The 72089-nt window shown below is 42.6% G+C and overlaps 2 protein-coding genes across 2 annotated transcripts in view; one reads left to right on the top strand and one right to left on the bottom strand.

Annotated features, from left to right (window-relative positions):
• LOC145392387 (uncharacterized) overlaps positions 1–1868 on the top strand; it is a 7329-nt gene extending 5461 nt beyond the window's left edge. Inside the window, exons 2-3 of the mRNA XM_080266788.1 lie at positions 1–731; positions 1246–1868. The exon at positions 1–731 is cut by the window's left edge and continues 80 nt beyond it. Coding sequence (XP_080122914.1) covers positions 1–731; positions 1246–1705 — 1191 coding nt within the window. The 3' untranslated portion in view covers positions 1706–1868. The remainder of the gene's footprint in view (positions 732–1245) is intronic.
• A 43945-nt stretch (positions 1869–45813) lies between these two features.
• LOC145392345 (uncharacterized) lies at positions 45814–52663 on the bottom strand. The gene is made up of 3 exons (XM_080266747.1): positions 52657–52663; positions 46896–47712; positions 45814–46398 (listed from the first exon to the last, which is right to left on the bottom strand). The coding sequence occupies exons 1-3, from the start codon at positions 52661–52663 to the stop codon at positions 45942–45944; spliced, it is 1281 nt and encodes a 426-aa protein (XP_080122873.1). The 3' UTR covers positions 45814–45941.
• Positions 52664–72089: the final 19426 nt, after the last annotated feature.

Below are 72089 nucleotides of genomic sequence, written 5' to 3'. Positions count from 1 at the left end.
AAGGGCAGTGACGCACACCTCACGTCCTGGTCTGTGGCGGACTTCACCAAGCCGGGCGACAACTACGCCTGTGTCGTCACTAGTGTCAATGTCAAGTTCCTGCTCCATAATCAGTGCGCAGAGGTTGTCTACATTGTCAAGCTTAACCCATGCAGAACCTTCGAATCCTTTAATAAATTTTTTGGAATACTTTTTGAAAAAGAATGCAACTTCTACTTGAACCTCTTGCCGGAACTGAACGCGGCTCTGAATGAAGTTGGTCTTAAACGCCTAAGACTCCCCCGATGTTTTCATGGCAGCCTGGAAAGCAGGAGGGAGGTTCTATTTCTGGAGGACTTGCGCCCTTACGGATTCCGGATGTTTGATCGGAGGCGAGGCTTGGATGTGCCTCACGCCACTCTCATTCTTCAGGAGTTGGCCAGGCTGCACGCCGCATCACGCCTCCTCATGGACAAGGCTCCTGGACAAGACCTTACCGACAAATATAAATTTCTGCTCAAAGACTGGACCACTATTGGCAATACAGGCTATGACAACACCATGATATTTATAGAAACCCAGATGAAATCAAGCATAGACATGCTGAAGAAAATTGGAGGATATGAGAGAGTTGTAAGTTGGATTGAAGATTTGTTGCCAAGAGTTCAAGAAGAGTTCGACAAGCATCTGTGTGGCAGCAAGTATAATGTTGTCTGTCATGGTGACTGCTGGAACAACAACGTTCTGTTCCGGTAAGTGTATACGAGTATTCTAAACCACCTCAATTACATGCATCAATAAACAGGTACAGATAAAGCGTTACACAGTATGTGTGTAGTAATAGTAGGGTCGGCAGGATATCTAAACAGAACACCTGGATAAATACACATAACCTGCCGCCTGCTTATTAAATGAGGTTTTGTATGCAAGAGGAGGAGGGGAAGGGGGTTGCCCTACGTGAAAGAAAGAAAGAAGATGTGCAAGAAAGCCTCCTTAACTAACGAGAATGCAGGCAAGGATGTTGATAAATGACTTGTTGGGAGTGCCTAGGGTCGAAACGAAGCCATCATACCTTCACTAGCTCCTTTGTGTGTATCAGGAATGATGGAGGTAGAACGGAAGAAATGAAAATAGTTACTACTTTAGCTGAATTTAGTGAATGGCTGAAGTTACAGTGCTGTGTATCCAATACGACTGTATATCGTAACACACGAGCTCTTTAAGTTGTATAGCCTCATCTAATGTAGTGCATCATATTATCAACAGGTACAATGACGACGGAGAGCCTGTGGAGGTGATGTTGCTGGACCTCCAACTGAGCCGGAGGAGCTCGCCTGCCAACGACCTCAACTACCTACTGTACACGAGCCTCACAGGGGAGGTCAGGAGGCCTAACTTGGACGCCTTCCTCAACACCTACCACGCCGCCTTCACCGCCGTCATGGAGGCTGCCGGCAAGGACACCATCTTCACCCATGACCAGCTCAAGCAGGAGTTCAGGGACAAGAACGTCATCGGCGCCATTTTCGCCATGATGGTTGTGCCTCTTATCATTGTGGAGCCTGAAAATGCTCTGGACCTATCTCAGGGCACTGACGATGATATGGATGCCCTATTCAATGAGATGAGGGAGAAAGCATTAAATGAATTAGACTCTAACCCAATTTTCCGACCAAGATTCGTGGCACTTTTTGATGAGTTTATTGATGCTAGACTAATTCCATAATTTTGGCCATACTTCTTGGTTAACTCCTTGAGTCCGGTGAAGTATTTTCTATTTTATCCCTGCTACAACAGGAAGATCTTACTGAGTTTAGGACGATTTACTGAATTCAGGACGATTTACTGAGTTCAGGACAATTTACTGAGCTTAGGATGATTTTACTGAGCTTAGGATGATTTTACTGAGCTTAGGACGATTTTCCTGAGCTTAGGACGATTTTACTGAGATTAGGACGATTTCCTGAGCTTAGGACAGATTTTATAAACCCGAGGGATTATTAGCCCCTTTCCGAGCTGAACAACATCCTCAGGCAATGGCATAATTAAAGTAAAAGACGCCAACGGATTTAAAAGGTTAATGTTATTGTTAATACCAGCCAGCTTTTAACAATATAACAGGCTGACACAAAAAAATAAATTAATAATAAAACTAATTAACATGATGTACGCCGAAGCAATGGTGGTTCAAAGGTCACTAACGATCACTTTGAACAATATCTTTCTTAATGGAACTTGGCGGTACCTATATGCAGCAGCGGACATCAAATACCAATACCTCTGTCACCACCCAAGCATCACAATTTACACCACTACTATCAAAATCACCACCACCAACAATCACCACCTCCATTATGCCTCGCCACCACACCTACGACCATCATTAACCACCATCACTACCATCAACACCACCACCACTACCACCGTCACCACCATCAGTAATACCATCACCACCACCACAAGCACTATCACCACCACTACCATTACCACTATCACTGCCACCACCATTAACCATCAACACCGCCACTACCACCGTCAACACATTAACTACCACCACTACCACACCACCACCACCAGCATAACTCCCATAACCACCATCACTACCATTACCACAGTCGATTCTAACACCAACCCACAATGAGTAACCTCTTGAATATATCTATCTGTCTATCTATTTATCCTATTTTGCCCCACCAGGAGCGTAGGGGACCGGGGCAAGGCTAATCACTCCCGACATTTAGGCTGAGGCTGAGTGACCCCAATTCAAAGTGGTATTATGTGAGCAATAAACTTCAGCCACCCCTCAGATGGAAATCCTAACGAGCTCCATCAGGTTGGGGTGCCTTAACTCACTAGACCATCAGGCGTCATTTCATTATATGGTTACCACCCAGCGTTGTTAAGGGGCTCTCTGAGGTACCGTGAATCATTTGGTTTGACACTCAGTGAAGAGCCATCTAAAGGCAGAAATACATCGAGTGAGTGGATAGGGTCGCCCCCGCCTACCACTGAATTAACAACTTCTATATTATAACAGAGATATTTCCCCTAAGTTGATTCAAATTATCCGGCAACAGCAATAAATTATAAATACAACAGCCGTACTAAAGAGACTAATTAACGAGACTTCTTCCCTTAGCTAAATGAAATAATCTGAGAGCAGTACGAAAAAAAAAAAAAAAAACTAAAGGTCACTGGAAAATTCGTAACTTCAATCCGGTGACGTAGTTTTTTATTTTACTACCGCTACCCCCAGACGATTTTATTCAGCTTGGGAAGGACCTCTCGTACTGAAACGGGTTTGTTGAGACTCATTCTAACCCTTCCAGCTCGAAAAGTCTCTCTTGTGCTAAACATAATTGTCCAGAGATAGAAAAGACGAAAAGCATGTCATTGGGGTGAAGCATAACTCAGACAACGAAAGGCCTTCCCTAAGCTGAGTAAAACAGTCTGACGGTAACAAGAACAAACTAAATAATGGCACTGAAGGTCTTAAAGGCATCTGGTGGTTTAGTGGTCGGAACATACCAGTCGGAGTGACGATTTTGCACAGGTTTACAATGCCACTAATGGAAGTAGGCTGTCATATATACTGAAGAACAGTAACCAAGCCTCGGCCCCCTTATACCTCCCTCCCTCCCTCCCTCCCTCCCTCTCTCTCTCTCTCTCTGAAGAATTACCACTGAAAGGGCAAAAAAAAAGTGCATGAATAATTACCGCTGTTTTCTAAAAGCATCAACTCTGTACGATAATTCGGTTCAACCCTATCACAATGATGACGTCTCGTATTACTTCAATCTTGCTACCTCACGATGATTTTATTTCAGATCTGCATAAACCTTTCGTAATAAGAGGATTAATGTCTTCAGTCCGGTGGAGTGTATTACTATTACATTCCCGCTATCTCTAGACGATCTAAATTGGGGGAGGCCTCTTGTAACTGGAGGGATAAATTACGTCTGTACCTAATCTACCCTGTTAAGAAAGTCTCCCCTATAGCTTAAAACTGCCTGGCGATAGCAAGAATAAAGTGAAAAGTCACTGGATTGAGGGGAGTAAAAGAAATAACTCTTAACCCTCTTCACTCTTAACTCTTAACCCGTTCACTATGAAATGTCTCCTCCAACCTATACATAAAATCGCCCTGTGGAAGTAATGAATAAATGAAATATACAGTATATTAATACGTCATCGTAATGAAAGGGTTAATATTCTCTAAGCTTATAAAGTCTGATATTATATTCTGTATAATTATTCAAATGGATACACATAAAAGTCATGGTACAAATGAACATCTTTTTACTCCCACTATCTAATCAGTGTCGTACTAGGCTAGTAAATACTCAGGCTCCTATGACTCTCTCCTAGCTTAAAAAATAATATATTAGTGTTGGAATGGCTATGAGTCAAAAAGAATATTTATTATGGTGTTTTGTAATCTAATAAATCCTGATAATACTATATAACTAGAAGGCTACTGGGAAGGGGAAGGAATAGGAGTGGGTTAGTGGAGTGGGGAAGGGATGCTGTGCTGAGGATGGAAAGGAGAATGGGGAAGCTACGGAGAGGCATGGAGTGGGGAAGAAGGCTGGGGAAAGCATGGAGGTGCTGAGGTGCGGAATAAGGGGGTAGGAAGGGAAGGGGTGAGGGGGTTACTGGGATGGCGAAGGGGACTGGGGAAGATGTAAGGCGTTCGGGCATCGTATTGGGGTACGAAGATGGGAGGGATGTTGGGGTAGGTTATTGGGGTGCAGGGAGAGTGGGGAAGGAGTGAAGAGGTAATCGGAGGGGTAGTGGGGTAGGGAGGGATGGAAGGGGAGTAAAGGGTAGGAAGGCAACATGATAAGGATGCTGATAATTAAGGTCATAACACGGTGACCTTCAAATTGCACTCTCCCTCTACCTGCCCCCCACCTCTCTCTCTCTCTCTCTCTCAAACGGACGAGAGAGGGTATGGATAGAGGGAGGGGAAAGGTACATGAAAGTGCACAACGTTGAAACTGTCTCAATTCATCTGTCTTTCCCTCTGCCTATGACCTCCAGTCTTTTAAAAGCACCGTGCGTCCAGGCTTTACAAAATGAACTGATAGTAATGAGGGAAAAAAAAAAAAAAAAAAAAAAAAAAAAAACTAATCACGATGACTTGTAACTGTAAGACTGAAGGACAAGGTGAGAGAGAGAGAGAGAGAGAGAGAGAGAGAGAGAGAGAGAGTGTGTGTGTGTGTGTGTGTGTGTGTGTGTGTGTGTGTGTGTGTGTGTGTGTGTGTGTGTGCGTGCGCGCGCGCTATACTAATGCACCGTACTCTAAGAATGGTCAGATAAATGTCATAATCAACTTCTATATTATCTCTTCATGCATTCTTATATATACCACTCAGGCCTGCCAGTAATTCACAAACACCATTCATATTTTCAACTTTCAGATTTTCTGGCGACATCTTTGAATTAATTTTTATTCCCAGACTTTTTCCATCAGTGATGATTTAAGCTTCTTTCCCTCATCCTTTATTTCCCAGTGTGGTCATCGATTACTTGCAACAATCTCCAAGACATGACATTTGTGACCAACGACTTCCAATTGCCATGTCTGACAAGCCATTATTACCTTTTATCAATAGCTTTCGGGAGGGCTGAGGAAGATTCCTGGTTTTGCTTTGTTTTTAGATTTAATCATAGGCAATTAGGGTTATATAACTCGTGATTTAATTATCATAACTAGCTTGCTTCCGTCTGAGAGGAACGAGCCACTTTCACGGCTTGAACACTAACTCGTGGTTGTGTGGAATTCGACAAGCCTTGGTTAGATGGTAGGAATAATTCTCCTTGGTTACAACTCAAAGTTATCCCCCAGTCTATGTCTGGCCATTAACTGGATTGAAAGGAGTTAGGGATCTTTGTCAGGTAAAAACAGTGACTATTGGCATGTCAGTTATACTGTTCCAAGCGTAAGTATTCGAAACATGATCGAAGCCAACACAGGCACATGTCTTACGTCACACGTAGCTTATCAGATTGAAAACTCTCCTGTCTCTCACTTATCTCTCCACTCAGATAGCTTCTCTCGCCCTAGCCTAAAAACTTTCCACTACAGTATTTGCTATTCTCAGCTTCACATTCCTCAAAATATTTTTCATCCGGCTTGAAAGTCGATCTTCCATTCTACTTTATCTTTCCATTTTCCACAGAAGCCTCAGACGCCTGACTACCGAAAACTTCCCTAAAATTCAAATATCCATCGCCAACCTATCCTTGCCTTTCCTATGATATTTCTGGGACTCAAAAACTGGGAAATCAGAGACACAAGATTTCCTTGATCTGAAATGGATTTCTGATGGCCGCTTAGTACTTTCTCGGAATCTGATCCAATCGCTCTTATCATGTCCTCTAAACTCTTACAACACCTATAAGACAGACTGAACGATAAGTACTGTAAGGGGATCTCTCTCTCTCTCTCTCTCCGAGGCACAATGTTGGCCAACTTCCAAGAGTTTAGCATTTTGTCTTTCCTTGATGAATCCTAAAATTTAACTAAAGAATAATTTAACTCCACACTGCTTTGTTTTCACTCTCAGCACTAGACTTTGACGGTTGGCATTCCATTATCTAAGGTATCTCAAGTGTACGTATGCAGGGGAGGGGGGGGGGGAGTGGCAGTGCAAGAAATGGGCGTGTGTTGCTAGTACCAAGATTGAGGCATAGATCCTGCCTCTTCACACACCTTGCTACTCCCTGACGTATCCCTCAAGGGAGACAACGGCAAGCAGATACCACCACCATCAGCAGACATTTACAGAAGCAGACACCACCACCATCAGCAGACATTTACAGAAGCAGACACCACCACCATCAGCAGACATTTACAGAAGCAGACACCACCACCATCAGCAGACATTTACAGAAGCAGATACCACCACCATCAGCAGACATTTACAGAAGCAGATACCACCACCACCATCAGCAGACATTTACAGAAGCAGACACCACCACCATCAGCAGACATTAACAGAAGCAAACACGACCACCATCAGCAGACATTTACAGAAGCAGACACCACCACCATCAGCAGACATTTACAGAAGCACACAACACCACCATCAGCAGACATTTACAGAAGCAGACACCACCACCATCAGAAGACATTTACAGAAGCAAACACCACCACCATCTGCAGACATTTACAGAAGCACACAACACCACCATCAGCAGACATTTACAGAAGCACACACCACCACCATCAGGAGACATTTACAGAAGCAGACACCACCACCATCAGAAGACATTTACAGAAGCAAACACCACCACCATCAGAAGACATTTACAGAAGCAAACACCACCACCATCAGCAGACATTTACAGAAGCAGACACCACCACCATCAGCAGACATTTACAGAAGCAGACACCACCACCATCAGCAGACATTTACAGAAGCAAACACCACTACCATCAGCAGACATTTACAGAAGCAGACACCACCACCATCAGCAGACATTTGCAGTACGAACCACCACGGCAGGCAGACACGCCCACAGCATCAGACATATATCTCGATCAGCAGACAAATACACATCATCAGCAGACATTTCAACAGAAGCAGGGGCTATTAGGACTGGAAAACATAACAGGAAACACACAAGCCATTATCAGGAGAGACAGAATCAGGAAAGTCAGATACACCAAAACCAGGAGACAGACACCAGCAGTAGCAGCCATAACACCTCCATCAGCATATATACCAATGCAAAAACGCCATCATCATCTGCAGACATACCAATAAAAAGATATACCATCAAAACAAGAGAGCATATGACACACTTAACACCCACCACCAGCAGACATCACCAAGCCCAAGAGACATACCAGGACTAGCAGGCACGCACCACCATCAACAGACATACCAGTGGAAGAAAACATACCACCAAGCCCACCAGACATCCCAGATAAGGAGAAAGACAGTACCATCAGCAGCCACACCAGCAAAGGGTATACCACAAAGCTCAGCAGACAAACCTGGACCAGGAGACACAAACCATCACCATGACTAACAAAGGTAAGGCTGTCTCATATATATTCCCTTTTGCTTTGGTAGCACTAGTAACTACAACCCCAGACTTATCTGAATGTGAACTCAGTGAACTGCAGGTTGAATTTCCCTTACTGCAGTCCTCCATCCTCTTTTCGGGGAATGCGAACTAACGAACGTTGGTATAAACTAGACAGCTCCACCGCCAGTCATATCGGTGCCACCACATGACAGCATCCCACTCCAGCACCCACGCTTGGTGTAACACTTTCAGATATTATTCGGTCTGACTAGTTTTTCACTCATGATCAATTCATTCACTGCTACGGCATGTCGCACACTTTGACACCATATAATTTTATAAATCCGAGAATTACTAGCGATGAAATTTTAAAAATCCAAATATGATTAGTCACAATCAAGAAAAAAATTACACCCATTAATCCAATCACTATTATGAACGCGCCTGGTTATCTTATTAGGCTAACATCAGATGCATTTTTGCTGCTACAACAAATCCTATACTCCTTTCCTTTCAATCAGATCCCGAATATATTTGACGCTACTGATACAAACAAATGCCCTGAGAGTTACGGTACCTCAGAGTTACAGCATTTTACATATTTTAACATATACCCTAAAGTACTGTAAGTTAGAACATGTAACAATATGTAAAATTTATTCTCTCTCTCTCTCTCTCTCTCTCTCTCTCTCTCTCTCTCTCTCTATATATATATATATATATATATATATATATATATATATATATATATATATATATTACATAAACACTACCACCTACTGACTGATATCGAAAATATTACATGTTTTCTGACAATGAGTATTATCATTTCATTAAGTTTTTATAAAGAATGTTCAATTCATGACACGGTATTGCTGATTATGAATCAATAATATGCCTTCAAAGAACTGATGTTAAACATTTGTATGCATAATTTTCCATGCCATGGATGCGCTCTGCTACCTGGGTGGCAAACAACATGAACAAAGATTAGTGAAACATCCAATTCCGAGTAACAGTATGCCGTTCATGAATGGAAACAGGATATCAACCTTGTTGTAGTGACAGATGGAGAATATAAGGAATTTTATCTTGACGCAGGGAAGCAACCAGCAGTGACGGGTCTGAAGTCTCAGAGGCTCGTGACGGAGGAGCACATGAAGGCGGCTCTGAAGACAGATAAAGGTAACGACGCACGCCTTATATCATGGTCATTTAAGGACTTCACCAAGCCAGGAGACAACTACATCTGTGTCGTGTCCAGCGTCCGGGTCAAGTTCACACTTCATCAACACAATTCTGAGGTTGTGTACATTGTCAAGTTTAACCCATGCAGGAATATGGAATTCTTCAAACTCCTGTCTCAAGTGTCCTTTGAAAAAGAAACAAAGTTTCTTGGTTTCTTTCCCTCCTACCCTTCGGGATACAGTTCACTATTTTCGTTACCACAATTTAAACAAATCTCATAACCCCGATCCCAACCATTTCGCCTCCAAGTTCAGCCCGTTTCGTCACCTGTTTCGATGCCAACCATTCTGGTAATACATATCTGCAGGTGAGAGTAAAATAATTTCAAAAGGATTTATAAAAACAATATGGTTTTCTTCCTTGCTTAAGATGAATGGGATATATTCTGTCATTACATTTTAAGGGTAAATAAATAGCAATCACTATTTAAGGGTTTTGAACCTTCACTGAATATTCAGTGCAGAATTCAACAGATGAAGTTTCCCATTGGTGGCCACGACTTTGACGTGCTATCTTCATTGCTTGTTTTGATGTTTGCTTTGACAAGGTAAGGGTGCCCGAGCAAACAAGGAGACAGGGGCGGGATAAGGGGATCAAAGCAAAATCGAAGTTAACAATCTGAACTGAATTGCCTTTCACTGAAATGTACTGGTGACGAAACGAGATATGGTGACGCGACGGGTTGGTGATGAAATAAGATATGAAGACGAAACGGATTTTTGGTTACGAATCGAGAGGGTTACGACACACACATGGCCCCCTCCCCGCTTCGTTACTCCGTTTTCTCTCTACATATCTGACCCACCACCACTTTGCCAGGTATGACGAGGGGCAACCCGTGGAGGTGATGTTTCTGGACTTGCAGTTACTCCGTGTCGCCTCTACCGCCAAGGACCTCAACTACTTACTGTACACGAGCCTCACAGGGGAGGGCAGGAAGTCTAACTTGGACGCCTTCCTCAACACCTACCACGCCGCATTCACCGCCGTCATGGAGGCTGCTGGCAAGGACACCATCTTAACACCAGACCAGCTCAAGCAGGAGTTCAGGGACAAGAACGTATTGGGGGCTAGTTTTGCCATGGTGTTTACGTCTATGTTTCTTATGGACCCTGAACACACCCCAGACTTCGCAGTTGACACCGACAGCGACTTTGATAATGTGATGGATATGTTTGAAAGCAACACCATGAACTCGTATCAAAATAATCCTCTCATCCGTGCACGGTTTTTGTCCATTTTCGATGAACTGATGGAGGCCAAAACAATCGTTTAGTAAGACTGTATGAGACACGAATAAAGGTGACAACTGGTTAGCTGAGGATACAAGGAAGAGGAATGGAATGGTGGAATGCTAAAGACCGAAGCACGAAACTCCGGTAGAGATGAGGAATGGAATGGAATGTTGGAGAAAAAATAAACTAAAAACTAGGGCATGAAACTCTTATAGGTAAACCTGAGGAAGGATGCCGAAGCAAGGCCGGTGAGCCACCTATGAGGCAGGACCAGTATTCTCGTCGGCTAAGGAGGCTCCCAAGTCCCTCTACTTTTGCGATTTATTTAGTATACTAATCATTCACATTCTCTTCTCTATTATTTTATTTCTTCCTTAGCGATTTATTTTACAAACTACTCAGGTTTCTCTCATATCGTTTACCTCTTCCTTAACGATTTAACTGCCAACTACTCATCACACTTTTTTCTGCTATTTACTCGTGCATCTTTTTAATACCTAGATAGATTACATCGAGGGCAAACACGACAATCTTAACGTGTCACAGGCAAAATAATAATAATAATAACAACTAATAATAATAAAAATAATCCATCCATCCATCCATCATCCAATCCTACTTCGCCCTATGAGGAGCGTAGGAGCCAGGGGCTAGGCAAGATGGTCCTGACATTTAAGATGAGAGTGACCAGCCTCACTCATCCCTGAGTGGCATCACATGACCAATAAACCCCAACCACCCCTTGGATATAAAACTTCACCGGCTCAATCCGATTGGAGCGCCTTAATTACCCACTCAACCACCAGGCGCCATAATTTGGTTATATGGTTACCACTCAGCGTAGTAAATGGTTTCCTGGAGTACAGGAAACCATTTGGCTTGTCACTCAGTGGAGTCACCCACAGGCAGATGGAAGAGGAAGGAATGAAGGAACGAAAGACAGAGGAGGGAGTGTAAAGTCACCCGTAGGCAGGACGAGGAAAGAATGAAGGAAAGAAAGACAGAAGAGGATGGAGGGAAAGACAGACGGAGGAGAGGAAAGGGCAGACACCTGAGAGCAGCACTACATCAACTAAGTGAATGGTGAGCGCCCCCACCTACCACAAAATAATAATAATAATAATAATAATGAAACTGTGCTACAAATCCTAAGCTGGCGGAAATACGATCCAGAGGCAGCGTAGTTTGTTTTCATGTGACGGAACCAGGCTACTCTTGCACCTTGAACACTGTTGTCATAGCACGAATATCAAAGTTTTGTGGGGTAGGAATAAGTCTCCTTAATTACCAGTCAAATCGGCTCTCCAATCTGACAATACCTGACTATTAATTGAGCTGAAAAGGGTTAGAGATCCGTAAGGTGAAAAATCTACTATAGTAAGAGATGGCTCACGCAGAATTATTGAAAAGAAAAAAAATCCTAGCACTGAGCAACTTAGGCCAGGTGGCATTTAATTTTATGCATTCTATCAGTCAACCAATAGCCAAATGCCTAACTCCGGTAAGAGGTGGCTACAAACAAATCGCCTCCATGTCAACCTGTCCCCTGTCATTTCGCTGCCCTTTCCCCAACTTACACCCCATCTCTCATATACCAATCTACTCCATCCCTCCATCTCATCCCTCATCTCCCTCTCCCCTCCACCTCACTTTCCTCGTTAGTCTCTCACTCTCCATCCTCCCCACATGAACAGGTCACCTTCTGCCTCCTTCAAATTCGCTCAGATATACCTTTTTCATCACTGTATTATCGTCCATTCTCTCCACATGACCAAACCATGATCGTACTCTCTCCTCGATTCTGTGTCCAGACTTCCTCAATATAAAAAAATGAACCAGTTAAAAGAAATATATAAAGAAGACTACTGTAGAGAGAAACTGCACTAAAAGAAACGATATAAACGGAAGAAAGCAATTCATACTTCAGAAAGATGGACAGAATGCAAGAAAAAACAATATAGACCACTGAATAGGGGATTCGCAAAGAAATCACTAAGACCAGGAGGACGATGGAGGAGGAACTAGAAAGGAAAGGCCCGTCACTAGTAAGTATAAAACAATGGACACGAAAAGGAAAAGATGACGCATGGATAGGCTTGTGTCAGAACGGGAAGAGAGTATGCTGTCCACCAAAAGAAAACATGGGTGAAAGGAAGACAGATGGTGAAGTCGAAAATTACATCATCATCATCATCATCATCATCCGGACCTCCTTTCCCACCCCAGGGCAGGGTGAAGACTAGCAACGTCTAGACAGCCTAAGTCTGCCCAATATAATGAGCCACGCTTCCATTCACTCATCATTCAAGGCCAGGGAATTTCTGGCTCCATCAGATGGGCCAAAAAAAAAAAATTCACCACGTTCTGTAGCTTCACATATACTTATTTGATAGAGTTAATCCAAACCCTGTCATGTTAAAAGGGGGTGCCAAATCCCTGGTTATACGCATCTCCGCACAAAATTCATCCAGCCAGCTCGGTCTCTTGTCAGTCCCTTAGCCTCACCAACTTCCATACCTCTCTTCCTAACACACTCATCCACCATATCCCTCCACCTTCTTAGCCTTCCTCGCCTCCTCCCTCCTTCAAATTTGCTCAGATATACTTTTTTGACCACTGTATTGTGGTCCATTCTCTCCACATGACCAAACCATCTCAGTACTCTCTCCTCGATTCTGTATCCAGACTTCCTCATTTCGCATCTTTCATTAATCACGTTATTCCGTATCCTGTCCACTGTCTGCACTCCACGCACATTCCTCAGCAGTCCCATCTCCACTGCTCTTACTCTTGACTTTTTATTTTCATGCCACACCATAGCCTCACATCCGTATGTTAAAGCTGGCACTAACACTCCTTCATGTAAGCCTCGCGCAGCTGCAACACTCAAGCCTGTTTTTTATCAAGGCCTTCATGGCACCAGCTACTTTCCTTCCCTGTGTCATGCTACTTTCCGCTTCTTTTGCACATTTTCCTGTCTTTTCTTTCACTGTAACCAGGTATTTGAACCCTCTCACCTATTCCAGTCTCCATTCACTAACATCACAGTGGGAGTCACCTTCTCTCAATAACCAGCACTTTACTCTTTTCTAAATTTACCCTCAAGGCATGACGCTCACACACATCTACAAAACTCTGCACTAATCTACCGAGCTTGTATCCGGTATTTGCAAGTAGCACTGCATCATCAGCATACAACAAATTTTAGATATTCCATCCATCTCCATTCATTACCAACGCCATCCCTCTCTCCATCACCCGTGTTTTTACCTACTGATAATTAATTTTGAGATAAATTGGGCAATGAATCCAAAGAGCTAAGGGTGATCGTTGCCTGCTGTGAGGAAAAAAAAAAAAAATGCTTTCATGTTCCGAAGACTGACTCGCTTGAATTTTGCACAAACTGACTGCGTATGGCTATCTTGGCAATTTCTTAATAAATTCATATCCTCTAATTTACCTCTCCCCTCATCTAACTAATGTTCCTACCCAGAATCTGGAGTCATACTACAGTAGATCTGTCCGTCGTTTTGCCTAAAACTACTACATCCGTTTCCACTGCAATGACTTTTACAGCCAAAACTCAATGCTCCTTATGGTAACTTTCCAAAAAACTCCAGACAACTATTTATCCTTTATTTCTCCATCCTCACGTCTTCGCTGTTGTTTCTTCCTATGATAAAGCTAATCTTTGCCCATAAGGCTCATTTCTCTCTCTCTCTCTCTCTCTCTGAAGGAACAGTTTGCGGGCTCCTGGCCTTTGATCCCTTCTTCTTTGCATTAAAAAATAAAAGTGCTTTTAACTCGTTCCTGCATGATTCCGGCACTGTTCCTCTACCTCCTCCCTTACCCGACTCTCAGGCGTAATACAAATATTTCTCAGATTTAAATTCTGCATTCAATACCAAGAAGTTGCGGTCCTGCTGGCGTCCCCTCTGTTGTTCTTAACTATCCTTCCGTGTAAACAACCTGCCTTAGCAAACTCTTTCACCTCGGCCAACTTGCACCATTCCTTCCTGCTAATCACAATTGGTCTGATTATTCTAGGCAAAGTTTGTAGATCCATTGTCTCAGTTCACCCAACAGTACAACTGGGGTCCTGATGTAAATAAAATTGTTATGCGCTGTATTCTATGGGAAGACTGGAAAAACAACTTATTTTTTGCCTTCCTTACCTTTGCCCAGTCAATACGCATGAATCCTAAGCCGTTCTCTTCTTCCTACTCAAAAACTGCTCTCAGCCTTTCCAAAGACAGTAACCGTTTTGAACCATCCAGGTGTTGTTCATTTGCATTCTTTATCTCTTGCATATCTGATGTCTTTGAACTTCCTGACAGGAAGAAGTTAAAGCACTTTCCTTCTCATGACCTTCCTGGCTGTCAGTATGGATTCCACCTAGGGTGCACCACAGGTAATTCTCGATTCCCACTTTCAGGACTTTGGTGAAACCCTTGTTGTTGCATGAAACAAAACTTCAACCTAACTGGCATGTCTTTAATATCAAAACTGCCCTCTTATGAATTCTATCCTTTTTACATCTTCACCTGAATTTCCATTATGATCATTTTGTAGCTATTGATGTAGATGCCCAATGTTTCTTGTAAAGTTATGAGTAGCAGCGTTCCTCGAGTTTCATTTTTATCCTTGTCATCAATGAGGGACTGTACATCTAGCCTTATCCCCTCACAACAGTATCTACCAAAAAAATCATTGTAACAACAGAGATGGGGCCATGGCATATGGCTTCTGATTTATCCAGTTTTGATTAAAGTAGAAAATCTTAAATTTCCAAGTTCAAGTTCTTTATCAACTGACCACATTCCTCCACGTAACTATTCTCTCACCTTCATTAACGCCTAACTCGGGCTTGGTATATGAATCATTTAAGTGCTTTCCGTCCGATCAGCGAAGTTAAGCAACGTTGGGTCTGGTTAGTACTTGGATGGGTGACCGCCTGGGAACACCAGATGCTGTTGGCATCCCTACGTGTCAAGTGGGGTTGGTGGAAGATTAGTGCCCCTCCCTGGAAAACAATTAACTCTAAGCCCTTGGCCACCCCGTCTGGGATACATGGCGTCTGGCAATGAATGAATGAAGTGCTTCCTTTACCCTGACTTTAATGAGGTTGCTCAGTACAAATTCTCCTAATACCAGCAAACAGTAAAGCACTATACCAGTTTTAGATATGATGTAACAAGGAAAGTAAAGAATCTTAATGTCAATCTGTACACAGCTTAAAGCTATCTCAATCAGCGTTAAATTTTTAAGATGTAGATGCACTTTGGATATCATCCTGGTGACTGTCAGGGAATTTTTTGGAGAAACCTTTGGTTGGAAAAAGTTTAATTACAACACATCCTGAAATGCTTAATAAGCATTATTTTTCACACCTAACAAGTGAATGTATATATCGCTTATTAGGGCTCCAACATGCTTGGTAACCTAATGATGGCCCTCCACACTGTTCAATCTCTGGCAGCTTTCCCATTGTTCTGTATCCCTGAGGTCACACTATGACCTTGTCCGTTTTTTTTTTTTTTTTTTTGCAACCCTACCCCCAACGTTCCTGTACACCAGGAAACCATTTACTATGCTCAGTGGTAACCATATGATTAAATTATGGCGCCTGGTGATTTCATGAGTTGAACTGGAGCAGGTTTATATCCAAGGGATGGTTGGGGTTTATTGCTCACGTAATGCCACTCAGGGATGAGTGAGGCTGGTCACTCTCATCTTAAATGCCAGGACCAACTTGCCTAGCCCTGGGCTCCTAGGCTCCTCATGGGGCAACAAAGGATTGGAAATGGATGAATGATGAATGAAAAAGAAAACTATTCAATGGATAGTGGGTGTGGAGTGGCTGGATGACACTAACTTTTTTGGAAAAAAAAAAAAAAAAAAAAAAAAAAAAGCGCTGTTTGAGGTAGTCGGGATTCCATGGGCTTGAATAGTGACTGATCATGTGTGTAGACCACCTCACTGTTCCCCCCCCCCCTGGATTCTACCTCACTCTACCCTTGGGTAAGGCAAGAGGTCAGGATGATGATGATTACGATCCCTGAAGAACTGCCTCAAATCCACAAATATTAAAACATTTTAAAACAAATCCCGACAACTGTGGAAGTAATGTAAGCAACAATGATCCTGTTAACCCAGATAGCTAAATGGGGATAAAGTGAACAACAATAAAAGAAAAATCAATCTTTTTCAAGCAAACCACCCAATGATAACTACATTTAAGTGCAGAAGTAAAAACCACTTTGTAGAATTTGGCTTAGCCTGACTGCCTCCTCTCTCCTGACAGCCAGGCCCAGGCACCCAAACTACAAATTGGCTGACCTAATACTTTTCTTTACATACACTTTTCAGTAACTTAATTATATTTCTGAAAATTTTAGAAACTAAAAACTCCTTTCATTCTTAGAGCTTTTTACTAACACAATTCGTAACTTTTTATAAGTAATTCTCACTATTCTTTACATATACGGCATGATAACTGTTTTCACACACTCTAAATTCAGATTACTCCTTACAAACATTGTACAGGGTATATGAAAACAATCAATTATGCTGGTGCAAAATTAGTGTACAATAAAACAGAAAGCTACAAATTTACAAGTAGTACTCAGCACATACAAAATTGATTATTATTATTATTATTAATTATAAAAAAAAAAAAAAAGGAAAACTACAAATACTTAGCATACAGAAAACCTCATCACATTAATAACATATTAACTATCTAGCCTCTATTAATGCAATACTGCACATACAAATTACAATCAAATTCAATATATATATATATATATATATCTCAAATGGCATTACCGAGAGAGAGAGAGAGAGAGAGGGAGAGAGAATCATACTGACTTAAGAAGCAAATATCTAAAATGCAGAAAACTAATGGCCCAAATCCACTGGATTAAAACTGGACACTTCAGGAGAAGCAACTGTTGTTGCTGCTTAACCCCAGTCTGACTGAGCAGACCTGTCAACTACAGCTAAGAAACTGCTTCTGTGGAGCCATCCTACAGGTACAGTACAGTACTGAACACTGTGCAGGGATTCAACACTCTATTATGGTAGACAGCATCACCCTCCCCCCCACAGTTGGACCAGAGTCCTTCTCATAGCAAGGTGCAGGGAAATATGAGGAGGCTTGGCACCTGGGTGGATGTTGCAGCTGTTCCACCCAGGATGGAAGCTGCCACCATGTGCAAGTTCCTCATCAGTGTCAGGTATATCAGGTAAGATGTCTGTCTATCAACAAGCCAATGAATGATGCACGGTGACATGTTGGACACAAACATCACATCACATCACTACACTTTCATGCTCTTTACATCCCAACTCTGACAAGACTCCCCAAACACAGAAGAGTCCTCTTGTCAATTTAAGCACAATATGCCTTCCCTGAAGATGCACCTGTCCACTTCTAGCAATGAGCACCACATGTTAGTTGCAAAAAATGCTTACTGGTTTCCCATGATACTATGCCAGGTCAAAATACAAAACCATGATATGCAAACAATTTAAAACTAGTTAAAAGATTATGATCTAACCAGAGAAGCCAGATACTGTACAACCACGACTACTACCAGTAATATTCTTATACCCCATGAACCCACCAATTCTGTATAGGCAACCTATTAGTCTGTTACCCTACTATTCTGCTGCAATCTACATGTGGATCTACAATTAGTATGCAAGGAATCACTGAAAACTTCAAGAAAATTTTTAATATCTTAAATAAGAAAACTGTAAAAATATAATTTATAATATATACCAACCATGGCACTAGTTACCACCTTTATGTTATCACTACCTGTTTCCAATTCAACCTTTCACCATAATTCACTTTCACTTATCCAAAATATTATACCCTTCCCAGTGGAACCTCCAACTCCTTTAAATTTCATTCCCAATCCCAATGCTTTCCTACCAGTTACTATTCCCCCCTCCCCCACATATAAATTCCAACTACAACTACCTGTTCACAACCACCAGTCCCCCTGCAACTTCACATCCAAGTCCCAAATTTCCACCTAAAATTAATGACAAAAGTACCAAACAACAACAAGCCTCCCCCTCCCTAAACCCAAGCTCCTTAACTCCAACTCCACAACCAATCCCATTTTCCTAGAGCCTCCATAACCAAACCCCAACCCTCCCATTTTTATACTCAAACCCCATTCCCTCCTGACCTCCACAACTAAACCCCATTCCCTCCCGACCTCCACAACTAAACCCCATTCCCTCCCAACCTCCACAACTAAACCCTATTCCCTCCCAACTCCACAACTAAGCCTCCCTGTCCTTCCCGACCTCCACAAACAAGCCTTCAGTCCATGCCAACCTCAACAAGCAAACCTCAAGTCCCTCCTAGCTTCAATAACCAAGTCCCTCCTACCCTCAACAATCAAACTCCAAGTTCCTCCCTACCTCAACAATCAAGCCCCCAGTCACTTCCAACCTCAACAATCAAGTCCCCAGTCCCTCCCAATCTCAACAACCATGCCCTCAGTCCCTTCCAATCTCCACAATCAAGCCCTCAGTCCCTCTCAACCTCCACAACCAACCCTCAAAGTCCTCTTCAACCTCAACAACCAAACACCCAGACCCTCACACCCTCCACAACTAACCCCAGTTCCTCCCAACCTTCTCAACCAACCCCCCAGTCCCTCCCAACCTCAACAACTAACCCAGAGTCCCCCCCAACCTCCACAACCAACCCTAAGTTCCTTCCAACCTCCACAACCATCCCGCCAGTCCCTACCAACCTCCACAACCAACCCCCCAGTCTCTCTCAACCTCCATAACGAGGCCACAACCTATAACTAATATTTCAGTCCTACCCCTCCCAAACTACAAAGTTTCCACTCTCTCACACTAACATATTCAGATACTTTAATTTCTTTAGTTACCATTTTTAAACATTTTCTTTCATTCACCATCTGGCTTTTCTTCTGGGAAAAAACAACATATAGCATCCAGCCTTTGGTTCTTTCCTTATGTCTGTAACTGCAAAACAAGTCATTTTTCTTCTTCTTCTTCTTTTTTCTTTTTTTTTTTTTGCTAACACCTTCAAATTTGCACACCATATTTCAATTTTGATCTTTCATCCTCCATCTTCCTCATTCCACAACCAGCACCAGACTAGGATCCATGGAGTTTTTTAAACACGCAAGTATGCCAGACATCAAAATGGGGACAAAACTGAATGGATGTCTCCTGTCCTACACACAATGAACTTGGTATTTCCCATCATAACCCTATGTAGAGTTCCTGTCAGTGATAATGTTTCATTTCTGAATATTGTACTTACAGCACTGGTAGAAGAAATAAAATACAAGAATACTAAATGTACAACCATGATCAGGAAAGTAAAATACTGCCACTCTCCTTATCCTCTTACAGGTGTAGAATTCAAGGCTAAGCAACCATGTTCAGAACACCCATAGTTTGAAACTTTATGCTTTGTTGTCATTCCGTGATTACTGACCTAATGCCTCTTAGTCCTAACAAAACATAACACCACCATCCCAAACTGGTTATTTCACTGCTAAACCACCAGACATAATCTAAGACAATCTACAAAACCACAAATGGATATGTACAATTTTAATGAAATTACCATCATACCCCCTCTCCCTCCTGGGCAACTCTACAACTCCGACACATGACTGATATAACTGTCTTCCAGGCTACTTTATCCTTACAAACATCATGCACTCCTCTTCCTCCCCAGTACTGATGAATGGAATTCCTCATCCAACAGTGCCCTCAGGATCACCTTCCTGACACTACCTACTGACTCCTTTAAACATGTCAATACCATTTCAATGTGTTTACTAATACTGCATCCACTTCATTCATCTAGGTGACCTTTCTTCCATTCCAATATCCTCATGTTATTTATGCATCCCATCCTGTTATGTATGCATGCTTCACAAACCCCAAACTGTACCCTATGTTCTCCCTCATTCAGTGCCAGTTTCACCTCCATAAGACCCAGGAAGTACCGTAGCACATTCACAGTCTTCATCTTTAAATTAACCTTGCTGCTCTTCAGAACTTTGCTAAATTATAACATCACTGTACTTTTCTCCCACACCGTGCTTTAATTTTTATTTACAATCTTTACACAATAGCTCCCAAACCTTTAAAATCATGTTGAATCTGGCTGTTTAGAGGGAAACCTCTTAAATTAACATAGAAATATTGAATTTGGCTTTGCTTTTACTTGGAAAACTTTTTTGAAGGCTTTGCACCTTGGGCTTTTTCTTCTTAGCAAAAAAAAAAAAAAACTACTGTACTTTCATTTCATTATATGGCCACATTTCCCAATTAAGAATGGGTTGAAGTAGGATCTGGAAACATGGGGAGCATGAAAATGGGAGGACTTAATAGCATTACCAGTGAAATGGGCCAGCCATTCACATATGAATCATACCTCCATTTCACAGGCCTCAAGTCCATATCTGAGACAAGTTTACTCCATAAAGGCACTTTGTATACACCTGCCAGAGAGCCAACCTTCAAAGTCAGATTAAAATACCAAAGCCTTGTCATTTCCCTATACAATATACAGTATTGTACATTCAAACAACTATTTCCACATGATTCCTTACTCACAACTTCAACCCCTCATTTCCTCACATTCATTTATCATCTCCATCCACCCTCTTGACCTACAACACCTTCACCTATCAAATTAACCTTAAGTACCATATACCCCTTTACAAGCCGTTTACATTCACAATCCGACAGAAGTAATTTTCTGCATCTGACAAACACTCAAATTTGCTCCAAGCAATCAACCCCACTGAAATTCTCCAAATCTAGGATTGCACAACATTCAACTTTTTATTCTTTCCAAAAACACTTCTTACAAAAATTCAAAGAGATACCATCCTTCTTCTCAAATGCTCACACTGGACTGGCCATGGTACAGCAATTTTTTATTGACTGGAAGCAACATCAAGTGCTCAAGCCGGCAAATTACTTCAACAGTTAAGATGTTGGGGAAAAAGTAAGAATTGTACTGTAGTAGATTGGTAACAATGAGATTCTCAGGTTGGCCTTTGAATATGTACTTAAGGCTGGATGTTTCCAGCCTGAAAAGTAATGTGTGGCTAGTTTACTCTCAAGGTATAATCTTAACCCCTACACGCCGGGGGTTTTCCGATGTCGCACACTCCTCCCTAGGGGGGATTTCGTGATTTTGGAAAAAATACCCTTACTTCAAACCCAACATGTGCCAACTATAACAGCTAGAGAAAAATGTAAAAACACATAAGCCTCACCAACTCTTCCTCTTCCAAAGGAAAGTATCCTCACATCTCCAGGAGGTCCCGTCAATAAGTGAGGATAAGTAAAGTTCAAAGGGTGGCAGGAAGACCCTTGGAGCTATACACGTCAACTGGCATTGATCTGCACCCAAAATCATGACGGGTATACATGTCAACCAGTGTGTAGGGGTTAAGTGTCACTGGTAGCCATTTACCATACCTTCTATCCTATACTACTCTCAAATTTTCATCCTCTGAGTACTCTACAACAGATTTTTCCTTGTAAGCTCAAGTACATCATGCTCTTTCCTGTATACATATAAACTACTGCTGCCTTCCCCCCCCCCCCTCTTCTGGTTTTCTCTTGCATCCCATTCCATACCTTATGCAATGTCACACTCTGCCTCTGTACTTCAATAGTTCCCAATTGTTCTGGCTTCAACTGAGCAAACTAAAAAATGTCAAGTACAGAAAAAAAAAATGTTAACACAAGTGCCAGAACAAATTATATAAAATTAAAAATATTAATGAGATACATGAATTTGCCCCAACATTCATAAACTGGTCACTATATCCTCATGCTTGTTCCAAATTATCAGAAATACAGAATCTATTCCACAAATGATCCAGCCTCAAGCTGGTGGTAGTTGGCACAGCCTGACACAGAAAAGATCTGTATAAATACAGTACTAAGTCAGGATAGCCAACAAATCTTTACAATTGTAACCACTTATGCCAGCCCTGTTTACTGCAAACATCTAATGGACAAGTCTAACAATGACTTAACCCAGTAAATACAGAGAACCACAAACAATGGAAGCCCACTCTTATACAGGTCAAGGCAAGAGTTTTCAAACTGATGGTTTCAGAACCAGACATCAGAAAATTTGTCATGTTCCTGACCATGCCATAAACATCCAACTACAAATTCCCTAACTAAACTAAGTCTGGTCTGGTGTCCTAGACTGCTTTAAAATCAGACAAGGAGGCATTATATGGTGGCACAGCACACCTAGGTGGAGCAAAGCACCTGCAGCATCCACTATGAACCATACCACTTCTTATTTCCTTATACCTCACCACTGGGATGGAACATGGTTCACCCGTAGAGAGGCACTGTCTACCACAAAAAGGTGCTGGTTCCCTGCAAGGTCTAGGTACTGTACTGTACTGAATCCACAGAACATCCTCACAGAAGCAGTTGCTTACCACAGTCGCTGAGCCTGCTCAACCAGACAGACCTGGGTTACGCAACAACAAAGACAACAGTAGCTGTCATCCATTCTTTAATGTGCTACCAGGAATGTACGGGCCTGAGGCTACACTTTTTAATCCAGCTGCATGCTTGTGAGTTGTATACGGTACTGTATAAAGCACCCTCACCCTCGTATGTAATGCTTTATGAGCCACATCCAACTTCTACACTGTATCTCGCTAGACCACCCAGCACCCATTTAGTTAAAGTAAATGTTTACCAATCAGCAGAGTAAAATTTTCTGGGCAACAAGAAACCATTTCATTCATCATAGTGGGCACCCTCATTTACCAATACAGTATTAAACTACGGTATACCTAGCCAAAGGGTTTTCACGTGAAGCACCAGTCAACTTGGACACATTTCAAGGCCTGTCAAACTGACACCTAAACTTTCACCACCAGTTCAACAGTAACATAACAATTACCACTCTAGACATCTCCAAAAATTAAATGAGCTAATATGATACTGGTGAGTTCTTATCATGTCCCCTCTCAGGTAATGATTCCATGCAGATGAAACTATTGCAACAAGGGCTACAAGTTAATTTTATCATTACCCTTATCATCCTGACCCTATTCCCCACCTAAAGATGGGGCAAGGTAGGATACAGAAACAATGATGAAGTAGAAACAAGTATGAAAACTAACAGTATGCCCAGTGGATCTTGCCAGAATCCTGGCACCATATCACAGCCCAAACCATCTGTCCTTATTTAATTTTATTATAAATATGCTCTACAAATACCAATCAACTAACTGACTGCAGTTAATAAGGGGTTTCAAACTAAGCACACCTCCATACATACCTCATCTAATAAACTCCATCCCATGAATGCCCAAGTTGCCTAACTTCCACCTCTTTTCCATCCATCTTTTGGGACAACCACATTTCCTCCCCACCCGCAAACTCCCTGACATACCTACTATTACTTTCTTCATACATTCTCTTCACACAAACACTTCCAGCATTTCACCAACCTTCTCAACTCCACTTGTTTCATGAATCACAGCATTTCTTTACCTGTCCATGCTATGTATTCCACACATTCCTCAGCAATCCCATTCCCACTGCTCATATGACTTTTCTCACATGCCATACCAAAGTCTCACCTATACTGTACATGGATGTGGGCTTTAACACCATCCACTCCTGCAGTCTTCATATTCAGAACTATTTCGTACACTTCACAGTACCATCCACTTTCTGTCCACTCATTCTCCCCTTTGATTTTTTATATGAACTACACTTACAATGTAAAACATTAGGTCATCTAATTCAGACTGGTAACATTAACATGACAAACCCTATTCTCATCTCAACCTATTCTTTCATTCTGCCATCCCTTAGTTCTTTCACGATACTGCACTATACTATCCAAATCTCTCCCCTGCAGTCAAACCATACCATCCAGATCTCTTCCCTGCTTCCATACCATACCATCCATATCCCTACACTGCCACTATACCATACCATCCACATCCCTACACTGCCACCATACCATACCATCCACATCCCTACGCTGCCACCATACCATACCATCCAGATACCTACCATGTTATCATAGTACACCATCCTGGTCTCTTCCCTGCTGTCACACTATCTGGGTTTCTTCCCCACCACCATACCATCTGGTCTCTTCTCGGCAACCACACGATCTGGGTCTCTTCCCTGCTGCCATACCATCTGGGTCTCTTCCCTTCTTCCATACCATCTGAGTCTCTTCCCTGCTGCCATACCATCTGAGTCTCTTCCCTGCTGCCATACCATCTGAGTCTCTTCCCTGCTGCCATACCATCTAGCCCTGCTGCCATACCATCTGAAGTCTCTTCCCTGCTGCCACACAATCTGGGTCACTTCCCTGCTGCCACATCATCTGGGTCTCTTCCCTGCTGCCACACTATCTAGGTCTCTTCCCTGCTGCCACACCTTCTGGGTCTCTTCCCCACCGCCACAACATCTGGGTCTCTTCCCTGCTGCTACACCATCTGGGTTGCTTCCCTGCTGCCATACCATCTGGGTCTCTTCCCTGCCATCACATCATCTGGGCCTCTTCCCTGCCGCCACATCATCTGGGTCTCTTTCCCACCACTGCAACATCTGGTTCTCTTCCCCATTGCCACACCATCTGGGTATCTTCCCCTCTGACACACCATATAGGTCTCTTTCCCACTGCCACACCATCTGGTTCTCTTCCCCACCACCACCACCACACAATCTAGGTCTCTTCCCTGCCATCACACCATTTGATTCTCCTCCCCACCACCACACCATCTGGATCTCTTCCCCACTGCCACACCATCAGACTCTTTTCCCCATTGCCACACCATCTACATCTCTTCCCCACAGCCTCACCACCTGGGTCTCTTCCCCACTGCCATACGATCCAGCTCTTGGCAATCATCCCACCAGCTCTCTTCCCCACTATCCTATCCCATTTGGCTCTTATTCCCACTACCATACTATCCTATCTGGCTCTTTCTCCCACTACCATACCATCCCATCTGCCTCAGATTCCACCGCCTCACCATTTTATCCAGCTCTCCTAGTCATTATGCTATTCTACCTGCGTCTTTCCCCATATTCTCCAAGTCACCATTTCATCCCTTCTAGTTCCCACTAAGACACCCACTGTCCAATCCAAGCAGTTCTCATTGCACCATCCCATCTAAGTCTCACCATGCCATCCCACCCAACTCTCCCCCACCCTTCCACACTCCCTACCAAGTAATTATTTTCAGCCCTCTACTCACCACCAGACCATTTCATTCAGCTCCCTTCTCCTCAATCACCACACACTACCTACCAATTCATCTCATCCCATTTTTCCCACCACCACACCATCTTACCCAGCTCCCTTCCCCTTCTTCAGCACAATCTCCACCAAGCCACCATTTACTATTCTCTACACCATCAAACCATCCTAACTGGCTCTATCCCCTCCATCATCCTATCTTTCTGCTCTTCCCCTCCACCAGCCCCTCTTCCCGTCTCCATCATTATATTCCTGTTCTTTCCCTCTGCTATCCCATCTCTGCCCATCCTATCCCTCTACCATGGTTTGTTCCCATCCTTAAACTCAACATCCCATCTTTTCCCTCCACAATCTGTGTTACTATTTTTCCCCTTTCTGCTTCCCCTCCTATCCGTCCATGATTATTTCCCATCCTTTCCCTCTCTCAACCCCTCTTGCCATCCTTTCCTTTCAATACTATGCTCCTATATTTTCCCCTCACAATCCTGTCCTGTCTCATCTTCTTCTGTCACCCTCCCCCCACACCATCCAGTCTTCCTTTTCTTATCCTCCACCATTCCTTCTTCCCATCCTTTCCTTTCACCATCCCATCTCTTCCTATCTTTCCTTCCATCATCCAATCTACTATTCTTACCCCCTCCCACCATCTTGTCCTACCTCATCTATTCCCCCCTACACACTATACTTCCAACATCCAACCTGCAGACATTGAAGCCTCCCTTGCCATCTACCTACAGGTTGCATGCCCTCCACTTATCATAGGTCTGACAGCCAGCCACCTGCCGTCACATTCCCGATGACCAGTCACCTGTCGTCAATGGCCTGATGGCCCACTACCTGTCACGAGTCTGAAAGTGTGGGTTGGCACGACAAAGAACTACTACACCATCCACTCTGGCTGCCTCACACCATCTCATCTGTCATCTTTGTGCCATTTCATCCAACTCCTTTGTGCCATTCTATCCAATCTGGTTCTATCCACATTAACCCATCACAATTTCCTCACAGCATTCCACCTACAGTGTTTGTCATAAGTATCAAACGCCCTGCGTCCCTCCTACGAAACAAACATTTCAATACTGAAAAAACATATAAATAATGCATTTTATTTACCTTTAGTGCTTCGTAGGGTATCCTTTACACTTCTTCACGGACCTGAGACGTCTTGGAAGTGAAAGGGCAATCCTGAGGTGCTGGAGGGGTATTTTGTCCCAGGAGTCAAGAATGGCGGCTTCCAGCTTAGGCAGAGAGCTCACGTCCTTCCCCTGGAGATTCTTCTTTACGAGGTACCAGAAGTTTTCTATCAGGTTGAGGTCTGGGCTAATGCCTGACCAGTCTTTCATGAATGATATCTCGCAGTCATGAAGCCAACTGGTGACCGATTTGGCCTTATGAGCAGGTGCACCGTCCTACTGAAACACTCGTGCAACTGTGAGCTCGAAGGAGTCTGGTAAATTATCACACAGAAGCTCCAGATAAATGTCCTGATTCACTCTGCAGTTCTTGGGAAGCACAACAAGCTTCCCCAAACCTTTACCAGAACAACAACCCCATACCATGAGTGAATCAGGATGTTTAACTGTGCTTTCCACGTAACGTGGGTCAAGCGGGTCACTACCTTTGTGCCGGTATACACGTGCTCCTCAGTTACAGGTAACACTAAACGTTGCCTCATCAGACCACAACACTGACAACCATTGCTCCTCATCCCAGTAAAGGTATCTGTTAGCAAAGGAAAGCCTATGAAGTCGCTGGTAACGTGTGAGAAGAGGCTTTCTCACAGGCCTGTGACTTGTGTAACCAAGTTCACGGACCCTTCGAGACACTGTGCGCACAGAAACCTCACCAAACATTTCCGGGTTGCTCTCCTTTATTTTCCTTGCACTCACACGAGGATTAGACTCCACTGCATGTTTTAAAACATTAGCAGACCTCGGGGAAGTTTTCCTGGGCCTACCAGACCGCGGTTTCTTTGTGGGAATTTCACCACTGTTTTCCACTCGAAAACGGGCGCACCACCTACGCACTGTTGATTGAGCCACGCCAACCAATTCACTAATTTCCTTCATTTGGTGGCCTGCCCCTTTTAGAGCAATGATCTAGGATATGATTTCACTCGATAGTTCATGGGTAGGTGCCATAACAAAGTGGCGAAAGCCAAAACACTGCGGGACACTCAGTAAAAAATGGCGCAAAAAGAGAGGGAGACACGGCAGAGTTCCTCTCTCTCAGGCAGCCCGTAGGCAACTGAGGCGGGAACCAACCAGCGCGTAGGAAGGCCTCAGACTACCGTGACGTCATGCTAGCGCTGCAAACATCTGGCTCAATTTTTACTACCAAAAACGGGTGATTCTTTTTTGTCCATAAGTATTGCGAGCCCTACCATAAGCGCTCGATACTTCTGACGAGCACTGTACATTTACCATCCTAATCCGTCTAAGTTTTTCCTCTAACACCTCACACAGCTCTCACACACATTCCACGGGGTTATTTCCCTGCCTCACCAACCATACAGCTCTCCTCCCTGCTATACCGCTTTCCATCACCCCCACCTGCTCACTGCCACAAACACTGTAACAATAATGTATCTCCGCTCAAAGCACAGAAACTCCCTCCCCACTCCCTCCAGTGGCCTGATGTCCGCCCTACCATCTACTGTCACGGGTCCAACACCTGCCGTCACAGGCCCAAAAGCACATCCCACCACCTGCTGCCACGTGCCCGAAAACCCACCCTACCACCGGCTGCTGAGACCAAAAGCGTGCACTGCCACCTGCTACCACAGGACCAAAAGCCTGCACTGCCACCTGTTACCACAGGACCAAAAGCCTGCACTGCCACCTGCTGCCACAGGCCTGAAAGACCACCCGACAACCCACTGTCAAGGGTACGAAAGCATTGCCTGGACACCAGGTGTCATGGTCCTGAAAGCCTGCCGGCCACCTGCTGTCATCAGCCAAACTGCTCGCCACACCCAGTTACCGCTGGTTTGAGTGTCAGCTGGTGTCTCACCTGGGGCAATAAACCTAGAAGGAAGAAAGGTTTTTATTTGTTCCACTTAAACTTCAAGCATCCTACATCCTAGCAGCCCTAACACCCTAGCAATGCATGAGAAATCTAACACTCACCACCTTCGACGCTGTGGAGGTTACCCCGAGTTGAGACGAAAATTATGATGTGATGCGATGCACGAGCACGAAGATGATGTGAAGATAATGTCAGCTTACCTGCAAGAAAATTAAAATTTGTACAATCACAGTTATGCATACTTACATATTTTCCAGCTCATTACCAATTGTGACAAAACTGCATAAGAATAGCAAAGGAAGATGTTTATTACACTTTCAAGTTATACTTACCAATCACAACCATAAAATGCAAGTTCACTGCTTGCAATCAAGTTCTCAAGGATTTATCCCTCAATAACTAGGTTAGGGAATGAACCGTTCCTACAAAAATGTACAAGTATTTTGATGGACAAGTCAGAGCATGCCTATACAGTACTAGCATACCATACTAGTAACCTTACATCAGTGTAAACTACTGTCTTTTAAAGGGACTCTCAATATATAATGTTCAGATCCCATGCAACTGAAAAACGACCTCTAAAAAGAGCTGTAAGCTTGCTTACTGTCAAGAACCTAAAGGTATACAGTATACAGTAAATCCTCATTTTGAAATTCGGTTTACCATATTTTTGCTTTAGCCCTGTCTATCCCCTTTCCTGAGCAGGCATGAAGGCTCAGTCCCCTGTTCCCTAATACTTTTCATTCTCCATTTTTTAAGGTACTGACACATTCCATACGACTTTACTTGATATGCCTGCAGCACTTCACAAATTACACTATCCAAAAAAAGGAATACTGTATTGGCTAAATATGTCTAACTGGGAGGATTAGCAGGGGAGCTTTTACCCAAGGTACAGGGGGTTAATGAACTGATCATCCAACCAAACAATTTCTGGAGCTGTCTTCCTTGATCTGTGCTTTATTTCCTACTGTTTATGGCCTCCAGTCTTTCAAATGCAGTGTGTCCAGGCATCTCAAAATGAACGGATCTTAGATTTGGCCTTCTGTTATCTTGTTTTCTTCTTGGAGGGAATAATCTTACTGGCATCTGGCCTTTGGTTCCTTCTTCCATGCATTAAAAAAAAAATCTTCATACCAGCAGCACTCAATGATGCTTCACTTAACATTCTGCCTTAACTGTTTTTCTGGCCACCTTACCTACTTAACCATAAACCATAACCAAATTAATTTTAAAATGCAATATTAAGTACTGCTGACCCAGGCATCTTTCCAGATCTAAACCAGGCATCCTTTCTGGACCTAATCTGGTGTCTGGTCATCATTTGGACCTACCCTGGGCATCACTCAGATACTATACAGCTAAATCTGATGACATTAACAAGAAATCCACAACGTTCAACCTATACTGATAAGCTGTTTGTATTTCATATATTCTTGAGGAAGCTTTAAAATTTTTCTATCTATCTATCTATTGCCAGATGCCATAATCCCGTAAAGGGTGGCCATTTGACTTTGAGTTATTTGTTTTACAGGGAGGGGCACTAACCCTCCACCAACCCACTTGCTGACACGTAGGGAGCACGTATGATTTGGCTATATGGTTACCACCCAGCGTTGTAAATGGTTTCTTGTCTTACAGGAAACCATTTGGCTTGTCACTCAATGTAAAGCCATCTGTAAAGGAAAGAAAAGCAATAAGTGAAAAGAGAGATGGGAGAAATAGGAAGAGAGGACGACAGGCACAGAAAGAGAATGATAAAGGCTAAGGAAGAAGTTTTTTTTTTTCCAATTTTTCAACTTGCCCAAGCCTGTTTGTCAACATTAAAACTTTATATACTGTACAGGCTAGATCTCATAAATCATGTGCTGCTTAAGTCTATCTATCTATTGCCAGACGCCTCAATCCCGTTTGGGGTGGCCACAAGCAAATCGCCTCTAAGTCGCCCTGTCCCCCGCCATTTCACTGCCCTGCTCCCAACTCACACACCCCTCTCTCATATACCTCTCCACCCCATCCCTCCATCTCATCCTCGGCCTCCCCCTCCCTCTTGCCCCCTCCACCTCACTCACATACACTCTCTTTGTCAGTCTCTCACCCTCCATCCTCTCCACATGGCCAAACCACCTCAGTGTGTTCCTCATAACACTTCCTATCACATCCACATCCACACCACAACACTCCTTTATATCCTCATTCGTCAGCCTGTCTCTCCATGTGACTCCACAGGCTCCTCTTAAATAACTCATTTCCACTGCTCTCACTCTTGACTTGTGTCCTTCCAACAACGTCCAAGCTTCACTTCCATACGTTAGAGCTGGTATCACAATACTGTCACGTAGTAACTTTTTCACTTCCATGCTTACTTCCGTGTGTCTTATCACTGCTTTCAAGGAACCAGCAACCTTTCTTCCCTGCTGTACCCTTTCAAGCACTTCACCCTCCAAACCTCCATCCTTACTCATCACACTACCCAGGTACTTAAACGTACTCACATTTTCCAATTCCTCACCATCCAACCTCGCTGTACATTCACTGACTTCACCTCTCTCCAAGACCATCACTTTACTCTTCCCTACATTCACCTTTAGATTCCGTTTCTTACACACTCTCCCAAACTCATCCACCAAGCCTTGCAGCTCCCCTTCGTCTTCACTCAACAACACATTATCATCTGCAAACAACAGTACAGGGAGTTTCCAAACACTATCTTAAACCTTCCCAGGTAAACCTATAATTTTATCCTTACTTAGGTAATGTGGGGTCTGTCAGACCCCAATCTTTAAAAAATCGTCAAAAATACTTACAACAACTTTATTGAAACAATCGCTTTTACACAGCTTCTGTAGGCCTTTTCTTTCAATTTAATGCAAAATGTATGGAAATATAAGTGACGAAATATTTTATGGAAAATTAAGTGAAAAAACATTGACAAATTTTACACCATCTGAAATTAGTGGCTGCCATACCAACACTGATATGTTCCACCAGTGTTCTATCATTGCATGCTGTACAGTAATGGCCAATGTTTCTGTAAGCAGTAAGAGAAGCACGTCATAAAAAAAAAAAAAAAAAAATTGTATGGATGATATATATATGGGAAAATAATCACAGGTTAGATAAAGTGGGGTCCACTGGACCCCAAAGGCCCTTTATTGCAAAAACAGAGCCAGATCCCGAACTGACCCCATCACCTCCCTAAACTAGTCTACTAGTCAGGAAGGTAGAGGGAAAACCAGATCCCAAGACCTTTTAGTAATATATGAAAAACACTAAGAAAAATTGCGTGGGGTCCCACAGACCCCACATTACCTGAGGAGGGTTAAGTGAGGGCAGATATTGGTATTGGTAAATCTGAGAATTTCTGTATATCATGCACGCAGTGTAGCTATATTCAATGTGGCACATATTTAGCAGACACCGGAATTCAAGTATTTCGGAATGTTTTCTGTTTATCTCATTTGCCAACAAGTTGTAAATTTGTTCCACCCCCCTTGGGGTCATTCAACCCCCTAGGGAATTTGTAATTCCAGGGGTCATCAATACTGGCTGTAACAAAAGCATTTCAAATGATGAGAACGGCAACTTTTCAATACCTGAATTCTAGTCATGGTTTTGAATCTCAACATGTTTCAACACTGGAAAATTTAAACTCAATCTCGACAGCATGTTTCTGAAATTTTTTGCTTTTTTCTGAATCCTTAGAAAGCTGTTATACCTTGATGCTGGATAGCCCTATGTTATGTACTGTAGCAAACAGCTAAATTAAGATATTAGTGGTCTCAAACAGTCTTTCTAAAACAATGTGTAATGGCAGAAAACTGCAACCTTATCAAGAGACAAGACTAATAAGAAAACCGGCTGACAAATTGGTATGGTGTGAGATCAACCCTAACCAATACTATGGTACGAAAGATGCTTGAACAATGTGGAAATAAAATCATTAACCCGTCACATTCCGACCGATTTCGCACCTCCAATACCCCCCAATCTTGAGCTGTTTTGGAAAAAAAAAAATTTTGGCTAAAACCTCCGCTTTTGGAGAGAAACATCAAAAATTCATAGAGAAATCGCTCACCTGAGGTTTAAAATACTTGATACAGGTAGCAGTACCTCCTTACCTTACTGGGTTTTCTATCAGGCTGGCTCCAAAGAAAACGAGTTCTATGGGAGTGAAACTATTCCACACCACTCATAAACGGTATTTATTTATTTATTTGGTATGAATTTATATGTAGTACGAGAGTACAGTAATCACTCTAATACCCGGACGCCCAATATCCGAACATCCCCACTAACTGGACATAATCATTGCGGGATCCAATATTCCCAAAATGGTCTGAAAACCGCCCCCCCAAAAAAAAAAAAAAAAAAAAAAAAATCCCGCCCGTAATTTGAACTTGCCGCGCGTGGCGCGGGAGAGCATTGTTGTGGCACGTCATTCCTCTGACGTCCGATAGAGCGCCGCTGCATCCTCCCCACTAACCGCCTGTCTCTTGCCGCGAGTGCACGCTCGTCGTTATGGCTGCCCATGTGCTCGCTTTTGTGGTGGTGCCTTACCTGCTGCAGGCACTCCTGTTGCTCTCGGGCCTCCTCTTAGTGTGTATGATGATGGCCCCGCCACCTGAGAAAAGGAAGAGAGTGGTGTTGACTCTGGAGAAGAAACAGGAGATATTGGAGAAAGTAGATGTGGGGTGGTCTTCTTCCCGCATCCTCCGCGAGTTCAAACTGGCCCGATCTACTTTGTTCGATATTAAGAGATCCCGAGACAAACTCATGCAGTACACAGCTGACTTCTCGTTGAGAAGCAAACGCAACGTGGAGAGGAAGGTGATGTTTATTCCCAAGTTTGCTGAAATCGACCGCTCCACGCTGATTTGGTATCGACAGCAACGTGCTGCTGGTGTGATGGTACGTGGAACGGAGCTGAAGGCTGCTGCTGAGAAGTTCGCCAGGCTTCACGACACCCAAGACTTCAAGGCATCCGAGGGTTGGCTCTTTGCGTTCAAGTTACGGCATGGCCTTACCAACCGTAAAGCTCATGGTGAAGCTTTGGACGCTAACAAGGATGGAGTTGACGAGTTTCGGCACAAGGTGAAGGGCTTGATCGACAGGGAGGGCCTCACTCTCGGTCAAGTCTACAACGCTGACAAAACTGGTCTATTTTATCGCTCTTTGCCAACGAACACTCTAGCCGAGGAGACGGAGAAGGGTGTACCTGGCCGCAAGCTCTACAAGGAACGGATATCTGCTTTGTGTTGTGCCAATGCTAACGGCATGCACTGGCTTAAGTCCGTTGTTGTTGGCCGTGCAAAGCAGCCTCGGTGTCTTCGTGGGGTGATGGATGTCCTTCCTGTGGTCTAGTACCATTCTTTGAAGGCATGGTTTACAGCCGTGATCTTCAAAGACTGGTTCCACCGCCACTTCATCAAGCAGGTCATCAATTACCAGACGAAGACACTGGGAATCCCGCGTGACCAGGTAAAGGCCCTCCTTCTCCTCGACCATGCAACTGCCCACCCGTGCGACAAGGACTTGGTGGCTGAGAATGGCCGGATTAGGTGCATGTTTCTGCCACCTAATACGACTGCTCTCATCCAACCAATGGACCAAGGAGTGATCATGGCAACAAAGCACCTATACCGACGGAAGTTCCTGGATGAGGTGATGGTTGTTCTCGAGGACAAGGACGAGCGCAGGGAGGGATGGGACACACGAGGCCAGCGGACTTTGGAAAACCTTCGCCGCTACAACATCAAGTCTGCACTGTACAACTGGGCTAGTGCATGGAAGGAAGTCCCTGTGAAGACTCTGGAAAATGGTTGGTCTCGTCTGCTTCTCGGAACAGATGTGGAGTACGATTTTCTAGGGTTTGACGTGGATGACTTCCATGCACGGCTACATACGCACAGCGACGATGTTGATGTGGCCGATGTTCATGAGTGGTTGGATGACGACGAGGGCGATCCTGGGTATCAGACATTGTCTGATATCGAGATCACATCTTCAGTTGCACGTGTCAGTACCGAGCTTGAAGACTCCGACTAGGAAGGCGACAATGATGCGGACTCCTCTCAGCAGGACACTACTCCAGCCATCCCCAAGCTGAGCGCACTCCGGGAACATCTAGAGTTCATCCTAGACTACCTGGAACACCCAGACTGCGACAGGGAGATGGGGCCCTTGGGACTTGTGGAGGAAGTGCATGCTTTCATCAATCGTCAGAATTGTCGGTCATTGCGTCAATCAACCATTGACAGTTTTTTCAGGCCCGTGACCCCCGCTGTGCCCAGCCCTGGCTCCACTCCGTTGCCTCCCCAAGACAAGCCCTCATGCTCCGAGCCACAGCCCAGCACATCAGCCACGGTAGAGTCACCGCTCGACATGAGTTTGCGGCTGTCTTCAGAGTCGTCTGCAGTGGGTATGCCATCACCACGACCCAGCGACACACCCCTAGGTCACCTGCCAGTGATACTCTCGGACTCTGACAGTGAATAAACAGCAAGAACTTCTCCACTTAGACCACACGGGAATTTACAGTGTTGTGCAGTGAAAAAAACAGTGTGTTGTGTTAAGGATTTACAGTTGTGAGTGAAAAGACTAATTTGGAACAAAATTTAACGTAAATAGACTTGTTTGTTTTTGTTTTAGAAAATTATTAGAAGAATGGGAAAAGTTAAAGTGCAGAGTGCAACACTTAGTAAGTTACAATGGAGCATTAGTTAGACGAGTGCGCAGTGAAGAGAACGGACTTCTGTGTGCGATTGACTAAGTTCAGTGCAAGACTTCATGAACAGTGTACTGGAAGTGCTTCAGGAAATCCTTCTTACTGTCAGAGTCCGAGAGGAGGCGGTTATTCATCGAGGTGGCCATGGACTTGCTGTAAGTAGGCAGAATGTTTCATACTGTACTTTTTTCCATACTATACTTACCTCATTTCATTCTTTAATGTCCTTTATTGGTGTGAATAGGGTGTTAGGAGCTATGCATGTGCAGTAGGAAGGTGTTTTTCTGAGTTAGGCTAGGTTAGGGTCCATAAGTACCAGTCCAGGAGCCAGTCACCAGAATGTTTAATATTGTATGAACCTACTTCTAAACCCTCATTTTATGCTTCTTTTGCATTTATTTCAGTCATTTATGTGCCTTATCGGTGTGATTTAGGTCTTAAATAGGTGCTATGCATGTCCAGAGGGAGTTGTATAGGTGTTTCTCTGAGTTAGGGTCCATAAGTACAAGTCCATAAGCTGGGGCCCAATATCCGGACAGGACCACTATCCGGACCTGCCTATGGCTCTATTACGTCGGATATTGGAGGGATTACTTATTGGTTTTCAAACAGTAATATAGGCATTATAAGCATTGTTTCGCTCACTAACTCATCAACATACCTGACCTTTTTTGGCGACATTACCTGATCATCATTTCTGACTGTTTCTTCCTCTAATGCTACATAAACTTTGTCCTCCACATTGTCATCGATTGGAGAATCACTCTGGCCCTGAATGTCTTTATTGGCCAGGTCACTGGTAACAGGTGAATTGCCGAGAAAATGGCGTGTGTGGGGGGGGGGAGGTTATGCAGTGTAAGGCACTGTCCTTGCCTGGCATCTTGTAGAGGAATAAAGGAAGGTGTCCCGTGTATACGTCCCAAAAATCACGCGCGAATTGAAAATTGTGCAAATTATGAACCTTGCAATTGAGCGACGTACCAGTATGTCAACGGGACTGGCAGTTACATAATTGTACAACGTACCCATTCGTCGACGGGACGCCTCGGGTTAATAATATCTTGCATACAGTATTAATCAGCATCTAAGTTGGGGTCTAAAATGCATTCCGTGTCTGACTGTGAACGAAATTATCCATCTTTAGCTAGAATAAAATATATGACCATCAATATATGACCAATATTTTAAGGCCTACGACTTACTGAGCACTAAAATCGTCGGTCGTTGGGGCAGTACCTAGCAGCCAGAAATCAAGGTGGCCATGGCTGATGTACCAGGGAGAAATTCATGAATGATAGGTTGACTCATTTTCTAAGATACATGCAAAAACGACCCAATTCCCCCCAAAACCAATGTATGACCACTGAATTCTGCATAAGCTACTAGCCAAGACAGACATTTTGTAATCTGTCATACAAGAACTGACCGACCATCGTAGTGTCGTACCTTTTTAGACGCGGTGAGGAGCAAGATGGTGTCGATGTGCCAAGATACCTCCACCCAGCATCGCCAGCCCTCTTAAGCAGTGACCACTATAGGACCTGAAAGAATAGATATTAAGTGACACCTGAGCGAGAGAGTAATGTACCTGGATGCTGGAGAACTACCTTACTGAACTATACTAATCTAGTGTATGCCTCCAACACTGAGGGAAAGGTGGTGTAAGCCAGCCTCCTTGGGCCGAGGAAGGAATCAAATCCATTCTATTAACAATTAAATGACTTCCTGTCACTGTTTACATATCAAAACATACTATCCCTGCATAATTACCGACCAGGCATACTATCCCTGAAGGATATCGCCAAAGAGTTGACCCAATCTCACTTACCAAATAACATATAGGAGCACCGAAGCGTGACCACTGCTAATGAGCCAGCGGAGGGAGGAGTAATTTCGTTACAGCATCTTGCAGAGGCTTGCTAAATTGCTAAACTTGTCCCCAAAATTCGCCAGAATGTCTCAACATATATAAAAAAACATAATCGTTAAAAAAAATACCAAAGTATCTAAAACAATGCTGTACAGGCAATTGCTGTTTCCTTGTAGCTAGACGTTACATAAAGTGTATGTAAATAAACCTAGTGAAAAATCGCTATCTTGGCAACACTGAGTGCGGCGAGTGACAGACGCCATTGTCACGGAAACGAGTTGCGACGTGGTTGTTCGAGGCTCCAGAATTACAGGCGACTTTGTTTACTTCTTATTGTGAATAATACAGTGCTTAATTCTATCGCTCCATACCCTTACGACCATCCGTGAACACCATCGAAGGAGCATCCTTGATTAAGGTGAGAGATGAAAGAAAGTTTTAAAATTATATAATGGATCTGAATCGTGAGCAGCCAGTGTGTGTACGATGGTTGTTGGGTATTTACCAAGGATCTTAATTTCTAGGATAAAGATGTTTCAAGAGATGTTAACTACAAATGTGTATCGATTTTTTTTTTTTCGTAATTTTACACCAGTAATTGTTCTAGTTGGGTTGTGAGGTGCTTGGCAGCTGAATGAGTAGAGACGAATGTATAACCAATGAATCAACTCAAACTCAAGAAAGTTTGTATATATGCAGTGTAAATCTATTGCTTGTTGCCTTAAACTCCTCTGCATATGAACACGAATGCATTATTTTATTCAGGTGATATCGCCCATTATGCAATGACTGGTGTACGTGGTGCTGTTAGAAGTAAAAACACCTGTAAATGATGTACTGTACGTATGGACTGGTTAGATGTCTCTAATCTAACATTCGAAGTTTCGTCCCATAGCAACGATGAAAACGATATCAGCTACCTAGATTTAAATATAAATATCGGCGTTGTGTAGGTGTGAAATAACAACAGCGAAGCAGCTGTTTGAATTATGACCCCTAAATTATAGCACCTCAGAACTTAGACGTATCCACTTCTCACGTCTGTGCATTTCAACACATTTGGCTACTCGTTTGTACAAGACCCCCAAATTCCTTCCTTGACTCAGCAGCACCTTCCTACAGTACGTGTTACCAGTGTAGCTCACAAGCTTTCACGAAATTCCTTCTAAAGGTTTTGGAGTAATTCTGTTTCAGGGAAAGCTTTCTTTTCTTTTCTTTTCCAGCCATAATAATTATGTACTATCTATCTATCTATTGCCAGACGCCTCAATCCCGTTTGGGGTGGCCACAAACAAATCGCCTCCAAGTCGCCCTGTCCCCCGCCATTTCACTCCCCTGCTCCCAACTCACACCCCCCTCTCTCATATACGAGGGGTGATTAGAAAGAAATGACAGTGAGTCCATAAACTTTTATTAGCATGAAGAACTATCAAACTATGACTCACATTCCTTCAAAGTACTCCCCTCCAACCTCTATGCAGCGTTCCATTCTCTTTCTCCTCTTCATGAAGCAAGCGTGGTACTCTGAAGACGGTATACTTCGGAGTTCTGAATTGACGGTCCGTGCCAAGTCTTGGATGCGATGAAATTGCTTCCCAGCGATGGCAGATTTAAGTTTTGGAAACAACCAAAAGTCACAGGGAGCCAGGTCAGGGGAGTAGGGTGGGTGGGGGAGCAGAGTTATACCTTGTTGTTCCAGGTACTGCATAGTGAGGCGAGCTTTGTGGGGTGCAGCATTGTCGTGGTGCAGCAAAAGGCGAGACCGACGGCTGGTTGGTGCGGTGTTGGCCTTGTGTTCCAAGACTTGTGGAAGGACCTGGTCTGTGTAGTATTGGGCTGTGATAGTGGACTTTTCAGGCATCACATCCACGCATATTGGTCCTTGAGAATTGAAAAAGATGGTGAAAAGGCGCTTCCGGCTGCGAAATCCTTCCTTCAAAATCTGAGGTCGAGGGTCTTCATCGCCCAACCACACCATGTTTGACTGCTTGTCACGGGTTGTGAAGAATGAAATCCAACACTCATCTCCAGTAGCAACATCTGAGGACCGTTTTGGACCATTTGGTTCAAATTCAGCAAGCCAGACACGACAAATCCTCACCCGTTCAGCCTTTTGCTCATCAGTCAACAAATGGGATATCCATCGACAACACTTCTTCCACAGGTGTAATTGTTCATGCACGATGTCATATGCACTCCCATAACTGATATCAAGCTCCAAGGCTAAGAACCTAAGAGTTACAGTTGGATCCTCGTCAATGATGGACCGTGCACGGACAGTTGTTGCTTTGGTCACGGATGTCCGGGGGCGTCCAGAGCGTTGTTCATCTTTCAATTCAGTTTTTCCTGCTGTGAAAGCACGAATCCAGCGGGAAACAGTTTCCAGGGAAGTAGTGTCTGGATAAACTTGTAATAATTCCCCTCGAATCTCTGTTGCTTTCTTTCCCAGTTTCCACCTCGTAAAAATGTATAACCTGCAGCCTTCTTTCGAGTAATCCATGTTTCTGGCCAGAGAGCAAAAACAAGAGTGAAGCATTCACTCACAACAATAAAACAAGAAAAGTCAGGCATACGGCGACAAGTTCAAACTCGTAAGGACAGGCAACTCTGCACTCTCCTTGCTCCCCTACCTCCCATCATTCAAGGTTTTCATGTTATAGCACGAACTGTCATTACTTTCTGATCACCCTTCGTACCTCTCCACCCCATCTCTCCATCTCATCCTCGGCCTCCCCCTCCCTCTTTCCCCCTCCACCTCACTCACATACACTCTCTTCGTCAGTCTTTGACCCTCCATCCTCTCCACATGGCCAAACCACCTCAGTGTGTGTTCCTCATAACGCTTCCTATCACATCCACATCAACACCACAACGCTCCTTTATATCCTCATTCGTCAGCCTGTCTCTCCATGTGACTCCACAGGCTCCTCTTAAATAACTCATTTTCACGGCTCTCACTCTTGACTTGTGTCCTGATGACAACATGCACCTAACGTAAAAACTCGCCAGTATCTGAAAATAAGAGAAGGATTTGCCTAATTTAGCTGTTATAGTGGCCTATTTATGTTTGATGATGCTTATTGAGCGGGTGTGATCATGAATTGCAATGTATGCTTTGACTTTTCTGTTTCTTGCTCGTCGGCGACTGTTAATAGTACGACTTAATGGTGTCTAATGGCACCATTTAGAAAGACTGATAATAATGAATGGTGAGAGGCTGTCCTGCAGGATGCTAATCCACACGGTTTTTAATAAGCGTAAGATAAAATTAAAGAGATTATTAAAAGCAAAATCTATCTTTTCAAGTTCTAAAAGCCTCATGAGCATCTGTGATAGTAAGAATAAAATATCCGTCATCGGATTAAACAGTTAAAGACAAGGGTGACAGATGTAACGTAGAAACATCTTGAAAGAACCAGAAGTGAAGGAAGACGGGAGGTTAGAAGCGAGATTTGTTCCCGAGTATAATTCATTACTACTTCGGTGATAGTATTACAACCCCACAGCCTTGCCACTGCACTTACTCGTGTTTAGTATCATAGCCTACTGTTTGTTTATCTCCGTTGCCGTAGTTCAACATTCGTTATGGAAATAAGCCAATTTGATGACTAAAAGAGAATAGGCTAGTTTCGCCTGCGGCTTCTCCAGAGGAAATTTACATCTTTATTCAGCTTGGCATGTTGGCCGAGGCAATAGCTTACTATGGCTCTTAACTTAATCTTTACTATAGTATTTCTTGGTGACCAGCGCTGTTTTTGTGGTAATATCTTATTTTAGATTTGGATTCAAGAGGGAGAGTTGTCACTTTTAGATACAGGTAATGTTAAAGTAAAAAGAGTACAGTAATCAGTGGTGGATCAAGAACAGTGCGAACTATTTTTTTTTTTTTTTTTAGTCCACCAACATTTGACTGATGCATCCATATTGAAACTGTATATTATGGGCATATTTCTTCCATTTGAAAAATTCAGCGCACTTTGAAATTAAGACAAAATAATATATATGCCTTTTTCAATACAAAAAGCTTACACATCATTATCATTATTATCATTATCAACATAATTGATCATCATTTTCATCCTACATATGAAGTTTATGTAGTATATGAAAAATGTCGCAATACTTGTAACCAAAGGTGTATACGTATTTTGAGTGCAAGTGATATCCTTAGGAAGAAATGGAGTTTTGAGAAAGAAAAGACCGACTTATTTTTGTCATTATTATTATTATTATTATTATTATTATTATAAACCTAAAGGCCCACCAATACAAACAGAAACGGGAAAGAACGTTAAGTTGGGAAAAATATTATGAAACTTTGTGACATTTCGAGAAGGGGTTCGAACTCAAGACAGCGTTTTCCGCATGTGAATTAACACCAAATGAACCGAAGCACTTAAAAGTAGATAATTATACAATAATTGGGAAGGTCCTGTCCTGGGGTCTTGTCTACATAAAAATTACTTCAAAATACCAAGAATGACCTAACTAATATTTTAATGTCATGTGCACCTGTTCCTTGAACTTGCTCCAGGTGGCAACCGGGCAGGTTTACGTGCCATCTCATAAGCACTCTCATTTTTTCTTGCATCATTATCTTGTTTGTTATGCAGAACCTATTCGTCATACAAAGGACTCATGCAGCGGAGTCAAGACATGCAGTGCTTCGTGACGATATCGTTGAAGAGAACAATTATAGATAGATAGATAGAAAGATAGATAGATAGACATAGATACCTGTATACGCTATAATGACATCAGTCTCCCATCTGCTTTATCGACCTATCGCATACACATGAGTATGTTTTCATAACGCGTGTACGAGTGTACCGTAACTGCCTCTGCTTTCTCCACGGATATGACGTGTACATTTCTAGGCAGCAAAAATACATTTTGTAACGTTTAATGAGGGTAGAGGGAGCATATAGTCTATGCGATACGAAGAGATGAAGTTGTTACCTGACAGCTTTACTGATATGACGGCATCGTTACTCGGCTTGAAGGGCCTATGGGAATGAAAGGTTTATTTAAGGATGACTATAGATATTCTCACGTAATGCAGAAACACTCCAATGAGTTTTTTTTTTCTGATATAACCTTTCTTGGGCAGGTAGATGCGAAACTGTGTGAAAATAACCATGAAATCTAGCAAGTAATACAAGAGCATCCCCTTTTTAAATACCTGTATAGATTTTCTCTTATAAACTGAAACCATGAGAAAAAATTAACCTTGTATGAAGTGATCAGAGGGAGGGTGAGTGGTGTGGTGTGGAGGATGAATTGTGTGGTGTGGGAGGGTGTGATGTGGGAGGGTGAGAGGTGTGATGTGGAGGGTGTGGTGTAGGAGGGTGAGTGGTGTGGAGGGTAAGTGGTGTGGAAGGGTGCTTGGTGTGATGTTGGAGGGTGGGTGGTGCGGTGTTGGAGGGTGAGTGATGTGATGTGGAGGGTGATTGGTGTGATGTTGGGAGGTGAGTGGTGTGGTGTGGAGGGTGAGCGGTGTGGTGTTGGAGGGGGTGAGTGTTGTGAAGGTTGAGTGGTGTGATGTGGACGACGAGTGGTGTGAGAGGTTGAGCGTAAAGGCGTGATTAGGAATGAGTTGATCTCACACCCTAAGCCTAGTACGGTAATGACGTAACCATGATAACACACTATTACGCAGTCCTATTCTCCCTTCACCCTTGGTCTTTCGTAGAACATAAATCCTAGGGCGGGAATGAAGAGCCATAAATCTGCTCATTCTTGCTCTTCAGACGATTTTATTCAGTTGACAGACCCCTCGTAGTGAAGGGAAAAAATTACAGCTAGATACTGTATACCCAGTCCCTTCACCCTGAAAAACCTCTCACTCTGAACGATAGCGTCTTGAAATAAAAGAATACAAATATAAGTAACTGTTTTAAATTTTTACTGTATCTGATGTCTATGCGGAGATCAGTGAGTCGTATTATAATCATTGGCATAAAAGAATTCGTAGTCCATCTTCCTTGGTGATTTATTTTGCATACTGCACCTTAATTTTTTTTATGCTATTTTTATCTTATTAGCAACAGAGGTTCCATCAGTAACATACACAAGGATATGAAGGCACAGTGTCCAAAATAAATCGCTAAGGAAGAGGCGTTAAGACATGTAAGAACAAAATGAGCTCAGCAGAAGAAAACTCCAAAAAGCCTCAGCCGTTCTGTCGACTGGAAAAAAAAAAAAAATGATTTCCCCTCTTGCAGAATGTGACTCCTTGCGCACGTCCGTACTTCCGCTCGTTGTGATTTGGTCTCTCTCTCTCTCTCTCTCTCTCTCTCTCTCTCTCTCTCTCTCTGCTCAATAGGGAAAGCAATATTTGGCGCTCTCGTATACTCGGAAACCCAGTGTCCACATATTCTTCATGGCATTTCCAATATCGCTGATCCTACGCATAAAATATCATGCTTATACACAAAGTATCTTACACCGAAGCAATTATGTAGTAATATAGAGGATTATGTACCCTCATGCAAGATGGAATTTCCATTGAAAGCACACACACACGCACCAACAGGGAAGCTGTGATCCAGTTCTACTTAAACGTATTCAACACCACGATCCTAACCGTGAACTCATTCTGCTATAACCCTCTTCTTTACCATCATGGACCTTATATGTTCACATTATTAAACTCTGTAATTGTATCTCACTCTAGTCACACCTGTTCATCACCACCATCCTAACCAAGAACCCATGTAACTGTGATCTGTGTTCAAACCTGTTCTAATGCTACTCAAACCTATTCTGACTTCAGACCTATTCTAACCCTATTCATACCTATTCTGACCCTATTCATACCTATTCTAGCTCTATTCAAACCTATTCAGACTCTATTCAGATCTGTTCTAACTCCATTCACACCTGTTCTTCACCGCCATGTCGCTCATTTTTTCACATTAGTGAAGGTTTGCGCATCTCCTCCATTTGCGCAGAGATGTCGTCGTTCTACTTTCATTTTTTTTTTTAATCTCTGCTACCAGGCCATTTTATTGAGCGATCATTTTAGCGTAACTGAAGGACAATGAAAGTCTGGTTTGATTACGATATTTATTTATATTTACAATCATGTGTTATTGACAGGGTGATCCATATATAGCACTTTTCCACCCCGCCAGGAAATTTCTCGTGCGTTGCGAGATCGGCCTAGTCAGCGTTATCAATGTCTGTCAAGCGTCATTCATCCATTTTCAGTTCCCATGGACGCACGCCCACACCAACTAAACATTTAGATATCGCTAGGTGGATATCTAGAGGGGCGGTACTTGCGGATCTCCGTGTAATGAAAAAAAAAATAATAATAAAATAAAATAAAGTATGTGTTAATTAATGCCACACGAGTTAGTTTCTTCAGCCAGAGGACGTCATTTTTGCTGTGTTTTTGCTAACAGAAAATCGGTATCACTATAGTCGATTGGTTTTCATCTGACAGAACTGGGCATACCTACTGAGCCGTGGATGCATGGAATTTGGATTATCCTTAGTTATAGTCCGGATTTTCATCCTGTTGCACCTTATTTCACATAGCTCATGGCAGAAAAAGACAGTGCTGTGACTGCATCCTTTCCATAGCATTCATTCTGTACCAACATCATACACTTGTGTTCATCTATTCCTACAGCTTAGATTTTAAGGTGGAGAGATGTTTATTTTAGGCAAAGTATGAGTAAATAGAGTACAGTCAAATCCAGCCTCTTGGCTATCAACTGAGCTGAAAGAGGTTAGGTATATTTGTCAGGTTACAGTAAACGTGATACAGACGTCTTGGTGTCTGTGCCAGCTTTTCAGTCAGTGTTTTACCTTATCCTTTAGTCACTTCAGCCTAGCGTCGTATTTTTAATATTATTATTATTACATCCGCCAGACCCTGTTATTCAATTTCAGAGAGACTTCGAACAGGAAGGCTTAGATACAGCCCCCACTGTCACCTTCTCTATCAGTAAGCCCTCCTAAAATTAATGAAATCGTATGGAGGGAACTAGAATAAGACAAAAAATACGTCATTGGATTGAAAAGATAGTAAAAAATAAAAAGCTGTTAACACACTTACACCTTGACAGTTTTTGTACTTACTTCGATCATCTCTATTTTTGTATTGGAGAGAGATGCCTTCACGTAGTGGCATCGATATAGCCAATTAATGGAGCTGCTTGGTTATGCAGACATCTCTCAGTTCCCACTCAGTCCCCTAGAAGGAGGTTGGTGGTCTGCAGAAGAAGAAGAGCAGTTTCGCCCTGCAGTCCACCTGGTTCACGCTCAGATAGGCCTGGGATTACTACTATTGCTACTACAACTTCCCGTAATACTACTACTACTACTACTTGTACTACTACTACTGCTGCTACCACCACTACTACTACCACTGCCTCTGCTACCATACTTTTGTGGATAGATACAATAAATACCTTTCCACGCTCCACTTGAACACTTCAGGTTACTCTAATTTGGGGGCATATTTGCATTAACAAGTCAGTAAATAATTCGCCACCCGATTTAAGGAATGAGACCCGTTTCCATCATTTCATCAAACAGTGACAGGAACCGCGGGCGCATGAGTGGGTTCGTCTCCAGTGTTTCCAAGGCCTTTGTCTTTAGCTCGTTCATGAGTTCCTCCACGTTACCGTCCTCCCTGTTCATGTCGGGTACGTTTTCCTGCTCCAGGAGAATAACTGGAATGATCATCATGGCGAAAATGGCCCCCATTGTGTTCTTGTCCCTGAACTCATGCTTGAGTTGGTCTCTGGTGAAGATGGTGTCCTTGCCGGCAGCCTCCATGACGGCGGTGAAAGCAGCATGGTAGATGTTGAGGAAGGCGTCCAAGTTAGGCCTCCTGACCTCTCCTGTAAGGCTCGTGTACAGCATGTAGTTGAGGTCGGTGGCGGGAGAAGCAAAACGGTTGATCTGTAGGTCCAGCAGTATCACCTCCACAGGCTCTCCCTCCTCATCATACCTTAGAACAAATAGTGTAGCTTAGGTCTGTGGAAATGACTGTGGAAGCAGAAGGGAGCAGCGGTGGGGAGGGGGGAAGGAAAGTAAGGCTGGGAGTACACTGAAGGACAAGAAAGTGGATAAGGTGGAAGGAGTTGAAACAGTTTATCTGTAGGTTCAGCAGCATCACATCCACAGGCCCACCATCGTCACTGTACCTGCCGATAGCTCACTCCTGATTAAAAGTGAAGAGGTGAATGTGGAGGGAAGAGGGGGAAGAAATAAAAGGAAGGTTTGGGGGTAGATTTGGGTGGAAGAAAGTCGAAATGATTGCAAAAGAGTCAGTTGGAACAGTACCATTCCCGCCGCATAACCAAGGCTCCTTGAACTATATGCAACCACAGCTTTGTGTTCAAGTTATGATAGTGACCCAATTTCGTTTGGTGAAATCAAACCGAAATTATAAAGTAAGCATCCTGGGAAATCTTCAGTGAATCAACAGTTATTTAGTACACCTACCTGAAGAGCACGTTGTTGTTCCAGCAGTCCCCATGACATACCACATTGTACTTGCTGGGGCCTAATTGCTGTTTAAGAATATCAGAGAGTTTCAGAATGAGGTTTTGAAGCCAAGCAATCCCTCTTTCATAGCCACCAACTTTCTCCAGCATAGCAACACCCTGGTTTACGTGTTGTGCTAAAACAGGCGTTATCACATCTTCCGCACCATCTTTACACAACATCACATCATCCGCTAGGAAGTCGTACGTCTTGGTAAGGTCCTGTCCCGGATTTTTGTCCTCTAGGAGTCTGGAAGCGGCGTGCAGTCTGGCCAGCTCCTCAAGGATAAGAGTAGCGTGTGGGACATCCAAGCCTCGTCTACGGTCAAACATCTGGAACCCTCGAGCACGTAGGTCCTCCAGGAATATGATCTCTTTGCCAGGTTCCAGGCTGCCGTGGAAACATGTAGGGAATCTTAAGGGTTTTTCTCCAGTTTCTTTCAGGACAGAGTTCAGTTCTGGCACAAGATTCAAATAGAACTTGGCCTCCTTAGCGAAAATGCTACGAGTAAACTCCTCAAATTCCATGAAACTTCTGCACGGGTTAAGCTTGACGATGTACACGACCTCTGAGTTGTGGTCGTGGAGTGAGAAATTGACCTTGACACTGGAGACGACACAGGCGTAGTTGTCGCCCGGCCTGGTGAACTCCACGACAGACCAGGACGAGAGGTGTGCGTCACTGCCCTTGTCCGCCTTCAGTGCCGCCTTCACGTGCTCCTCCGTCACCAGACTCTGGGGCGTCACACCACTCTTCGCTGGTTGTTCCTTTTCCACTGTAGATTAAAAAAAATATTTTGAGTTCTAATGTAAAAATTAATGATTGAATAAATTTTGCAATACATTATCTTACTGTTGAACAGGGTTTGAATATACAGTACAGCCTAACCATTTATATACATGAAATTAAAGATTTCTTAATGGTTCTAAAGATGTGCTCTGATGATGATGGTGATAATGATGATGATGATGATAATAATAACAATAATAAATAATAATAATAATAATAATAACTGCTACAAACACCCTCAGGCGTTTCATAACTATTTTAAACTTTTGGCCAAGTTTCAGAAATGTTAGTGGTATATTAATAACTAATGAGAAGTTTCTTGTAAGTTACACTAAATTTTGATACGTACCAGTATGTCCTGCCACGGTCCTGTCAGGTAATCATAAATCAAGGCCGGCTGGCAAGTCACAGATACATTGCGTTGTGTGGAATCCCGCGATTTTCTTGGGTTGTATTCATAGCCTAAAGGATTTTACCGAATTTCTACGATAAACAATTCTCCACAACAATTACTTAGTATCAGGCACCAGGTCGCTTTGTCGCACATTTCCCTTCAGTATTCAGTGCAGTTTGTGAAGAGTATAGCTGGATTAGTTAAGTTACAAAAAAGCAGTCTTATTTATGGAAAGTGTTTGAATAATGCACTTGGTCATGCCCCACGCTCCCACTGTCAATTCAATGCTCCGGGAAGGTAAGGAAATGTCATATTCGGTTTGATGTATATGACGATTGTGTAAGGACTGAGACTGCAAAAAAAGGTTTGATATTCCACGATTATTCCCTAGCTATAATTTCCCAAGCATAAAAACCCCCTGGGGGTTTCAAGAATACTCCCCCAGTATCCCTGCTTGTCGTACGAGGCGACTAAAAGGGTTGGTGGTGGGTTAGTGCCCCACCCCGTAAAAAGAACTAACTAAAAAAGCAAATAAAGCGCCTCGGACCCGGACGGACCATACGTTGACGACTAAGGAACGGACAAAGGACATTCTGAGAGTAGGAGCGTGGAATGTGAGAGGAGTGAATGATGAAGTGAAAGAGAGAGAGATTGTCCAGGTGCTTGAGGATGCAAAAGTGGATATATGTGGATTGACTGAAACTAAATGGAAAGGTGAAAGGATGAGAGAATGGGAATACGGTGTAGGTATATGTGCAGGAGTCAGTGAGAATGAGAGGGCAAGAGAGGGAGTATGTCTGATGATAAGCAAGAAGTGGAAGGAGAATATAAGAGAGTATGGAACAATGGGTGCAAGGATTGTATGGGTGAGGATGAAAGTAGGTATACAAGCATGGGCGATTGTATGTGTGTATGCTCCAACTGAGGATCGAGTGGCAAGAGTGAAAGATGAGTTTTGGGCGAGAGTAGAAGCATGTATGGACAAGTTTGAGAGGAGCGAGAGAACGCTGTTGATTGGAGACATGAATGGCAAAGTCGGGAATGTACGAGTGGATGGAGTGGTTGGTCAGTGGGGTGTGCCAGCGGAAGTAGATGGGAATGGTAGTGCTTTGGTGGACATCTGTGCTGGTAAGGGGTTGGCAATAGCCAACACCTACTTTCGTCATAAGATGATCCACCGGTATACATGGAGAGTAATGAGGAGGATGGATGGTGAACTTGTTGAACGAAAGGCAATGATAGACTACGTGTGTGTGGATGAGCGAATGAGAAGACAAGTGTTGGATGCAAGGGTGTGGAGAGGGTGGGGGAATGGAGTCTCGGACCATCACTTAGTGATGGCCAAGGTAAAGCTGCAAAGAAAGTGGTTGAGGAGGCGAAGGGGAAGACAGGAGGAAGCAGCTCCTGTGAGAAGAGTGGAGAAATTGCAAGATAGTGAGAAGAGGACAGAGTATAAGAGCATAGTGGAAGAAAGATTGGGAAGGTATGAGCTAGAGCAGATGGAAGGGGTGGAAGACGTATGTAAGATATTCACGGAAGAGATAGGCGCAGCGTGTGAGGCGGTTTGTGGAGTGAGGAGGAGATGCAAGGGTGTGCAAGGGACAGCATGGTGGAATGATGAGGTGAAACGAGCTGTGGAACAAAAGAAGAAGGCATATGGTGAATGGTTGACGAGTAGAGGTAGGGAGAAGATGAGAGAGAGAGAAGAGAGAGGTATATGTGAGCAGGAGAAGGGAGGTTAAGAGACTGGTGAAGGAGAGTAAGAAGAAAGTGGATGAAGAGTTTGGGAGGAATCTGAGTGTGAAATGGAGGGAGAGTAAGAAATTGTTTTGGAAGGAGGTAAAGAAAGTAAGGCAGTGTGAAAGGGGAAATAGTAGGGAGTGAAAGATAGGAATAATAGATTGTTGGTGGAGAAAAGAGAGAGAAATTGAGGAGATGGAAGGAGCACTTTGAGAATTTGTTGAATGTAGAGAGTGAGAGCAGTGTGAGTATAAGTGGTTGGGGAATGGCTGGGAGAAGAAGAGATGAGAGGAGGGAGGAAGAGATCAGTAGGTCGGAAGTAGTGGAAGCGATGAAGAAGATTAAGTTGGGAAAGGCCCCAGGAATTGATGGAGTGTGTGGTGAAATGCTTAGGTATGGGGGTGAGATTGTTGTGGAGTGGATATGGAAGTTGTGTAGATTGGCTTGGGAAGAGGGAAGGGTTCCAGAGGACTGAAATCAGGTATAATTGTTCCTCTGTACAAAGGAAAAGGGGAGAGAGAAGTATGTGGTAACCATAGGGGTATTTGCCTTCTTAGTGTGACTGGTAAAATATATGGTAGAATACTCATTGATAGGGTTAGGCATATGACAGAGGAGCTAGTTGGAGAAGAACAAGGGGGATTTAGGAAGGGAAAAGGGTGTGTAGATCAGATATTTGTTCTAAGATGTTTAGTGGAGAAGTATCTAGAGAAGGGAAGGAAAGTGTATGCTGCCTTCATGGACTTGGAGAAAGCTTATGACAGAATAGATAGGAAAGGTATGTGGAAGGTATTAAGAATATATGGAGTGGAGGGGAAATTGTTGAGTGCTGTGAAGGGTATATACGAGGGAGCTAGGGCTACGGTGCGAGTGAATGGTGAGCTGAGTGAGTTCTTTGATCTCAATGTGGGACTGAAACAGGGTGTGTAATGTCTCCATGGCTGTTTAATATATATATGGATGGGGTCGTAAAGGAGGTACAAGGTAGGGCAGTGGATGTGGGGGTGGCCCTAATGAATGAGGGTGAGATTTGGAAGCTTCCGGTGTTGCTGTTTGCTGATGATACAGTATTGTTGAGTGAAGATGAATGGGAGTTGCAAGGTTTGGTGAATGAATTTGGGACAGTGTGTAGGAGGAGGAAGCTGAAAGTTAATATAAACAAAAGTAAAGTTATGGTGTTTGAGAGGAATGAAGTCACAGAGTGTGCAGTGAGGTTGGATGGTGAGGATATGGAGAATGTGAGTTCATTCAAGTACTTGGGTAGTGTGATGAGTAAGGATGGAACTTTGGGGGATGAAGTACGTGAAAGGGTACAGCAGGGAAGGAAGGTTGTTGGCACACTGAAAGCAGTGATGAGAAATAGGGAGGTGAGTATGGAAGTTAAGAAGTCACTGCATGATGGTATTGTGATCCCTACCCTGACGTATGGAAGCGAGGCGTGGACCTTGCAAGAGGGGAACAAGTCAAGAGTGAGAGCAGTGGAAATGAGTTACTTGAGAGGAGCATGTGGAGTGACATGGAGGGACAGGTTGACGAATGAAGAAGTGAAGGAACGTTGTGGGGTAGATGTGGATGTGGTTGAAAAGATTAGGAGAAATACACTGAGGTGGTTTGGACATGTGGAGAGGATGGAGAATGAAAGACTGGCTAAGAGGGTGTATGTGGGTGAGGTGGAGGGAGGGAGAGGGAGGGGTAGACCGAGGATGAGGTGGAGGGATGGAGTTGAGAGGTATATGAGGGAGGGGGGGGTGAGTTGGGGGGAGGGTAGTCAAATGGTGGGTGACAGAGTGACTTGGAGGCGTTTTGTCTGCGGCCACCCTTTGCGGGATTAAGGCGTCGGGCTATAGATAGATAGATAGATAAAAACATCCAACACGAGTATCCACGCCAGCATCTTACTGTAGCTAATGTCAGACTATTTTATTCATCCGGGAGTGAGTCACAGGAGCTGATGCCAAAACCGTCACCATTATTCCCCCTCATGGACGAGGCAACACTACACTCAGTTTAATCTCGTCTGACAAAGATTTCTAACCTCTTTCAACTCAGTAAATGGCCAAATGTAGTCAGACTGGAGGATAAATTTGACTAGTAACCAAGGAGACTCATTCCTACATTATAACTACGACTTATATTTCATTCAACTATGACTAAGTATTCAAGTTGTATGAGTGGTTAATATCAATTTTTACGTTATTTATGCTGAAAATAGTGGTACTGGAATTACTTAAATGATGAAGAGGAGGGTAAGGAGTAAAAAGCAAAATAAACCACTCAGGAAGCAGTGTTAGGAAGCTTCCTTAAACGACGGGAATACGAGCCCCAGATTCCTATATACGACCCACCCAGCTCAAGAAAATCGTCCGGATATACAATAAAATACTAGAATTGTCGCTGCCATGAGAGAGTTAATTAAGAACTGTATTATTGGTGACGGTATCGACACCCTGGGTCTCAGCTCAGTAAAATCGTCTGGGGGTAGATGGAATAAATTACCAGAGAAGACGTGACTATGAGGACTGACAGCTGATTTTGCAGAAAGTAAGACTTGGGGACAGTTTTATTATTATTATTATTATTATTATTATTATTATTATTATTGTTGTTGTTATTTTTAGTAGTAGTAGTAGCAGTAGCAGCAGCAGCAGTGGTGGTGGTGGTGGTTGTGGTGGTGGTGGTGGTGGTGGTGGTGGTGGTGGTAGTAGTAGTAGTAGTAGTAGTAGTAGTAGTAGTATATTGTTGCTACCATTAGACGATTGCCCTCGATAATTTTATTCACCTAAACTGGTAACATACTGATCATTAAGGCAATAAATTACCTCAACCCTCTTGTTCAAAAAAGTCTCCCTTTAAGCTCTATAAAATCGACTGGAGATGGCAAGAACAACGCATGCATAGCTGGAGAGAGAGAGAGAGAGAGAGAGAGAGAGAGAGATGTATACTTGTCACTGGGTGGGGGTTTATGCATCTATCTCTTGGCGCATATCAGCCAGTGTTGAGAGAGAGAGAGAGAGAGAGAGAGGGGGGTGGGCGGTGGGTTGAGGGATGGTTGAAGGACATCCTACTCTGTGGTATGTGGTTGTACTGTATGTTGAGAAGAAATCTCTCTCTCTCTCTCTCTCTCTAGGTTATAAACAATTTCCGTTGAATATTTCAGAGTGACTGGTTTCCCCTGTATACTCTCCATAAATCCCTGAATAAAATCGTCCGGTTGAGCAATAACACAAAATACGTCATCAGAGTGAAGGAGCTGATGAAGACTGTATCTAACCCCTCCATCTCGAAAATTCAGTCCTAAGCTGAGTAAAATCGTCTGTTGATTGCAAACGTAAAATATTTAATGACGTCCTCGGCCTGATCGACGTGGTTGTTTATTATTTTTGAACATTACTTTATTCACTGTAACTAGGCGTTAAATGACCATCTCTCCATCATGAACGCTAAGCCGTTATAAAAATATTCAGTACGAGAATATGATGCTAGTCACGAAGGAGTGCTATGGAATGGATGCAAGGCTGTAGTACTGGTTTACTCTGTCACTGAATTACGGAAATAAACTTCAGACGGACGATAATCTCCTCCATGTTAAAGAGAACAGACACCAGAACAATATTTAACCAATTTACTAGTGCTAAAGAGAGGCCTTCCCGCGGTGGCACATTTATAATCGTGTGGATCCGTTTATGATGTGGTTGCTGTTGATGATGTCCCAGGCTCATGTGAACGTGAACCCAGTGGACTGCAGGCTTGAATCGCCTTTCTCCTGAAGTCCACCATCCTTTTCTGGGAGAGGGGGGGGGGACAGCGAGAGAGTTGAGGAATGTTTGCATAACCGAACCGTTATACTCGTCCTGGTGTCACCGCATGAAGGCTTCCCTTTCTAGCATCAGAGGATGCCTAAATAAATAAATAAATAACTGAGGCCCTGTCCTTCAAAGTGTAAAAGAAAAATTAATAAGAATAAACAGGATACGGCTTACCTGTATCAGCCATGAGGATGACGGAGTGAGACGAGACTAGACAGCGCACTGAGACGAGGACTGAGACAAGAACAAAAATAAATGAGACTTGACCTGACTTGGTGTGCGCGACGAGACAGAGGGTGAGACGAGGAAGGAGCAAGACAAGCGATCCGAGGATGGAGTGAGAAAAGAGTGCGTGAAATCCTGTGAATGAGACTGGGGGCGTTGATGGGTGAAGTGTTGTGGCTGGGAGGGGACTGGCGGGGTATATGAGCAAGTACGTCCTTATGCGTTGGCTGAGAGAGAGAGAGAGAGAGAGAGAGAGAGAGAGAGAGAGAGAGAGAGAGATTACAAGGGCAAGTAGTACCTCAGAATGCCTCACAACCCATACCGAAGAGATGCTGAACTGTTGCTGGGTTCTCACTGCTCCCAAAACAGCGAGAAGAAAGTATAACAAAGGTGGCAGGTCTTCCCATCAGTAGTGCGGGCGCGGCAAATAGAGCACACGTAACCCGTGGGAAAAGGACAGGGCAAGAAAGTTTTATACGACAGGAGGAAACAGTAATTTACCATTAAATTAATCCTAACGAGACATTCTACAGTATAATCTTATCTTCATGATTAATTTCATCTTTATGATCTTTATCTGTAGCCGGTAACTGATAGAGCAGGTAATGCATATGAAGAAATTGCCTAATGCGATGGAAACGCTTCATATCTGGCTGCCACCCGTATTTGTTCCTCGTATTGGTATTTAAATAAATGTGTGTTGGTAGTCAGTGTTCTTTAAATTCGTGACATCTTTAAAACCTCATCTGTCGGCACAAAAGGAGTCCAGTGCCTGTAGCCTTCCCTAGAATCCAAAGCACTTCTTCGTGACCAGCACCATATCCTAGAGTTAATGTTTTGTTACAGGACAGTTTTTCAAGCATATGGTGCGGTAATTTTAGGCCAAGTTAAAGTGAACAGAGCTTGGTGGACCTGTGGAAGGGTGGGGTCGTCATAGTTTCAGGGGCAGAGGAAGTCACTCATCAGACTTACCCGGTTAGACACACACACACACACACACACACACACACACACACACACACACACACACACACATTATATTAGACAATCTCTCTCTCTCTCTCTCTCTCTCTCTCTCTCTCTCTCTCTCTCTCTCTCTCTCTCTCTCCTTATTCTTCTTCCTTTAGTGTGACTGCAGACAGAGGGCATTATTCATGTCAGATCCACGCCCTGCCTTCAACTGCACAATGGAAGGTGGACGTGCAAGCAATTTCCTTCTTTCTTACTCTTCTCTGGTCCTTTGTAGTCGCGTTCAGGCAATTCAGTAATTACAAGAATATTTCATTTTGTAAAGTATGCAGTACTTAATTCATCGACAGTTATATTGGCGAATTTTTGAAAGTTTTACAGAGAGCTCTCCAACCCAATCCTACATAAGAAAAGAGGTCAGGGTGATGTTGACGATTAAGAGGTACGTCATCGGGGTGAAGCGGTTACCCCTTTCATGGTCGCGTCTACTCTGGCTAAGGATGTTAATGACTAACCTTTTGACATCTGGCAGTCGAGTTTGTGGCCCCTGCGTACACAGTTAGGGGCATAAAAAAAGGACAAAAAAAAATCATCTGCTACTCCTCTGCATCTACTTCACGCGTAGGGCATGTCCGTCGCAGTCCTCCCTGACGCATCCCATCGAAAAGAATCATCTATGGGTAGAGAAACATACCAAGCCCCTCGTAGCGTAAATATGAGCCAGCAGAGGAAAGTGACATGTAAAAAGGGGTGAAGTATTAGGTGAACTTTCTCCCCGACTCCACCAACCATGCAGATTTTATTTCGATGCCAGCAGATGACGGGTATATACAAAGAGAGTGCAATACCGTAGTGTGTCCTTACATGTGTTCTCGTAAGTTCACACAATACCCAGGTTTCGTCGATAATATGTACATAGACTCACAAACACTACCAGTCCTCCAAATAAATACACACACACACACACACACACACACACACACACACACACACACACACACACACACACACACCAGAAGCACTTATACCCATGGGTGTAATACAAATGGAAGGCGAGTCTGTAGAGGAACCAACTTATTCGGCCTACGGGTCCTTACGTAAATGCTACAGCTCATGCGTAAGCATGCACACAGCGTCCCTGAGAAACAGCCCTGTCATGCTTACCGGAGCTTCAGGGTCAGGCTTTGGGGGGCTAGCAGGCTCCCTTAACACCTTCAGGCCGAGCACGTTTTTTTTTTTTTTTTCATTCTTGCTATCCAGACGATTTTATCCAGCCTGGGGTAGACTTTTTTCTTTACCGGATTGGTTTGAAATAAATAGATTTCGTTCTAACTTGAATAAAATCATTTCGAGGAAGCTAGAATAAATAAAAAAATAAATAAATAAATAAATGTCCCCAGATTCCAGGGGTTAAAAGTTTGGCTTTTTTTTTTTTTTTTTTTTTTTTTTTTTAAGAGCATAGACTAGACATCCGTTCCCTAAGGCCCGGTATTTTTTTCCTATACCGTGTTGTCATATTAAGCAAACACTCAGCAGCAAACACTAGGAAACACAGACAAGCATATAAACACTAACACCAGCAGTCGGACAAAATATATAAAATATATATAAGTCAAGCTTACACAACAATCATTCACAGAGACAGGCAAGGATACAAAACGCACACACACACACACACACACACACACACACACACACACACACACACACACACACACACACACAACAACAACAACAAACGGAGCCACACTCAGGCAGTCAAGAAAAAAAGCAAACAAACAGGCAATCAGTCAAACATAATCAAACAAGTGCTGAAGCATACTCACAGGCTCATTCATGGAATCATAAATCCACACACACTCAACAACAAAAAAAAAAGAACAGACTGCACAAAAATCAAACAAGGCTTATAAGCAGACGAGCCAAGCATACAAACGCGAACACAATCAGACAAACATATGCACACATACTGAAACACAAAGACGCAAAAACACGATCACACGTACTCAGACACAAGGACGCAAACAAGCAAACACATGTACATAAACAAAAATAAACAAACACCTTGGAGTGGTCCCTTTAAACTGCGGGATGGCGGAAGTGACGGCGGAAAAAAAGAGAGAGAGAGAGAAAGGAGAGAGCGGATGGGCGGTGTCGGTAGAGAAATAAAAAAGAAAAATGAAAAACAAGAATGACAAAAGAACCAGGAAATCACGCAGAGAGAGAGAGAGAGAGAGAGAGAGAGAGAATCTTGTAGGGAGGTTGAGGATAGTTAAGGACTTACGTAACACTGACTTTTTATACTGTTCTTTTGAGTCCCCGTCTTCTTCTCCTTTTTTTCTCCTTCTTCTTCTCCCCTCCTCCTTATCTTTCTCTTTTTCTTTCCTCTTCATTTCCCTTTCCTCTATTTCCTTTTCCATTTTTTTCTTAATCTCCTCCTCCTCCTCAATTTTTTATTTTTTATTTTCCTCCTCCTCCTCCTCCTCTTCCTCCTCCTCCTCCTCCTCCTCCTCCTCCTCCTCTTCTTCTTCCTCCTCCTCCTCCTTCTTCAACTAAGCTGTGTATCTCAAGGACATGTTACAGCTCAGTGGCAGAACTACACACCAGTACGATTCTACATCCTCTCTATAGCACTTCCTCGTGACTAGGATCATACTTCAGTGCCAATGCCTTTTATAACTCAGCAGTCAAGACGGAGAGGCAGCAATTACCGAACAAGTTAAAGTGAAGAGTATAAATGAGTATGACCTCGAGAATCGTGACACTTCGTTACATAACCCTCGTTCCTCCCCCCCTATTTCTTATCCCCTCCCCCCCTTGCTCACTTGTCAGTCACCGTGACTCAACACTTCTCCCATCCAGTCATGATGACCTAGCGTACACTAATCTAAGCTAATTTAACCTAGCATAACATAACTTACCCAAGCTTGACCTAATCTAACCTATCCTTCCCCGTGCTAACCTACCTTAATCTACGTTACCTTACCTTACACTAACTTACCCCAATCATACCGACCCCACCCTGTCCTACCCCGTGCTAACCTACCTTAATCTACCCTACCTTACCCTACACTAACTTACCCCAGTCTTACCTACCCCACCCTAGCCTACCCTGTGCTAACCTACCTTATTCTTCCTTACCCTACCCTACCATACCATACCCTATCTTAGTTTAGCCTAACGTACCCTACCCTAACTTAGCCTAGCCTAGCCTAGCGTACCCTACCCTCACCTAATGTAAGCTAACATGACCTAAACTAACCTAAACTAACCAACGTAACCTAATTTAAGTCTCTCTCTCTCTCTCTCTCTCTCTCTCTCTCTCTCTCTCTCTCTCTCTTTCAGACAGTGCCAGTCATTCAACCCTTCAACCGGAGTACCTAGTATCTTATTTCACTCTTGCTCTAACCACACGACGTATCGGACTGGACGAATGACATCAGACTTTCATTTGAGAGAGAGAGAGAGAGAGAGAGAGAAAGGAACAAAATCGTCTGGAGAATGCAAGAAGCTCCAAGAAAGACATAAGCTCAGTGGGTCATAGAAGCCTGAAAGAGCCAATACTGACACCTCGAACTTTCTCATGATCGGGACAACTCTTTTTCCTCTTTGCCAGCCGCTTCCAGACAGATTTTTTAATTCCTCTTCCAGCTGCTTCCAGACGCTTTTATGCCTCTTCCAGCTGCCTCCAGACGATTTTATGCATCTGAGAGTGAGTCATAGGAGCTGAGTGCTGAATAATGTGCTAGTCATTCTAACGCGGCTCTAAGAGGGAATGCGTAAGGAGGCTGCATATTACTTAACTCTCTCTCTCTCTCTCTCTCTAGTTCTGAAAATCTCTCTCTATATGAAATCCATGTAAAAATTGTCTGAAGTATGCGAAAATGAAAAAAAAAAACGGGGGGTGGGAGGTTGACGGTGTTAATGTGGGCTCTGACACGTCCCCATTCAGCCTTCTTGTAAATAAAAATCATCATCATCATCATCTTTATCATCACCATCATCATCATCATCATAATTATCTTTATCATCATCATCATCATCGTTATCTTTGTCATCATCATCATCATCATCACCAGCATCACTAGCATCATCAGCATCATTGTGACCTTTTTCCAACTGAAGGATGGAGTGAGGAAGGGTGTAAGAAAGCAGGAAGGGAATATGAGAGTTAATGTTAATCTCACTTTACAACTCTAAATGGTGATGTGTATTATGAAGGTTGGCTTTGATCTTCACAATATAATTCCTATTTGGATGGAGGTGATTTTATTATTAAAGTAATAGTAGTAATAGTATTAGTGATAGTAGTAATAGAGGTAATAGCAGAAGCGGTGGTGGATGTAGTAGTAGTAGTAGTAGTGATAATAGTAATAATGATAATAATAATAATAATAATAATAATAATAATAATAATAATAATAATAAAATTCTGTAATCACTTCAGTTCGATGACACTTTCAATTTATTCTTGCATCCGCCAGTCAATTTTAATCAGCTTGGGGAGAAAATCGGACTGAAAGGGTTAAGGAGGATAGGAATGAGATCAGGGCGTTTTGTAGTTTTACTTCACACATTGCAGAAATTAATAATAATAATAATAATAATAGCAACAACAATAATAATAACTAATGAAATGATAATAATAAAAACTAATATATAATGATGAAAATAATAATAAATAATAATAATACCGGTAATAATAATAATAATAATAATAATAATAATAATTAATGCTGTCAGCAGAAGTACCGTTCGCAAAAAAAAGTAATCAGCAAAAAGTAGTCAGCAAAAAAAAAAAAAAGTAAACAGCAAAAAGAGTAGTCAGCCAAAAAAGTAATCAGCAAAAAAGGGTAGTCAGCAAAAAAAAAAAAAAAAAGTAACAAAAAAAGTCAGCAAAAAAAGTAGTCAGGGAAAAAAAGAAAGTAGTCAGCAAAAAAAATAGTAAGGGTTTGCTAGTATTACAAGCTCAGTGAATTCAACAACTATACTCCTTTTACCTTAATTTGGCCCAGCTTTTCGTCCTGTTTCAGCTTATTTCACGTGGATCATTGGCTGAAAAGGGGTAATGCTACAGCTCTACATCCTTTTCCTTAGCACTTCTTCGTGACTGTCATCATAATCTAGCACTAACCCACTGATACGGCACACCATTCACGAAGGAGAGACGGTAATTTTAGGCCAAATTAGAGTAAAAGGAAAAATCTAATCCTATTGCACACATAAATTACTGACTAGATGGCATTGTTGCACTGACCCCTTCTTTCCGATGATGTATTTTTCTATCCAATTTCATCAAATTTCGGACAGAACTCTGGTAGGGAAGAGGTTGATAAATGCCTACGCTACGGGGTGGTCCATACATAGCGCTCCACTTCCACTCCGCCGGGTGATTTTTCTTGTGTTGCGGGGACGGCTTAGCGTCTACCCTGCATCATTAATTCTTTTCCTACTCTCAAGCCCACACCAGCAGACTGAGCGCTATTTATGGACCGCCCAGTATACAACTCCATTTCGAAAGTATCTCCAGAGTTTGACGGTAGCAACAGTAAAATACAAAATATATCATCGTAGTGAAGGGGTTAAAAATCATGTGGTGAAAAATATAGAAGTATTGAAGATATTACAAGTCCAACAAGAGCACTCAGAGGGCACACACCTCCGCCAAGACGCATCATTCCCCTTTTTCATGTTAAGTTTTGACAATTTTCACTGTAAATGTAATCAGTTGTTCCTCTAATGGTCCTCAATCATTACTCAAAATTTAGTGCAGTTCCATCCAGTTTTTTTTTTCCTTCATAAATCTGCTCAAAAACAAAAAACTTGGCTGAGGTAATGAAGTCTACTGCTGTAATCCATTCATCTTAACTTGGCCCAGATTTTCGTCCCTTTGTAGTTTATTTCCCGTAGCACAGTGATAGAATTTGGCCCAGATTTTCGTCCCTTTGCAGTTTATTTCTTGTAGCTCAGTGGTAGAACAAAAGAAGATACTATGGCTCTGGCGTCCTTTCCACAACACTTCTTCGTGACTAGCACTGTATTCTTGTGTTAATCTCAACTTACAAATTGGGATTCGAGTTGGAGAGGTGACAAATTTGGGCCAAGTTAGAGAGAAGAGAGTAAAATTCTGTTGTACACACGAATAATTGGTTAAATGTACTGTAACACTAAAGGAGAGAGAGAGAGAGACAGACAGACAGACAGACAGACAGGCAGACTGACTGACAGAGAGACAGACAGACAGACAGACAGAGAGGGAAAGACAGAGAGAGAGAGACTTGAAAAAATTCTCTCGTAAAGTTAGTGAGAGAAAGAGAAGGTGAGAGAGACAAAAGGATAAGCGAGAGACAGACAGACAGACAGACAGACAGACGGACAGACAGACAGACAGAGAGAGCCTTGAAAAAATTCTCTCGTAAAGTTAGTGCGTGAGAGAAAGAGAAGATGAGGGAGACAAAAGGATAAGAGAGAGAGAGAGAGAGGAGCAAAGCTCTAAAATTTCTCTCCTAAATTAGTAAAATAATCTTTCCATTATATAACAAATATCACACACACACACACACACACACACACACACACACACACACACACACACACACACACACACTCCAGCAATCCGGTGACTCATTAATTTTATTCTCGGTACATTCAGACGATTTTTCTCAACTTGGGGCGAGAAATCCGGCTGTGGAGGGGTTCTTGGGGATTGTCTCTAACCCTACCCCCCTCACAACACATGGAGTCCTCAGAGTAAAAAAATCATCTGATTGTTGGAAGAATAAATCAAATAAATAAATAGTCATACATACGTCATCTTAAACAAAACAAAAAAATCTGGGGCAGCAACAATACACTCAAATAAATACCGATAAATAAATAAATAAATACGCCATCTACTCAACATAAATTGTCTGAATGAGGGAAGAATAAACAAGTAAAAATTAAATTAATAAATACGCCATGTACTTAACATCAAAATCGTCTGAATGTAGGCAGAATGAACACAAATAAAAAAATTAAAATAAAAAAAATAAATATATCCATCATTCATTTAAAGTGCAGTGGCGGATCGGAGGGGGGGTGGATTCAGAGAGTGCAAACCTCTTCCTTTTTTGTATGTGCCATTTTTTCCTGCAATAAGTATACAGAAGTACTGAATGAAAAACAGCAATATATATTTGAAAATCCCTTATCGTATGAATTTCACGCTTATTAATAAAGCTTCGTAGTTTATGGTTGTATAAATGTTTATTATTATTATTATTATTATTATTATTATTATTATTATTGTTGTTGTTGTTATTATTATTATTGCCATTATTATTGTTAAATGCCTGCTCGTTGTCAATCATATATAAAAGGAAAAGGTTTTGGACCCCTCCTCCCCCTTTAGAAAGTGCTGAATTTGACCTTGATAGTAACATACATAATCCAAGGTCTGTTAATGCTAGCTATCTGTTGTATCTATCATCCGATTTTTTTTTTTCCCCAATCTGGAGCATAGGGGCCCGGGTCTAGGCTACTCCATCCCGACACTTCAGGGCACCCAGACTCGCTTGACTTATGTGAGCAACGAGCCTCACCTCTCTCTTGGATGCAAACCCTTACAGGCACCATCCAGTCGATGCACCTTAACTCACTAGACCACCAGGCTTCATTGAGTTATATGGTTACCACCCAACGTAGTAAATGGTTTCCTGGGTTACAGGAAACCATTTGGTCTGTCACTCAGTGTAGCGTCACCTGAAGGTAGCACTACATCAAGTGAGTGGATGGTGGGCGTCTCCACCTACCACATCAATACAACATAAGGTCGTCTTGTAGCTGGTATAGGACACCTCGCAGCACACTTCCCGTATCGACTTACTTTGCATTTAATAACAGAATTTCCCCGGGTAAGTTTTTCATACTTTTCTAATCGGGATTCAATTTCCATAAATTGGGCGTAATAGGCAAAGTAAATCGCTTAGGAAGAGGCGTTACAAAAACCCCGAAGTCAGCTATAAATACGATCCCCAAAATATTAAAAACCTTGGGCCAGATAACAAATGGCTGTGGACTTTATGCCTACAAAATTCTAACGTATCCTGTCACATTATTTTCCCTGGTTTGTTTTCTACTACAGTCAAACATTTAAACAGAGTAACAAAACATTTTCAAATAGTATCAGCCCCTCTGAGTGGAAATCATTCATTTTGACAACAGCATTTAAACATTATGCACAGGATACTACAAATTTTAACATTAACAAAACATTTTCAGATATTATCGGCCAATTTAAGTACACAAGAAGCCATTCATTTTGACAAGGTAACAGAATATTCTTAAAAACATTACCCATCCATCTGAGTACACTGGAAACTAATTATTTTGACAAAGTAACACTACATTTTTAAAACGGCCTAATTTTCTGCAGGCAAGAATTATATATCACTTCTACCCTGACAAATATCCCTAGCCTCCTGCAGCTCATTGTGGTCAAAATGGAAAGTTGATTTGACTAGTAACCAAGGAGACTGGTTATTGCCTCCTGTTTAAGGGTAATTTTATGCACTACCTATTAAATTTTTGAAACTGGTCCGGTTCCGTCATTCTGCTAATTACAGGTGACTCGGCTCTTTTTTTTTTTCATGCCAAATTATTTCGAATTATATTTCTGATTCCTCCAATGCTGAGACGTACCTTTGTTTGTTTATTTATTTATTGCTACCACCAGACGATTTTACTAAGATCAGGGGAGACGTTTGTTAGCGAAGGAATTAGACACAAGTTTCATTGACCCTCCCTTTATTTTTCTACTAGAAGTCTTCCGTAAAATAAAATAAATAATAATCTACCGTTAACAGGGATAAAGCTAGAAAATACGTCATCGTAATGAAGTAAAAAGAGAAAAAAGAAAAGGAAAAAATCGCCATTCCGACATAGCAATTAATCCCACTTATTCTTCTAATGTAATTTCTCAATCTGGTGACTAACATACATAACCCCTTCTGTCCGGTGACGTATTTTATAGCTCTCTCTCTCTCTCTCTCTCTCTCTCTCTCTCTCTCTCTCTCTCTCTCGACGATTTTGTCCAATATGCGAGAGACTTCTGGGACTGGAAGGGTTTTGAATGCTGTATCTAACCCCTCCCGTTCGAAAAATCAATCCCAACGTGAATAAAATTGCCTGGGGTGATGGAGAATAATGCCGAAAATACACCAGTGGATTCAAGGACTTGACGAATTCACCTGCGGCTCATCTGTTTCCTCATTTTAATCACACTTATAACTGACACAGGCGACCATATGTGGTACCGGTTTACTTTGTGATCCGCAAGCTGTTATTTTGACAGTGCCCTTCTGCCCAAGATAGCACTGATCACTGGAAGGTTCGGGTTCCTGTAAAAGAGAAAGGACGGTTCAGGCAAAGATCCAGTCCTGTAAAAGAGAATGCACGATTCAAGCAGTATCATGTAAAGAGAGATGACGGTTCAAGCAAATATCCATAGCACCGCAAAAGAGAAAGGATGGTTCAAGCAAATATCCATAGTACGGTAAAAAAGAAAGGACTGTTCAAGCAATTATCCATAGCACTGTAGATGAGAAAGGATGGATCAAGGAAATATCCATAGCACTGTAGAAGAGAAAGAATGGTTCAAACAAGATTCACAGTTCTGTAAAAGGGGAAGCACGGTTGAAGCAAGGAGGAAGTCTGCTTGGCGAGACGTCGAACAGAACGGGCCTCTTCTCTTCACTTGGGGCTATATATTCTTGTACCTTTAAGAAGTCACTAGCACCTCTTCTTTACCGATTTATTTCCGATTCTGCTCCGTTTACTGTATTCTGGTGTGTTTGTCATGCAATCTATGTCGATACTGAAATGACATGAGAAGCAAACCAGGGGATGTTAATGAGTAGTTTGGAAAATAAATCGTTAAGAGGTGTTAGGGAGCCTTCTCACCCGACGAGAACACGGGCCCTGGTGTTTTTCCTACATTCTTTCCCCGTCAGTGCTGAATATAATATAAAATGCCTAGTGCACAAAAAAATTTAAGCACCATCACCATTAACGTTTTGACGAAGAATAATGAATTTCGTATATGCATCCATCTTACCACGGAATGTGATATTCTATTGCTACATAACTCAACGCAATGATCAGGAAGGCGACCCCTCCCCCTTTTTATTAATAATAGTTTTTGACGCACGTGACGAAGGTAGAACGGGCCTGGCTTCTCTCCATTATTGCTGATTGCATTGTGTAATGTGATACGCAAGCTGATCAGCGCTAATGATCACTGGCTTTCCTCAAATGCCTTTAAAAAAATTGGGAGCTTCTATAAATCTCTGCGTCAAAAAGGTCACGTTTTGTAATGGCCCATGGACGTCAAACAGCTACAAACATATTTCCTACAAAGTCAGTTGTTGAGTTGTTGTTGTTCCTCTACCCCGATCTGTCTGGCAGAACAGACATGTTGACCAACAGCAAGCAGCCGCCTTCCTGTGACAGAAGCGCCATGGCAAAGTCGGATCAGAGTTCTTCCACATGATGAGGTGCGTGGAAAAAGGAAGAGGCATAACCCCTAAGAGGATGAGCTGGGAATAGGAGATAAGCATGAATAATAATTTCAGTACGGATTATAACTACTTGGTAAAATAATGTGGTTGAGTTCCCCGCCTGGGAGTGTTGTGCAAGCCCAGCTACTGAGTCCAGACTCCACGTCATTTCCAGGGCAGTATCTCCCGGGCGACGATAATCATTCACCTGCTACATACTGGTGGCCTAAAGGGTGCTACACCATGCCCATTTTTGACCCGGGACTATGCAGGGCAAGGGTCCTCTCCAGCATACAAAACCAGTGGTCCCACAACACAGCCCCGTTGTGCCGCCAGACGTTCGTTACTTGGAAGTAATGTTCTGCAGTAAATATTCCTAATTACAGTATCCCAAAACATAATAAAACGGGAGATCCCAGCCTTAAGATTTTACGACCGTTCATTGTGCTGCTTCTACTGTATATGCTGTATCAGGAGAATTACAAAGGTCTCTCCGGTCACCGGAATCGTCCTCCGGTTTCTCAGATTACTGCTTCCCACATTGAAAGGGGAAGAAAAAACGAAGATAGGATGAGGCATGAGGTTAGTGGATAAACACAGACTATATTATGCAAGACAAAGCCCTTTGGAGACCGTTCGTAATCCTTTTTCCTCATTTTGCATATTACGCCTTGCCATCGTCTTGTATGCTATTTTGTCACTTTAACATCAACTCAGTTTCCATCAGTAACATACAAGAGGATACTGAGTAGTAATATGCAGGATAAATCGCTTAGGAGGAGGTGTTGCCAGATCTCCAAAGCCAATTACAATACGACTCAGGGAAGGAACTTACCTCTACGTTAATGCCTTCTTTTTTGAATTCATTGTCAACTTTGGAAGGATCCAGGGCGACCAAGTCACTGAACCAGACTTTGGTATTCCAAAGCCGAATGCCCAACCATACATGTGTGTCTGTGTCCCAGTCTGCGGAAGGACACGTGAAAATTATTGTGGAAATGGATGATATTCGAGTTGTGCTGTGTGAAGCTTATGAAAATTCTCTCTCTCTCTCTCTCTCTCTCTCATATATATATATATATATATATATATATATATATATATGTATGTATGTATAGTATATAGCTGTACATACCAACAAGGCCCTAGATGCACAGAAGCCAGCCCCTCCCCAGTTCAGTGAATAGTCCTCGGGGGTCACATCCTGCCTAAAACCTGAACCGAGGGGTATACCACTTTGCAAAATTTCGTTTTCCTCTATTTAAACAATTATAATACCACTATCATCAATGCCACTGTCATCACTACAAAAGTCATCACTACCACCATCACCATTACCACTTGGATCATTACCACAACCATGAGTACGTTCCACATCTTCCCTTCCTCCTTCTGTTATCTTCCTATCCATTCTTGTGTACTTCAGCTAATAATGAGTTACATCATACGCACACCTACACCACCCACCTAATTACACCACTCTTTCACCCACTTCACTCTTCACTCCAAATCGCCACTCACCTACACCACCCACGTATAACTACAATATCCTTTCACTCTTTTCACCTTCCCACGTACATCGTCTACTAACGTGCATCACTTACCCATCTACATCACCCTCCCACCTACACGTCACTCACCTTTATCATCCTCCCACCTTAACCACCTCTCATCTATACAACACACCCCAAAACACCACCCTCTCACCTGTATCATCCACCCACCTGCACCACTCACTCAACTACTGTTTATCATTCACCCACCTACTCCACCCTCTCACCTATATTACCCACCCACCTACGTCTCTTGTCCTCCCCGCGCTTTTTTTTTTTTTTTTTTGTAAATATAAGGATTCTCACTGAACCCACCCAGCGTAAAAATTAATCGGGACAGAGGTATGTCCTTGTGTAAAATTCCGTTTTCCTGTGTAAAAATTTTGGCCGTTTACTAAGCACACACACACACACACACACACACACACACACACACACACACACACACACACACACACACACACACACACACACACACTCATTCATTTTATACTGTATATATATTCAGCTCTATACTGTATATATGTTACAGGCAGACTGTGAAATCAGTCATTTCGTGAAATCCCTAGTCAGTTCATGAAATGAGTCTAAACTGGGAAGGGTTAATTTTGGTTAGGTTAATTTAGGCTGCGGTTAGGTTAGGCTGGGATAATCTAGGCTAAGTTTAGGTTAGGTTAGATTGGGTTAGGCTAGGTTTGGTTAGGTTAGGGTAATTTAGATGAAAGCTTAACATACGTTCATTTAAATTAACCTAACCATACCTAACCAAACGTAGCCTAACATAACCTAAACTTAACCTAGAGTATCCCAGTCTAACCTAGCCGCGGCCTAAATTAACCCAACCAAAGTTAATCCATCCCATTTTAGACTGATTTCACGAATTGACTAGGTATTTTCAGGAAATGACTGATTTCACAGTCTGCCTGTAACACATACTGTACGCACCATAAATAATGATTGCATTAATGATCCTGCTTAACTGAATCAATAAACTTTCAGTCGCCTGCTATACGAGTACTTAGCAATTTTCTCCTATACTAAGCAATATATATCCTCAGTAAACACTTACTGACCAATTTATACTTTCAACAATCACTGAGGATAGTACGGGTGTCCTCTTGGAGGGTTTCTGTATTATGCTGAGCTGTACATATCTGGTACAAAAACATCTTCCCAAATTTCTAGGTCCTTTTAAAAGAAGGTGCCATCACAGAGCGAATCTTTGTAATAAACAACTACCTTCCAAATTTTGATCACACTGTCACACTGACACTATCCACTTTCCTTCACCATGCATTGCAGAACATACATTTTCAACTTAGCAAAGCACGCATTATGCTAATGTGATGGTGGAAACTACTTCATCTGGCTCATAAACACAAAGTCAACAGTTTGCAGCAGGTAATACAACCTCAACTCACATCTTACCCGGCTGGGAGAGCTACGACATTAGGCTGAGATGTACAATGTACCTTGTTCTCGGCGTTCTACTGTCGTGTGATATTATAATGAATGCCCACACTGGGCGTGTCACGATCTTTCTGCAATAATGAAACCTTCACATATAAAGAAAAAAAGATCTCGGGGCCTCAGATGAAAAATATCGATGATGGAAGAATAACAGAGTCTGCCAGGGCAGAAGCAGTCGGACGTAGGGACTCGCGGGCTGCCGGCTGAGGTGCGACATTTAATGCTTTTTGGTCAATCTTTAATGCTTCAGGGTTGTTTTCCATCAGTTTCAGGGTGTTTGAGATCAATTTAACAGTCTGGCAGACCAGGCTAAGTAAAAATATATTTCAGAGTCCAACCAGCAGTGAGTTCATACAAAATCTTGCTGCTGAAGCGGTTAAAAAAAAAAAAAATCCACTAACCTTTTTCTGCGATGACTTTCTAAGAGGCTAAGGTCATACAGTTAAATCAGTATATGGAAGACTTCGAAGGGCATGGGTTGAGTCATGCTGCAGATTACATCGCTCTGAAATCTGTAGAGCTTCTCTAAGCAGAATAGAATTAAATGGAGGTAGCATGAAGAAAATGTCCGGAATAACAAAGATCCTGCATGAGACACTCAACATTCTCTTAAAAATTACCTTTCATTGCCGTGATCAGGTGTCTTAAGGTTTCAATGGTGCCTGAAGACATGGAATTGTCAACACACTTCTTATTCACCTCGAGCGGAAACCCAGAATAGTGGTCTTCCTCGGTGATCTTGATACATCGGTTAGGAAGGTCCCTAGTAGTTGTATGGGTGTCTGTAGGGGTGGTGGTTGTAGATGTGTTGGTGTCAGGGGTGGTGGTTGTAGGAGTGGTGGTGTCAGGGGTGGTGGCTGTAGATGTGTTGGTGTCAGGGGTAGTGGTTGTAGTTGTGTTGGTTTCAGCGGTGGTGGTTGTAGATGTGTTGGTGTCAGGGATGGTGGTTGTAGGGGTGGTGGTTGTAGTTGTGTTGGTTTCAGGGGTGGGGGTTGCAGGTGTGTTGGTGTCAGGAGTGGTGGTTGCAGGTGTGTTGGTGTCAGGAGTGGTGGTTGTAGGGGTGGTGGTGGTTGCAGTAGTCGAGGTACTTGTGCTGTCTGAGAAAGGAAAACAGGAGGAGTTAACTTTCTCATTGTCATATCTTTCACTACTATTCTATTCCAACTATGGTCATGTGAATTTGTCTAACTGTGTTAAAAGAGCCTTAGAATTATAACCGCTTCACCACGAAGGCAAAATTTGTATTCAGTATTTGTCGCTACCCATTCAGCTTGGGGGAGCGTCCTATCACCCTCCAGTTATTTGACACTTCGCGGCAAATATTATCAAGATCTTTTTCTTAATGATTCAAGTGTTGCATTAAACTAATATAAGTGTTCCTAGAGGGAGAACATTCGGGGCAAATATTATCAAGATCTTTTTTTTAATGAATCAAGTGTTGGATTAAACTAATATAAGTGTTCCTAGAGAAAGAACATTAAATTTTAGCCACATTCCAACACGTCATGCTAGGACATACGTGGCACAAAATGAAACAATCGGCCATTCTTCTTCTTCCCAGGGATATAAGCATTTAGTTTAGTTGTAAATGTTTGCCGCATTTGTATAATTTTTCGATCTTTCTTGATAACTGTTTGTTGTGTCAAAATTTCGAAACAAACATTGGAAAGCCCATGAAATTCTACTTCTAGGAAATCCTACATGGTATTTACCATGAGCTAAGTTTTGATCTACAAGACTGAAAAAATATTTGCATGTCCTTTCTTCACAGTGCTAAATGGTAGTTCAGAATGCTAAATGGTAGTTCAGAGTGCTAAATTGTAGTTCACAGTGCTAAGTAGTAGTTCACGGTGGTAAATGGCAGTTCTCAGTGCTAAAAGGTAGTTCACATTATCGTTAACTCAACCTGTTAAATCATTTCACCGAGCAAATGTTTGGGAAGCCAGTGCTGTGTGATGCATAGGGACACAAATAAAAAAATAAATAAGTACACATAAATAAATAGGGGAGGAAATCAGGTGTTAACAGGTGTGTGGATTGCCCTGTAACAGTAATAGAAGTTTGTATTTAACGCTTCAGGTTGTAAACTTTCTGCAGAACTATATAAAGTCGTCTTAGGAAATAAAAATAAAATAAGAAAACAAAAATTAGTCCAGGTACTGATGAAATTAATATCGTACATCCCTAGAATTCCCTTTAGTATGAGAAGTCTCCAGGAAAATGAAGAAAATCATACGGCGGTGGAAAGAAAAAAGAAAATGTCATTATACTGAAAGAATTGGTGAATCTACATATTTGACTATACTGTATGCCTGTCTATCTATCCATCTGTGTTTCTGTCTGTTTATCCATCTCCCTAACTCTGCTTACATGTACTTTAGATTTGCTTATCTAATTAATTTTGATCTAGCCATAGTTATTTTTACCTCCGCCAAGGAGTTTATGTTTTCACCCCTGTCCGTTTGTTTGTTGGTTGGTTGGTTGGTGTGTGAGCAAGATTACACAAAAACTACTGGACGGATTTCCACGAAACTTGCTAGAAGAATGGGCCTTGGCCCAGAATTGACTTCATTAAATTTTGGTGCGGATCCGGTTAAAACTGCGGATCCAGGATTTTTTTTTTCTTTCACTTTCTTTAACATTGCGAGATATGGCGTTTTTCGACATTTTCGGAAAATTTTCTGTGAATATTGCATGGATGTTCATGACGGAGGTATGCGCTCTGCTGAGTGCCGTTCTAGTTTTATTAGTGCGATCTATCTGTCCGTCCATTTGTTTATCTATCTATATTTGTCTACAGGTACCTATCTGTCTATCTATCCGTGAGTCTGTCTCTCTGTTTGTCGTTTGTGTTTGGGACAATACAGAGCAGGATTGTCCATCTTCCCTCAGCCGGACTCAAGCTTCGGCCACATACCCAGAGAACGTAAGGTTCGAAGAAAGTAATTCTAAATGACTTCTAATAGAACGTAATGCCCAAAGAACCTATCTAAAAGAACGACATTAATAAAGAATGTCAGGATAAAGTAACCTACAAGAACGTAATATTAAAATAACGTATTACTAAAAGAAAGTTAGACCTAAAGAACATGGGACTAAAATAACGTCAGGCTAAAAGAACGTAAGCCTAAACCAACTTATGGCTAAAAGGAACGTAACGATATAAGAACGTACCTGGACGAACGTACTGCAGCTTGACCAGAGTAAAATGATCCTCATTTGATTCAAAGAGCGACATTGGGTCCTGATGATACGAGAGCGAGCACACGACTTCACCTGGCGGATGTGGTGGTTAGTGGTGATGGTGTTAATGGGGGTCGTGGTGATGTTGGTGGGGGTCGTGGTTATTGGCAGTCGTCGTGGTGTTAATGAGGGGTCGACTTTAATGTTATACAATCAAGATCATGCCATGCTAACTGAGATAAGATTAAAGTTCTAAAGTTATTCCAGGTTGGATAACTTTTTCATTATTACGTCATGCTAAGCTGGATAAATTTAAGGTTACGTCAGGCTAGGAAGGGTTAAGCGATTTTCATTATATTTCAGGTCAGATAATTTCAGGGTTATTTTACCTCAGGTATTATTAGGTATGTAATGCTATGGTTATATCAGCTTAGGTCATGTTGGGTCAGATATGGTAAAGGTTATATCAGTAGGTCATGCTGGGT

The sequence above is a fragment of the Coenobita brevimanus genome, chromosome 22, assembly GCF_032717465.1.
Source record: "Coenobita brevimanus isolate Jiangsu-jjx chromosome 22, ASM3271746v2, whole genome shotgun sequence".
NCBI lineage: Eukaryota > Metazoa > Arthropoda > Malacostraca > Decapoda > Coenobitidae > Coenobita > Coenobita brevimanus.
The sequence above is the reverse complement of the archived record's forward strand: the minus strand, read 5'-3'. Positions and strand labels throughout refer to the sequence as shown.

What these genes read in the sequence shown, in the direction of transcription:
- LOC145392345 (XM_080266747.1), bottom strand. An exon ending in AACAACAACGTGCTCTTCAG is followed by an intron (nt 46,399 to 46,895) that starts GTAGGTGTACTA and finishes ATTTGTTCTAAG; the next exon opens with GTATGATGAGGAGGGAGAGC.